The sequence below is a fragment of the Gorilla gorilla genome, chromosome 10 (assembly GCF_029281585.2).
Source record: "Gorilla gorilla gorilla isolate KB3781 chromosome 10, NHGRI_mGorGor1-v2.1_pri, whole genome shotgun sequence".
NCBI lineage: Eukaryota > Metazoa > Chordata > Mammalia > Primates > Hominidae > Gorilla > Gorilla gorilla.
In genome coordinates this window covers 108,489,195-108,561,283 of record NC_073234.2, presented here as the reverse complement: position 1 = coordinate 108,561,283, position 72,089 = coordinate 108,489,195, and the positions used below count along the sequence as shown (strand labels likewise).

General features: G+C 41.2%; 3 long non-coding RNA genes across 4 annotated transcripts; 1 reads left to right on the top strand and 2 right to left on the bottom strand.

The window, feature by feature from the left end:
* The first annotated feature begins 34,310 nt into the window (after positions 1–34,310).
* LOC109028985 (uncharacterized) lies at positions 34,311–50,760 on the top strand. Of its 2 annotated transcripts, none has more exons than XR_008670205.1 (4): positions 34,311–35,611; positions 46,519–46,654; positions 47,904–48,082; positions 50,252–50,760. It is a non-coding gene; the product is annotated as an uncharacterized lncRNA (long non-coding RNA). The 2 variants fall into 2 exon arrangements; XR_002008015.3 differs by having other exon boundaries at positions 46,516–46,654.
* Positions 48,006–61,139, bottom strand: LOC129525746 (uncharacterized). Its single transcript, XR_008670203.1, has 6 exons — positions 59,983–61,139; positions 56,886–57,003; positions 55,575–55,682; positions 52,281–52,371; positions 49,346–50,101; positions 48,006–48,095 (listed from the first exon to the last, which is right to left on the bottom strand). It is a non-coding gene; the product is annotated as an uncharacterized lncRNA (long non-coding RNA).
* A 4,855-nt stretch (positions 61,140–65,994) lies between these two features.
* LOC134756578 (uncharacterized) lies at positions 65,995–67,275 on the bottom strand. The gene is made up of 2 exons (XR_010129384.1): positions 67,075–67,275; positions 65,995–66,503 (listed from the first exon to the last, which is right to left on the bottom strand). It is a non-coding gene; the product is annotated as an uncharacterized lncRNA (long non-coding RNA).
* Between the last annotated feature and the right edge of the window lie 4,814 nt (positions 67,276–72,089).

Sequence of the window (72,089 nt, the reverse complement as noted above, 5' to 3'; positions counted from 1 at the left end):
ATATAATCTGCAAATGCACATCTGGAGGTAATTATATCCAGCTAGGACAAATTATTTCTACTTTTATCTTAGCAATTGACCTAGTATATGAAGTGGAAGCAATTCACTGTTCTCTGCCTCTGTTTCCCCACTTAAACAAGAGGGAAGAGATCATTTTCACGGAGTGTTGGAAAAGTACTTTTTCATCATTAGAGAAAGTCTGTAAAAAATTAGTTACTGAATCTGGCTCTGGCATGAGGACATGGGCTAAAACTGAGTTTTTGATCTGTTGCAACTGGTATGTTGTTGGGGACGCTGCCATTTCTTGAAGTTTCTCTCATCTTTCCAGCAGAAAGAGTTGGGCTTCTTATAAGAAGCTGATGTATATTTATTAACAGATAATATGAGTTATGTATCTAATAATTGTTTCCTCTTCCCTTTGGCTGCTTACAAAGGGCAGAGCCAAACAGGCCAGCACTTGGAAGAATGTGGGATTTCACAGAATGCCTTTTATGTCCTAACCACAGCCCTGCTACTCATTTTTCTATCCTATCTTTTCCCCCCATTACTTTTATTTAACTGATGGTATCTTGCTGAATTTTGTGCATCTTGGTAAGCCATCCTCAAGCCTTCCCAGGACAACACAAATAAGTAAATAAATAGTTATTGACTCAAATGTTTTTAATCATAGACTTGATTCCTGGCTTTGCTTTAGGGAAGCGCTTTGTTACTGGCACACAAGTAACTCAAAGTATCAATGTTCCATCACTTTCTAGAATGAACTAATACAGCAGAAATCAATTTATGACAAAAAGCTATAGTATATTAAACTCCAGAGTTCCCAGCTGGAAGAAATTGTAATTTTAGAGTTGGTTGATCAAGAAATAGATGTTGACAATTGACTCAATTTTGGTAATGTTTTAAATGAGTCTGTATTTTATTAATACATATACAAATGATAAATTTATAATTTTTTTATTGTATTAGTCACAACCAATCTACACACATTTGAAAATGGTTGCATATACATATGGTGAAAATATCATTTTCACTGGGTCTCAAATTATGTTGGTGAGCTTATAAACTAGAAGATCCATTGCAAGAAGGCCATAGATTCCCTAGAGGTGAAGCTTTGCAGGCTGGAAATCTTGGCATTCTTCCTTTACTCATTTGATAAGGCATATTGAGTTAGGTGCTAGTGTCCCTAGGCATGCTTTTGTATTACAGTGCTTCACTTTCATGAAAATTGGAAAACAATTGGCTCAAACTCAACCTTTAGTAACAAAATTTCCCTTCTGACTTTTTAGACATGTGTCAAAATTACTTCATTAAATTTCAACAGTGTTTAAGCATGCGTTTGTACTGTGATTTTCACTTATTAAGCGCTCTGATGTAATATCTTGTTTTCAATTATATGTAATTTATCAATTATATATTCCTATTAAAGAACAGATTCAAGAAGAGAGGGATCTGATTTTGTGAAAAAGAAATTGTAGGGAAGAAAATCACTGGACTGAGGTCATGCTGCAAGTTAGAGGCCAACCCTAGACAGGAACTTTGTTTTCTAATTTTCTAAAGAGATGGGGTCTTGCTACTTTGCCCAGGTTGGCCTCAAACTCCTGGGCTCCAGCGATCCTCCTGCTTCAGCCTGCCCAATATCTGGACTACAGGCACAAGCCACCACACCCAGCTAGAGCTTTTTCTTTCTTTTCTTCTTTTCTTTCCTTTTCCCTCCTTCCTTTCCCTCCCTCCCTCCCCTTCCTTTCTTCCCTCCCTCCCTCCTTCCTTCCTCTCTCTATCCTTCCTTCCTCCCCTCTCTCCCTCCCTCCTTCCTTTCTTTCTCTCCTTCCTTCCTTCCTTCCTTCCTTCCTTCCTTCCTTCCTTCCTTCCTTCCTTCCTTCCTTCCTTCCTTCCTTCCTTCCTTCCTTCCTTCCTTCCTTCCTTCCTTCCTTCCTTCCTTCCTTCCTTCCTTCCTTCCTTCCTTCCTTCCTTCCTTCCAGGTCTCTCTCTACCCTGCTTAAGCCATCCCCCGCCTCAGCCTCTCCCACCCACTCAGAGTATCTGGTACTACAGGTGCACGCCACCACGTTCAGCTAATTTTTGTATCTTTGTAGAGATGGGGTTTCACCATGTTGCCCAGGCTGGTCTCATACTCCTGGGCTCAAGTGATCCTTCCGCCTTGGCCTCCCAAAGTGCTGGGACTACAGGTGTTTACCACCACGCTAGCAGAATTTTATTTCTTAAAATGATTTTTGCTGTTTTTTCGTTATCTTATATTGCCTAAGGGCTTTCTTTCTTTTTTTTTTTTTAATATTTTTAAGTAAACAGGGTCTCAAGCCTTCAGCCACCCCTTCATCTCTTACATTTCCCTCCAGTGAAATCGTAGTACTATGCACAGGCCTGGGTCTCCTTGTCTTTCAACAACTTTGGCTTCCACTGGGGTCTTGAAATCCCTCCGCCATCAATATACAATAAGAAATCCAGATTATCTACTCCAGCTGGCAGCTTTTCTGCTACACAGATTAGCTTTTTCATGAACAAAAACTGGCACATCTGATCTATTGGAATTTTATGGCTGCTTAATGGAATTTATTGAAGGCAGCTCAGCAAAGTAGTGTTTCTATGTCTAGTCATGCCTCAGGAAGTGTCTGTACTTAAACCCCAATATGAAAAAGCATTCAAATCCCAGCACTTTGGGAGGCTGAGGCAGGAGGATCGTGGGGGTCGGGAGTTCGAGACCAGCCTGACCAACATGGAGAAACCCCGTCTCTATTAAAAATACAAAAAGCCGGATGTGGTGGTGCATGCCTGTAATTCCAGCTACTTGGGAGGCTGAGGCAGGAGAAGCACTTGAACCCGGGAGGCAGAAGTTGCAGTGAGCCGAGATCGCGCCATTGCACTCCAGTCTGGGCAACAAAAGTGAAACTCCATCTCAAAAATAAATAAATACATACATACATAAAATAAAAAAATAAAAAATAAATAAAAGGCCCCCTTGCTTGAACAACGTCCCCTGTAGATACTTTCTGGGCACAAGGGACGCCGTAAGGGCTCCACTTTGCTTATCTCCGCGCGAATCTTTTACTCATCCTGACACGGGCTAGTTCTAATTGATAATCCGTCTTGCTTCCTGGGAATCCCCGAGGAATTTTTAAGAGAAAAATGCAACTTGTTTTGTGATCGGAAAAACAAGTTTGGCTAAGGGTAAACAAATAATAATGAAAGAAAAGCTCATGAGAAAAATAAAAATGAAACAAAAGCACTCTTTCTTTCCTTTAGGGCAGTGCAGGGGCGGAAGGACAGTGGGAGAGGGTGGGAAACGCAGAGGAGGCGGCTGAGTTTATTTTTAACATCAAGTTAAAGACATACTCTGTGTTCTTTCCTTTTAAAAATAGGCTTTTAACGTCTTGAAGCATTTTGACTATTCTGCCTGTGAGGTAAAACCCCTTTTGTGGCTGGCAACTCCCACTGGGTCTTTTCCCATCATTAAAGGCTTACTGGCCAAGTAGTTAGAGCGTTGGAAAAACCCCAGCACTTTTCTTCAAAGGTTCCTCATTAGCATATGCACACAGCTTCTGTGCGCAGAGAGGCTTAGAAACCCTGGCTGCTTACCTGGAGCTTGAGCTTCCTTGCATTTTTCAGAACTGATGGTTAGGGGAAAATCCTCTTTTTAAAATAGTTTGGATTCATGAAATAGTGGAGACAGTCTTTTTTCAGTCCACTGCAAAATTTATTAGTTGAGTTTATGAATGACGCAACATACCGACACCTATAAAATTTGATATGGGTGAACAGATATGGTAATAGCTAATCTCTAACACTTTTTGAAGGCTTCCTATGGGCCAGATACTGTCTATATGCATTTAATGCTCTGAACAGTGCTCTCAGTGTACATAATATTATCATCCCATTTTACAGATGAAGAAACTTGAACTCAAGGCTATTAAATAACAAACTCAGTGAGTGAGTTTGGGGGAAGAGATTCAAACTCAGGCAAGACAGTCAGTTCAGGTCCACTGCTAGCCCATACCGTAAGTACGTAATTAGAAAAGAAGTCCCTACTTTAAGATATTTTTGCTTCCATCTTTTGGAAAGTTATCCAAAATACCAATTTTGTTAGAAGAAGACATTTTGCTGCCACTTACAAGACTGTTGTCACAATAAATATATAGATCTGCAATGTGTTGATGAGGTGAAGCATGCCCCCTTAGATGTGACAACCTTGCGCAGTGCACAGCCTGCACAAAGGTCCATGACAGCTGTTCAGTACACGTACACATGCAAACACACATGTACGCTTCCACAGAAGAAAAAAAAGGCTGTTTTAGTTTAGTCTTTTGGTCTTTTAGAGGTAACCAGTCTGATCTGACTTCAGGAACAGCTCTTCTATGTGGCTCAGTCTAGAATGAGTATAGATCATATAAAAGGGTCTGAAACTGGTTGTATTTGTACATAGTTCAAAAATATCCTACTCTTACTTCCTCTTTGCTTCTCCTCTGGGGAATAAACACTCAATAAACATTTTATGCGGGAAGTTCCGTGTACATAGGTGTGTTAAATGATGAGGATAAAATAAATAGAATAGTTCACAAAACTGGGGAGATTAAACTTTTATTATAGAAAATTTCAAACATATACTGAAGTAGAACAAAAAGTATAATGAACCCCACTTTCGTCCATGAACCTAACATCCAGCTGTAAAAATCATCGACTGATGGCCATTCCTGCTTCGTCTGGATTTCCACTCACTCTCCTCCATATTGAAGCAATTCCTAGACACATCATTTTAGCCAAAAATATTTCAGTACATTTCTCTTCAAGATATGAAATCTTTTCAAAATATAACCACAATACCATTATTACATCTAAACAGAAATAATAAGTCTTTAATATCATCATATAGCCAGTGTTCAAAATTTTAATTGTCTCCCAAATGTCCCAAATTTTCTTTTTTCATTTGTCTGGTTTTACCTTGTGTTTTTTGAAATGGGAACCAACTAAGTTCAAACATCCCATTGGTTGTTATGTTTCTTAAGTCTCTTTTAATGTACAAGTTCTCTCTTCATCTTCCTTCATCTCTCTCTCTCTCTTTTTTCTTTTTTTCCAGAGTCTGCATTTTGCTGATGGCATCCAAGTAATGTTTAACATGGTTCTCTGCTGCAGAATCCTTTCTGTATCTGTATATTCTTTTAAGGTGCTTGGGTGAATTTGATCCATAGCCAGGCTTGGAAAATACTGGAGAAGTTGTGTTTCTGCTTCTGGATTTCTTAATGTCTTTTATCTTTTTTTTTAATTTCATTTTTCTATTTCTTTTCTTTCTTTTTTTTTTTTTTGAGATGGAGTCTCGCTCTGTCGCCCAGGCTGGAGTGCAGTGGTGTGATCTTGGCTCACTGCAAGCTCCGCCTCCCAGGTTCATGCCATTTTTCTATTTCTTAAATCCTCTATAGGAAGTATGGATTTCTTAATGTCTGGGTTGAAAAAACAAAACTCAGAGGAACCTGAGTACAATCATAAAAGTACATGTCCACCACCTGTTGACAGACGATGAATGTTGGCTTGAATATTGAGGGCATCTAGAATCCCTGGGGCAACTAAGGGGGCTTCAGGGGAACAACTTTTCAGCCAGGCTTGAGATGGGCAACAGATCTGAATTAGCAGTGCTGGAAAAAAAGAGGACCTTCCAGCTGGGGGATTTGGTCTCACTTGAGGCCCTGTGGGAACTAGTAACCAGCAGCTGAATTGTTAATTAGCAGGCAAAGCCTGGCCTGGAATAAGCTGGTGCTTGACTTAAGTGGAGTGTAAATAGCTGGGAAAACGATTGTTCTAAGGATACTTGACTGGAGGCATTTCCAGCACATGCTTGTGGCAGAAGGAGTGATGTGTTCTGTCCTAGGCACCTCTGCTGCTTCTGTCATCGACCTAGGTGATATGCTTTGGCTGTGTCCCCACCCAAATCCCATGTGTCATGGAAGGGACTCGGTGGGAGGTAATTGATTCATGGGGGCAGGCCTTTCCTGTGCTATTCTCATGATAGTGAATAAGTCCCATGAGATCTGACGGTTTTATAAAGGAGAGATCCCCCACACATGCTCTTTTGCCTTCTGCCATGTAACATGTGACTTTGCTCCTCCTTTGCCTTCTGCCATGATTGTGAGGCCTCCCCAGCCATGTGGAACTGTGAGTCCATTAAACCTCTTTCCTTATAAATTACCCAGTCTCAGGTATGTCTTTATTAGCAGCGTGAGAGCAGACTAATACACTGGGCTTGCTTTCTTCTGTGCATCTTTTTTTTGTTTTGTTTTGTTTTTGGAGACAGAGTCTCACTCTGTAGCCCAGACTGGAGTGCAGTGGTGTGATCTTGGCTCACTGCAACCTCCGCCTCCTGGGTTCAAGCAATTCTCTGCCTCAGCCTCCCAAGTAGCTAAGATTACAGGTGCCAGCTACCATGCCTGGCTAAATTTTTGTATTTTAGCAGAGATGGGGTTTCACCATGTTGGCCAGGCTGGTCTGGAACTCCTGACCTCAAGTGATCCACCTGCCTTGGCCTCCCAAAGTGTTGGGATTACAGGCATGAGCCACCGCGCCAGGCCTCTTCTGTGTATCTCGAAGGCTTGAGAAGATTTTTTTTTCTTTTTTAAATAAATAACAGAGCATTACATTTCCTTGGTGAGGGGTTTGGGGCTTTCTTTCCCCATGTCCACATTGATCTGTCAACACCTGCCCCAGGCCCCTGCTGTTCTCCTTGCCCCATACCTGCTGCCAAAAGAGGTGCTTGCTGTCAGAAAGCCAGGGGTCAAAGTGTCTCTACCACTGGCTAGCTGGGCAACCTTGGGTAGGTCCCTCAGTTCTCTGAGCCCTGTAATCTTTATGTAAAATAAAGATTGTATCACCTGCTCCACCTACCATAAGAGGCTGTCGTGAGAATCAGCCTCTTATGGTAGGTGGAGCAGGTGATCCAAAAGAGTTAACGTAGGTGAAAGTCCTGTCCTTCATTAAACCACAAAGCATCATCCAATTGCTCTTGTTGCCTGCTGCCTCCCCTCTACTTGTAGTCATTCATTCCTGGCTGAGAGTGCAGAAGTTGAACAAGGCCCCATTACTTTTTAGTTGTATCATTTGGGGCGAGTCATGCTGTGAATTTCTGTTTCCTCATACATAAAATGGGAATAACTTTACCTAGCATTTATTTACATCCTTCTTTATTTATTTACACTGCACCTTGACCCAATGATGTTATCAGCACGAAAGCCGAGATAAACACACATAAAGCACCTAACCTAGACTTGGCACCCAGTCGGTACTCAGTAAAAGGGAATTCTTTCCTTCCCTGTTTGTGGAAATTGGACTATGGTATAACCCAGCTGAGATGCCTTCCTTTATAAAGAAAGAACTCCTCCTCTAATTGCTGAGGATAGTACTGTCTGCTACTCCTTCACCCTCAACTTTTTATCTCAGTGCTTTGCTCAAGGCCCAAACATGCTTTAAATTCTCTTGAAGTCTGTAGACTAGGGAGTTATATAATGGAGTCTTCTTTTATTACTTGGGGATAAAGATTCCTCAACAGCATGTGTGAAAAAAACTCAAATGTTTGGTTGACTACAAAATTAACTTGAGTCAACAGTGTGATGAACAAGCAAGAAATATATTTTAGGAAGTATGAAGGGAATGGTCCAGTGAGAGGATAGCCTTAGACTCATTCTCCTCATGTTGGTCAGACTACGCTTGGACTAAAGGACTCGGTTCCAGATGCTGATGCCTGGGGACGGATCTTCAGAAAGGAGTGCTAGCAAAGAGCTTGGGATGCAGGGTGTTTGAGTAACTTTCAGAAAAACTGAGGCTCCTTAAACTGCAAAAGATGTATTTCAGGAGAGATATGTATTGTCTCTTGTTTCTTGAACGGACTGAACAAAACACCACACTTTGGATTTACTTAAGAGTAACAATTTCTAAGGAGTATGTAGAAGTACACATTTGAGGTTATGTGACTCCCAGGGGAAGAATTAGGGACAGTAGGTAGAAGTTATGGAGAAGTAGTTTTAGTGGTATTTCTGTTTCTATTCCTCTTTACAACTCTGGGTTTTCGGAAGAATTAGCTATTAAAACTATTTAAAACTTGGCTTTCTTACAGCCAGTTTCAGCATGATGTTACATACAAAAGATATTCAAAGCAATATTGAAATTGTGAATTAGAAAGGGACATAACCACAAATATACCAGAAATTAAAACAGGTAACAAGAGACAATCAGGTATGACTTTATGTCAATTAATTCGGAAGACATACAAAATGGTTAACTTCCAGAAAACAATAATCAACATAAACTTAAGAAGAAATAGCCTAAATTATATGATCTTGAAAGATATGACATCAATGATTATAGCTACCTATATTATGAAATAACATACAAATAATTTTTTCTTAAGACAGAGTCTCGGCCCACTGCAATTTCTGCCTCCTGGGTTCAAGCAATTCTCTTGGTTCAGCCTCCCAAGTAGCTGGTATTACAGGCACCCACCACCATGCCTGGTTAATTTTTGTATTTTTAGTAGAGACAGGGTTTTGCCATGTCGGCCAGGCTGGTCTCAAACTCCTGACCTCAAGTGACCCTCCAGCCTCAGCCTCCCAAAGTGCTGGGATTACAGGCATAAGCCACCACACCTGGCCACAAATAATTTTTTACAGGTGAGTTTTACCAGATTTTCAAGGAATGTATAATCCCAATCTTATATAAACTATTCCAGAGACTATAACAAGATTACAAAAAGAAGGAGTACTCCAAAGCTCATTTTATTAGACTGACGTATGCTTGATTGACTCCAAAATAAGACATGGACAGTAAAGAAAATTGTAGGCCAGGCGTGGTGGCTCACACCTGTAATTCCAGCACTTTGGGAGGCTGAGGTGGGTGGATCACCTGAGGTCGGGAGTTTGAGACCAGCCTGACCAACATGGAGAAACCCCGTCTCTACTAAAAATACAAACTTAGCTGGGCGTGGTGGCACATGCCTGTAATCCCAGCTACTTGGGAGGCTTAGAAACAGGAGAATTGCTTGAACCCAGGAGGTGGAGGTTGCGGTGAGCCAATATTGCACTGTTGCACTCCAGCCTGGACAACAAGAGTGAAACTCCGTCTCAAAAATAAATACATAAATAAATGAAAATTGTAAGCCAACCTCACTTCTAAATATAAAGTTATAAATTCTAATAATATTTAGCAAAATTGGTAACTCTAAAAACAAAAGCACACCATATTTTGTATAAAACAAAACTATATTTTGTTTAAAAACAAAAATATGCTATACTATATACTATATAATAATACAGTATAACCAGGTTGAGTTCCCAGGAAAGCAAGGATGGTTTAGTGTTAGAAAAATCTATTAATATAATTTACCACATTAACAAATTGCAAGAGAAAAAGCACATGATTACTTCAATAGAGGCAGAAAAATTATTTATTAAAATTTAACACTTTCATATTAAAAAAAAATTAAGAAATACAAATAGAAGCAGATTTTCTTTACAGAGTAAAATATGTCTATCAGAAACTTGTAGCAAACATCATATTTAGTGGTAAATCTTTAGAATTATTTCCTTTAATATGAGGGACAAGACAAGATGCCTACAATTACTATTTGTAGCCAATCATTATTTGGGGGTTCTAGTTGAACAGTAAGGCAGTAAAAGGAAGACATACTAATTGTAAAAACAAAACAAAACAATCGCTATTTACAGAAATTGCCCTCATAGAGTCTAAGAGAAAATACAGGCAAGCAATTGGAACTAACATAAAAAATCAACAAGTTACTAAGCACAACATTAGTATAAAGATAATTTACACTCTATCAACATCAATAAATAATTTTTAAAATATTAAATATCATAAAAAGTTAGTTCTTCCTTAATTAATTAATGAATTCAAAACAATACCAACTCAAAATCCCAACTAGTTTTTTTTTTTTTTTTGATACTTGACAAGATGATTTAAAAAGCCATGTGGAAGAGCAAAGGACCAAGAAGTTTGTAGAAGACCAAGATAGGAAGGCTCACTTTAACCTATCAAATATGTCAGTCAGGGTTCAATCAAGGAACTAGAGCCACAAAGAGTGTTATGACATGGGATTTATTCTAGAAAGCAGACTTTATGCAATTGTGGGAGGAGCTGGGGAGATGAAGATCTGGAAGGAGAAGCTGGGAGCTCAGAGAAGAGTCTAAACCATCTTTTGAAAGCACTGGCATAAGTGGACAACATAGAGTTTACAGAAAAAAATCTAAGAAGCCAAGTACACATCCAGCTACTGAATTTGTCCTGCCAAGGGAACTCATGGAGATGTCTGTGTGAAGCTGTTGCCTTTGTGAAGCCACCTTGTCCGTGGCTCTTAGCCAAGTATCTGGTAGGTCTTGGGCTGCAGGACCAGAATTTGGGAAGAACAGCAGGATGCAAAGCAGAGGAGAACAAGGGCAAGTTGGAATCTGTTAGGTACTTCTGTGTCTGTCACCCCATCTAACTTTGAAGAGCTTCACAGAGTAAAGGACTGCCCTTCACTTCCACATCCCAAAGTCTCACACAAAAGGGAATTCCTAGCTCAACCAAAGTGGTAATGAAATAACCTAGCATGTCAAGATGAATGTTAAAGCTATTGTAATCAAGACAGTGGAAGCCTGGGCAACACAGGGAGACCCTGTCTCTACAAAAAAAAAAAAAAATTAGCAGGTGCGGTGGCATGCACTGGTGGTCCCATCTACTCGGGAAGCAGAGGCAGGAGGATCACTTCAGGTCAGGAGTTCCAGACCACCCTGGGCAACATAGTGAGATCCCATCTCTACAAAAAATAAAAAAATTAGCTGGACATGGTGAAGTGCACCTGTAGTCCCAGATACACAGGAGGCTGAGGCAGAAGGATTGCCTGAGGCCAAGAGTCTAAGGTTGCAGTGAGCTATGATCAAGCCACTGCAGTCCAGTCTGGGCAATAGAATGAGACCCTGTCTCAAAACAAACAAACAAACAAAAAAAAAAAAAAAAAGAAAGAAAGAAAAAAAAAGAAAAAAAGAAATGTTTGCTGTAGGCAAAAAAAACCAAAAGACAAAAACCCCCCAAAATAGAGTAATAGAATAGAAAGCCTAAAACCAGACCCATTCATATATAGAAATAACATGACAAAAATGACATTACAAATTCATTAACGATATCACAATATTTGGTTTCTCATATGGAGAAGTGATTGAAAAAACTCCTTACCTCACACTAGTCACAAAATTAAATTCAACATGGATTAAATCATAAAATCCTAAATGTGAAGAACAAACTTTAAAAACTTTCACAAATAAAATATAGGAGAATATTTGTATGACCACACCAAAGAGAAGGATTGATTAACAAGAGAAAAAATAGTACAAAGAACGATATATTGACTAGATTCCAATTTAAAACTTCTTAACAAAAAATGTCATAAAAACAAAAAAGACAAGCCACAGACTAAAAGAAGATATTTCCAACATATAACCACAAATGAATGATTACGTTCAGAATAGTTAAAGGATACCTACAAGTCAAAATGATAAGTCCTAGAGTAAGGAAAGGAATAGAAAATTCACAGGAGACAAGACTTGAATGGCCAATTCAAAATTTTAAAACAAGGCTCACACTTATTGAGCACTCACCGTGTATTATTCTAAAGGCTTTACTGAGTATTAACTATATATATATATTATTCCAAACGCTTTGCATATGTTAACACACATATTCCTGGCAATGAGTGTGTGAGGTAGGTATTACGACCTCTTTTTTCTTCCAGAGAGGGAAAGTAGGGCTGAAATCATACAACTAGTAAACAGTAAAGCCAGCATTTGAATACTAGTGATTTGGCTCTAAAATCTGAGTTCTTAACTACCTTCTATTTTATCAACTTGTTAAATTTAAACATTTGACAATACTCACTGTTGTTAAGGATGTGGCAGAATGGGAACAAGTGAACCCCGTTTGTTGGGGTGTAAATTGATATAACCACTTAGTTGGAGAGAAATTTGCCTTTACAAATTGAGGCTGTTAGGTCCATAGCCTAAAGTCATACCCATATAAACAAGGAAAATGTACAAGAATGTTTATTGCTTCACTGTTTGTAATGGTACAAAAATACAGTGTAAAATATTTATACTATGAAGTATTAATATGAAATAATCTAAGTAAAACCCTATAACATAACGTTGATTTAAAGAAGCAAGTTGGAAATGGATATATACAGAGTGCGATGTCACTCATATAAAATGTAAAAGTATGCAAAACATGACATGGTTCATATACGTTGTAAATTTATAAAACATGAAAAAATAAATTTAAAATTCGGGAAAATGGTTGCCATTATGAAGGGGAATGAAAGAATGAGATGAGGGATTTTGCAAGAAGGATCAATTGTATCTGTAATACCATATTTCTTTGAAAAATGAGTAAATAGGGCAAGATATTAAGACACAGCACAACTAGGTGGTGAATATATTCTATTCTTCTTTGTATATTTAACTTTAATGGCCTGACCCACATTTTTTATCTCACTTGTCATTCTTCCCCTCTTTCATATCACTGCCTCATGGGGCCTCCTACCTTTCATTGAACAGGCTGTGCTTCCTCACACCACACTTTCCCTCACTTGGGAATGTCTTCTGTTTAGAAAAACCCTGTTCACCTTTCACGGCTTAGAATACTTCATTTAGAAAAGCACCTGAAAGTACACCCATGTTCATAGCAGCATTGTTCACAATAGCTAAAGCGTTGAAGCAATCCAAGTGTCCATCAACTAATAAATGAATAAATGAAATGTGGTATATCCATACAATGGAATATTATTCAGCTGTAAAAAGGAAGGAAATTCTGACAAATGCTACAACATAGATGAAACTTGAAGACATTATGCTGAGTGAAATAAGCCAGTCACAAAAGTACAAATACTGTATGAGTCCAGTTATGTGAAGTACCTAGAGTAGTCAAATTCACAGAAGCAGAAACTAGAATGATAATTGCCAGGGGCTGGGAGAAGTAGGTGATACAGTTTGGCTGTGTCCCTACCCAAATCTCATCTTGAATTGTAGCTCCCATAATCCCCACATATTGTGGAAGGGACCCAGTGGGAGGTAACTGAATCACGGGGGTGAGTTTTTCCCATGCTGTTCTTATGATAGTGAATAAGCTTCATGAGATCTAATGGTTTTATAAAGGGCAATTCCCCTACACACACTCTCTTTCTTGCCACCGTGTAAGACATGCCTTTGCTCCTCCTTCGCCTTCCGCCATGATTGTGAGGCCTCCTCAGCCATGTGTAACTGCGAATCCATTAAACCTCTTTTTCTTTATAAATTAGCCAGTCTCAGGTATTTCTTCATAGCAGTATGAAAATGAACTAATATAGTAGGGAGTGGGGAGTTATTAATGAGGACAGAGTTTCAGTTTGTGGAGATGAAAAAGTTCTGGAGATGAACGATCGTGCCGGTTGTACAACATTGTGAACATACTTAATGCCACTCAACTGTACGCTAAAAAATTGGCTAAAATGATGAATTTTACATTACATATACATTTTACCATAGTAAAACAAGAAAGCAACAAAAGCAAGCTGAAGGCAACTTATAATATTATTAGAAGTCTCTCAAAGAGGAGGCAGAGGGAGACTGCCTCCCAGGTAGACGCCATCCAGCTTCAGCCCCTGTGGGCTTCTCTGTCTCCTCTCAACTTGTGGATGGAAGTTTTCTGTTTTTCCAGTGGTATCTTTGCTTCTTCCTGTAAGGCAAACTCAAATTGCCACTTCTCCACTTCTGCTCCCTACCCATCACCCCAGTGATGACAGTAAACCCTGGGGTGCTTTCTCTCCTGTATTAGTCTGTTCTTACACTGCTATAATAAATACCCAAGACTGGGTAATTTATAAAGGAAAAGAGATTTAATGGACTCACAGTTTCACATGGCTGGGGAAGCTTCACAATCATGGTGAAGTTGAAGGAGGAGCAAAGGCACGTCTTACATGGCAGCAGGCAAGAGAGCATGTGCAGGGGAACTGTCCTTTATAAAATCATCAGATCTCGTGAAACTTATTCACTATCACAAGACCAGCATGAGAAAAAACTGCTCCCGTGATTTAATTACCTCCCCCTGGGTCCCTCCCAAGACAGGTGGGGATAATGGGAACTACAATTCAAGATGAGATTTGGATGGGGACACAGCCAAACCATATCACCTCCCCTTCCAACTAGACCCAGCTCTCTGAGCCCCTTGCCTTTCAGAGTGTATTTCTACGTTCTCCATTGATTTCCCTCCCCTGCCCAGACTTTGAGTATCTGTTTTCAGAGTTGTAACCTCACCTCATGTTCTGATTGCTTCCTGGGCCTGGCAATTTGATTTTGGCTTCTTGACTCGATTGTGAGTTGTAAGCAGGATTCACCCAGTGACTCAGCTTTGTAGGAAGGGCCGAGCCCTTTGCTGACTGGAACTATGTGACTCCATTTTATGGTTTATCAAATGTGGACTTGCTTGTTATTATGAAATCACTTTAAAGCCTTTAGACTGATTTATTTAAATGCATATATATATATATATATGTATGTTTGTGTGTGTGTGTATATATATATGTATATATATATTCATTTGCTTGTGGATGCATAGAAAATGCCAGAAACTGATAACAGAGGTTTCTAGAGGGAGGGCAGTCTTTGGATCAGTGCTGGGGCTGAGTGAGAGCAGAAGAAAAATTCCCTGTGAACTTCCCACCTTTTCTTCACCTTCAATTGCTTATAATAAGCATATGTCATTTTTATAATAAAAGTGTATATTCACAGTGAAACACTGTGTTCTAACTGGTATAATAAGCTCTTCGTATTTGATCCTGAGAGTCCCTCTTTCAGAGGCACCATCAGTCAAATACGCTGCTAGGGCTAATGTCAGCTTCCAGGGGAAATCATCGCTGGGATGTGCAATTTCAGATCTAGCTGGAGAGAGGCAAGGGCGTGGCTGCAAACCCCTTTTCTGATCTGAACAGGATATTTGTAAGGTAGTCACCGTGTGGCTGTGGAGATGAGTGATGGGGCTGCCATTCTGGTCCCGCCACTGCTTCTTCCTCTAAAAGCAATTTAGAGGAGAGCCAAGAGGAACAGAGCCTACCCCTTTAATTAGCCTGCGGAGCCAGGCAAGGTAAATATTTGTGACTGAAACAGTGTGGATCCATGGAAGCTGGGATTTTAGCCTAGAAGCCTTGTGCTGCCAAGTTGCCATGAGACCAGAAAGCTGGAGCTATGTTTTGCCTCAGAAAGTGCTTCTGAGTTGAAGAGAAGTGGGAAGGAAATCAGCAGTAGAATTAAGGTCTGTGTGTTAGATGAGGATAATAAGAGTTTTTCTATACCTTAGGTTAAAGGCACACATTTTACCTGTTTTTATTTTGTCTTTATATTGATTTCTTATATTAAAAAAAATTCAGGCAGGGCGTGGTGTCTCATGCATATAATCCTAGTACTTTGGGAGGCTGAGGTGGGAGGGTCGCTTGAGCCCAGGAGTTTGAGACCAGCCTAGGCAACAAAACAAGACCCTGTCTCTATAAAAAATTAGCCAGGCATCGTAATGTGCACCTGTAGTCCCAGCTGCTTGGGAAGCTGAAGTGGGAGGATTGCTTGAGCCCAGGAGTTGGAGGCTGCGGGGAACTATGATGGTGCCCCTGCACTGCAGCCTGGGTGACAGAGCAAGACCCTGTCTCTAAAATAAAAATAAGAATTTTAAAAAGTAAGAAAAACAAAAAAATAAAAAATTTAGTGTCCTGAATGTTGACTTATTGAACTTCCTGCATCTACTACCTCCTTCTCTGGTTTCCAGGGATCCTGAATAAAAATCAGATCATTTCACTGCTCTGCTTATAACTTTTCAATGCCTTTTCATTTCTCTTAGGATAAAATCCTGACTCCTGTAGTGTGTGTGTAGGGTGACCGTATGACTGATACTCAAACTGGGATGGCTGTTAATACATATGTAAGGAAAACAGATGCAAGGAGGACTCTCCCAGGAAAACCGAGATGTATCCATGAGACCCTGCTAGATCTGGCTGCGGCCCCAACTGTCCCTGTCCTCATCTGCCCACTTTGCTCCAGGTATGACTCCCTTTCTTGTTGTTTAATGACATCACTCTGGAGTCTTCACTGTCCCCTCAGTCATGCTCCTGTCTGCCTTATTTATCTTTGGGGTCTCAGATGTTCACTCCTCAGAGAGGCTTTCCATGACCACCCATTCTAGAATGGTCCCCCCAGTTGCAGTGTATTTTATCTCTGAACATTTCTGTCATCACGCCTGATATAATCTGTGAAGATATTGTTTATGCATTTGTTTATGATCTGTATTAGCTACCAGGCTGAGGCCAGGGACTTGTTTGTCTTGGTCACTAGCCTGGCACATGGTAGGGACCCAGTAAATACATGGCAAATGAATGAATGATCAAGTGAAGATCTTTAAGTTGGACTGAATGACCCAGAGATGCCCACTGCCTTGATTCTCATCATGTGAATTAGGTCCATCTTCAGTAGAAGAGAATGAATACAAACAGAGAAAAGCAGAAGAAATAGAATGAGAGAGAGAGCAAGCTGGACAAATCCTGGTTACGGGCATTATGGGTATATACTTTATCCTTCATTTGTTCCTTAATGGGGTGAGCCATTTAAATAAATTATAAATAAACTCATCCTCCCCTTCCTTAACCTTAACTAGAATTGGGATTGGGGTTCCATATTTATAACCAATGACTTCTAGTAAAACACAATTAGCACCTTTCCTTTGGAATATATATTCCTCTCCCCCACCCCCTTTTTTTCTCGTCCAGGCTGGAGTGCAATGGCACAATCTCGGCTCACTGTAACCTCTGCCTCCTGGGTTCAAGCGATTCTCCTGCCTCAGTCTCCCGAGTAGCTGGGATTACAGGCTCATGCCATCACGCCCCACTAATTTTTTTGTATTTTTAGTACAGACGAGGTTTAACCATGTTGGCCAGGCTGGTCACATATTCCCATTTTTAAAGGACAACATTGTGGCAGAATATATTAGTTGTGCCCCATTATCAATTTTATCTTCTTCCTTGGTAAATTAAGGGAGAATAGATTAGTTTCGTATTTCTGCTGTAACAAATTGTCATATAATTAGGGGATTAACACAATATACATTTATTATCTTACTTTTATAGAAGTCAGAAATCTAAAATGAGTTGAAAGGGCTGTTCCTTCTGGGGGCTCAAGAGAATAATCTGTTTCTTTGCCTTTTCCAGCTTTTAGAGGCTACATGATTTTCTTGACTTGGAGCGCCCTCCTCACATTACTATCTCTGCTTCTGTAATCACATCTCCTTATCTGAATCTGATCCTCCTTTATAAAGACTTTTGTGAATACATTATCCAGGATTCATGTTGATAATCCAGGATAACCTCTCCATCAAAAGATATTTGACTTAATCACATCTGCAAAGGTCCTTTTTCCATGAAAGATGACATATTTACAGGTTTCAGGGATTGGGACCTGGGCATCTTCAGCAGGTCATTATTCTGTTTATCACAAGGGGCATGGCCCTCCTCACCTGCTTCTTCTTCTCATGGCTGGGATGTGGCTATACCAGCTGGAGCTCAAGCAGCCATCTTGGACCATTGTTTAGAAGTCACGGGCTGAAGATAGGGGAGTAGCAAGGTTGAATGCTCTGAGATCCTAACAGTTTTGTGAGCTACTCTGCCAGTCCTAGACTATTGTTCTTCTGAGTTCTTTGAGGTTCTTTTGGGTTTTCTAAATCTGACTGATACAATTATATCCTTTACACTTTTTTTTAATGTTCTCCCCTTTCCACTTGGTTTTATGTCCCAACTATTTCTCCATGCTATTAAGTATTTAAGTGTTTTACAACAACTGTTTTGTTGTTGTTGTTTTTAAAGACAGAGTCTTGCTCTGTTGCCCAGGCTGAAGTTCAGTGGCAGAATGAAGTTCAAGGCTCCCTGTAGCCTTGAACTCCTGGGCTCAAGCAATCCTCCCACCTCAACCTCCCTAGTAGCTGGGACTGCAAGCACATGCCACCACATCTGGCTAATTTTTTTTTCTTCTTTTTAAATTGTGAAGACAAGGTCTCACTATTATGTTGCCTAGGCTGACTTCGAACTGCTGACCTTAAGCAATCCTCCCATCTCAGCATCCCAAAGTCCTGGGATTACAGGCATGAGTCGTCATGCCTGGCCCCACAAACTTGAGTTTTGATGACTGTACAATATTCCAAGTTTTATTTAATGATTCCTCAACTATTTAACAATTAGGATTATTATTTTTATTTTATTTTATTTTGAGATGGAGAATTGCTCTGCAACCCAGACTGGAGTGCAGTGGCATGATCTCGACTCACTGCAACCTCTGCCTCCCACTTCAAGTGATTCTCCTGCCTCAGCCTCCCAAGTAGCTGGGATTACAGGCATGTGCCACCACACCTGGCTAATTTTTGTATTTTTAGTAGAGACAGGATTTCACCTTGTTGGCCAGGTTGGTCTTGAACCCCTGACCTCAAGTGATCCACCCAACTTGGCCTTCCAAAGTGCTGGGATTACAGGTGTGAGCCACTGTGCCTGGCCAATGATTAGATTATTTTAAAAAATCATTTTGAATAAAAAGTTCCAGTGTTTTAATAGAAGGATTACAAGAGGAAATCAATGGTTTAATGTGCATCTCACATTATAGCATGTGCTTATATTAGACCAATACAAATTTAAGTCAGGGCCAGGTGCGGTGGCTTACAACTGTAATCCTAGCACTTTGTGAGGATCCTCCCTGAGGCAGGAGGATCGCTTGAGCCCAGGAGTTTGAGACCAGTTTGGGTAACATAGGGGAGACCCCCATCTCTACAAAAAATTTGTTTTAAATTAGCCGGGCTTGGTGGCATCCTTCTGTGGTTCCAGCTACTTGGGAGGCTGAGGCAGGATAATTGATTGAGCCTGGGGGTTTGAAGCTGCAGTGAGCGAGTTTCCATCTCAAAACAAAGACGAAAACAAAAATTAAAAAAAATGACTAAGTCGGGTGGGAGCAAATCACCCTGGTTAAAAGAACAGCCTCTGTAAAGAAAACCTTCAATTTCACCTGCTCTGAATTTGAAAACCTAAATCCAGTAAAGTGACAGGAACATCACATATGTAATACTTTTTAAGCTACCACGGTGACAGTAACATAGCCCAGGGAACTTTAAAAAATAACAGTTTTTCATACTTGAGTAAAACTTGGTTTTATTAAATATTTTTAGTTGAATTTTCCTGCAAAGAAGGTTGCAGGGAAAAAAATTGAGTCATTTGTACCGTCACTGCCCCGTGGGGCAATAGCAAATGATATTCTCTCAACATCCCACACAAATAGCACATTAGGCAATCTTTAGTGCTCTGTATTATTTCCCTGAATAACAGCCATAAAAGAAGCTAAAAGGAATGCAAATATAGGTCAATGATAAGAACTCTTTTGTAATATGCAGTCTCAGGAGTGTGGGTAATGATAGTGAAGATAAAAAGCCCACAATGCATCCTGCTGCAGAATGGCTATCACTTGCACGTGAAATTTAAGCTGTTATTTACTACCTGTTAATTTAGCTCACCGCCCCCATTTTTTTTTTACCCTGTATCTTTCTTCACTGTACTCCTTATAGCTTAATATTACATATTTATTTGTTTACTTGTTTTTTCGCAAACACCCGCTGCAAGGTGGGCGGGGATTTTGGAGATGAACTGAAGGGATGTGGAGGGACTGAGTCACGAAGGCAATGAAGGGGACTTGACTGGAACCTGAGGCAGTGGGGAGGTCACAGAAGGATATTAAACTGAAGTTGGAGGATGGTGAGGGAAAAGATCAGACTTGGTGTTTTACATAAGTAACTCTGGGTTTGTTGTGGAGGAAGGGTTTGGGATGGCAAATAGCCTGGAGTTAGAGAGACCAGTGGGGAGGCTTTTGCAACATTCTAGGTAAGTGGAGATAAGAGCCCAAGCTCGAAAGTTGGTAATAATGAGATGATAACAATAACTATCAGTACAGCAAAGTCTGCTGTATAGACAGCTAGTCATTACAATCCTTTGTCTAGCCTACACTTCCCAGCCTCCTTTGCAGTTAGGTGTGGCCATGTGATTATGTTCCGGCCAATGGGATTTGAGCAGGAAGAATGACCTCCGTAGAATTCTCTGGTACATACTCCTTCATGTTCTTTCCCTTTTCTGGCCAATTGGGATGGAGAAACTATGTAGTGAAGAAAACTGTGCATCTATCAACCTAAGTCCTTGTAAAACCGTGTAGACAAATGAGGAAGAAATATCTATTATATAGTCAGGTCATTGGACAATTTTTAGGTCTGTTTGTTATAGCAGCTAGTGTTACCCTAATGAATTTTAGCACATGTATTTTTTGCTAAGCATCATTCTTAACGCTTTATATATGATAACTCATTTAGTCTTCCCAATAGTTTATTTAGGATCATTTTATTGTTATTATCCTCAATTTATAGGCGAGGAAACGGAAACACAGAGGGGCTGTGTAACCTACTGAAGATTACACAGCCGGGAAACGAGGGAGCCAGATTTCAGAGTTCTGACTCTAATATTTTAAGCAATATCTGATTGTGGAGCTGGATAGGAATTAATACTTTAAAAAAAATATACAGATGTTCCTTCCTTTCAATTAAACATTCTGAATTAAAATGAAACCTTAAAAAAGTTGAAATGGTCAAGCATAAACATTAATTAAAAAGCAAGTCATTTTAATAAGATAATGATATTTCAAGTAAAATGTAAATAAAACCACCTCAGGTGGGGTTTCCTGGAATCAGGCCCTGTGCCTAAGATTCCTATGCAGGAGCTTTATAGGGAAGAATTCCCTGGAAGCAAGGGAAGAAGGACTGGACAGAAGGAGAAGGTAAGCTATAATACAGCCAACACAGAGCCCATGGCGCAGGATGAGTCCTCAAGCTGGGATCACCCTTCAGAGTTATCTGCCATCAAGGCAAGGGGTCTGGGCTTCTGTGCTCTGCCTCAACCAGTCACTGGATATGGGCTGCCAGTTTGGAGGGGATGTGAGCTTGAGTAAGGCAGCTTCTTTGGAAAGAGAGTTAGCTGTGAGTCAGCACTCCCCTGCAGCTGGAAGAATGAGCATCATGCTCATGAAGGATCTGAGTGGCACATCACAGTATCCACCACAGAAATCGTGAACTACTCTATTTACAAATGTTCAGTTGCTCCAGATTGTCCCACTGGGCTTCAGACTCATGTAGCCCACTATCTACTAATTGTGCCTAAAGCATAAAATATATGCTGCAGGGGGATTGACTAGAAATAGGATTTCAGGCCGGGCATGGTGGCTCACACCTGTAATCCCAGCACTTTGGAAGGCCAAGGCTGGTGGATCATGAGGTCAGGAGTTCTAGACCAACCTGGCCTAGATGGTGAAACCCCGTCTGTATTGAAAAATACAAAGAAATTAGCCAGGCGTGGTGGTGGGCGCCTATAATCTCAGCTACTCGGGAGGCTGAGGCAGAGAATTGCTTGAACTCGGGAGGTGGAGGTTGCAGTGAGCCAAGATCGCACCACTGCACTCCAGTCTGGGCGATAGAGCAAAAAAAAAAAAAAAAAAAAAAAAAAAAAAAAGGATTTCGGAGGTAAGTTGAGTTGGGATGAAAGCCTTAAATGGTATGCCAGGGAGTCTGGGTCAGAGGGAAGCCTGGTGGCTTCATGGAGATGGATTAGCACAAGGATAGAGCACTGGCAAGGAGCTGTTATAACAGCTCATTGCAATGAGGAGCAGAGTCTGAATCAGTATCAATGGGATGGAGAAGAAGTGCTGAACTTGCAAAATGTTTTAAAGGTTGTATTCAATGGCTTTGATAACTGAATGTGGAAGACGAGTTAATGTTTGAAGTAAAGCCCATAACTCTATATTGAAAGGCTATCAAAGGTGATGCTTGAAGAAAGATCGTGGTCATGTTCACTCTGTGGAGACATGTGGGGCCAGGCGTGGTGGCTCACACCTGTAATCACAACACTTTGGGAGGCTGAGGTGGGCGGATCACTTGAGGTCAGGAGTTCGAGACTAGCCTGGCCAATATGGTGAAACCTCATCTCTACTAAAAATACAAAAATTTGTTGGGCATGGTGGCACACGTCTGTAGTCCTGGCTATTCAGGAGGCTGATCACTTGAACCTGGGAGCAGAGATTGCAGTGAGCCAAGATTGAGACACTGTACTCCAAACTGGGCAACACAGTGAGACTCTGTCTCAAAAAAAAAAAAAAAAAAAAAAGACGTGGCATGAAGCCCTTGACTATTTTTTTTTTTGAGTTGGAGTCTCACTCTGTCACCCAGGCTGGAGTGCAGTGGTGCAATCTTGGCTCACTGCAACCTCCGCCTCCCAGGTTCAACTGCCTCAGCCTCCCAAGTAGCTGGGAATACAGGCACCCACCACCACACCTGTCTAATTTTTGTATCTTTAGTAGACACAGGGTTTCACCCTGTTGGCCAGGCTGGTCTTGAACTTCTGACTTCAAATGATCCACCCACCTCTGCCTTCCAAAGTGCTGGGATTACAGGAGTGAGCCACCGTGCCTGGCCCCTTGACTATCTTTTTAATTGGCATAATAAAAATAAGTAATTCTCCAATTGGCTGCTTCTTTCTTTATTTTTTCTTTCTTTTGGGGAAACTTTCTGTTGCTTTCTCTGGTAACTTAAAATGAGTTGTGCTTTCCATCTAGCATTGGTTTCTTCATCAGTCTGCTTTAACAAAAAGCTTCTTTCTGATATGCCTTTCTCTTTTCAGTTGCAAATCTAAGTGTACCAGAACAAAACATATACTTAAAATAACTAAACATAAAGTTTTAAAGCACGTGCGTGAAATCCATTTTTTTTCTTTATTTCTCAGCAGTTCTATCATGGTCCTTATTAGAAGTTCCAATAACGGTCCTAGATTGTGGGTGCATCGAGAGGTGACATGAAGTGTGCTGGGCTTGGGGACAATGTCCAGTTGTTAGCAGCTGGTTGTTCACAGTTTTGTAGATAAACAAGATTGCTCATTAGGGCTGAGTCTGAATGACAATATTAAATCGCTTTGCACACCTGGTGAGTGTAGCTGTTATGTAGCTCTGGCCATTGTACTTTGCCCTTTGTGTTTTCTGGAATAAAAGTGATTTTTCTGACCTGATTTAGACAAGATTAAAATCTAGCTAGCCTTTTGCATGCTATATTTTTGCCAAGAAATTTGAAAAATTTCTAACAGTGTAGAAATTTATTTAAAAAATGGAAAAACAAAAAGTTAACCATTAAGTGAGATCAAATTTGTGTAGCAAACATCCATGTTGTGTTTACCTGGATTAAATCAATCATTCACTTAACAAACATTTATTATGTAACTTCTCTGTGCCAGGCACTCTTCTAAGTGTGCCAAGAATACAGAGGTAGGTGAGGGAGATGAAATCCTTCCTCTTGCAGAACTTACCTTCCAAAGTTGGGAGACAGAAAATAAGAAATAATAAGAAAGCTTACAATGTTTGTAACTAGTAGGAAGAAAATAAAAGTTGAGATTTAATTTGCTCTTCTAGCTCTTCCCTCTCATCTTAAGAGGCTTCCCTGGTGAGTAACTGGGTCTTTTATGGTCCTACGAGCAGGATAATGTGAACTCATATCTATTATGTAGACAGGCAAGTTGACAGACTCTGGAAATTTATTTGGGTAGGGAGGATGGGATTTTAAAACTTTGAGTATGAATGGATACATATGATTTAAACTCCTACCTGGGACTGTCACCTGTCATTGTCCACAAATACACTGTTTAATATTAATAATTAACTAATTAAAAAAAAACTATGGTGGGCACTCTTTAAACCAACTTCTACTTAAGAGATTCATAGAGGGAACCAGCATCCATTCCCTCTGTAAGGCTTGGGCTGGTGCTCAAAACACACTGAACAGAGCTGTCCACTCTGTCCTCACTGATCCCTTTCTTCTCTGAGGAGTTGAGTTTTGTGCTTTATGGGAATCAGAATTGTTTGTTCCCTGACACATTTGTGCTGGTTTTACTTGTTATTAAAATTATGCTATTTACTTTAATATTACTTTAATAACATGAGGGTGAAGAGAGAGAGAATTATTACAATGACATTTAAATGGAATGCTTTGGGAAGACTCGCTAATGTTAAATTAGTTAACAATAAGAGATTAGGAAAAATAATAAACTCTACAGTATTTTGCTCATGAGTGTCTTTAAGTTCTCACCCTCTACAAAGAAAGAAAAGTTGGAAATGAAAAATGAGATCTTATCGGTGTGGTTTAGGCAAAAAAAGGTGGTATTGGACCCTTGCCAGTGAATCTATAGTGAGGGAAAGAACCATGGCCTTCCACCAGTTTGGTAAATACATTTATATTTATTTAATTTAAAATATAATGTTTATGGGCCAGGTGCGGTGGCTCACTCCTGTAATTGCAGCACTTTGCTAGGCTGAGGTGGGTAGATCACCTGACGTTGGGAGTTCAAGACCATCCTGGCCAACATGGTGAAACTCCACCTCTACTAAAAAATACAAAAAAAAATTAGCCGGGTGTGATGACGCATGCCTGTGATACCAGCTACTTGGGAGGCTGAGGCAGGAGAATCACTTGAACCCAGGAGATGGAGGTCGCAGTGAGCTGAGATCACACCGCTGCACTCCAGCCTGGGAAACAGAGCAAGACTCCATCTTAAAAAGATTAAAAAATAAAATAAAATACAATGTTTATGAAACCACCTTTGCAAAGATTACAACAGTGAGAAAAGTCTAGTATGGCTGACTCCATCTTGCTTCTAGCCTCACAGGCTGGCTCTCCTCATTCATTCCCAGGTGTAGGCCAAGCTATCCATGGGAGGAATTTAGTGTATAGTTTAACTTTGAAACAAGGATCATAATAGTACCTACCTAAAACTGATCCTCTCCTTGTTCAGGGGCTGAAACTGCCTTTGCAAGACTAATGAAAAGTCACATGATTAGGATTATGGAAGGGGCCTGAATTCTGCTAAGGTATAGGCAGAGTTTCTATCTTCTCTTACTGCTAAGGAGTCATGTGGCCAGAGGTCACAAGATTTATGACTTCCCCAGTTGCTCCTATAGATAACATCACTATTGTAGAACCTAAGATTGGTCTTTTGAGATGTCTTTCAGGGTTTTGCATTCTGGCAATCTACTAGCCCCACCTGGACTTGTGACTCATGACTCAACCTGTCCTGTGGCCCTCACCCAGAGGCAGACTTAGCACATGAAGATAATTTTTTCACATTCCTCTGATTGCATCCCCAACCAGTCAGGAACACCCATTCTCTAGTCCCTGGCCCACCAAACTATCCTTCAAAAACCTTAGCCTCTGAGCCTTCCGGGAGACCAACTTGAGTGATAACGCCAGTCCTTCCACTGGGCAGCCCTGCATTAATTAAACTCATCCTTTACTCCAATACCATGGTGTCAGTGAATTGATTTCTTCTGTGCATCAGGCGGGAAGAACCTGTCGAGTGATTACATTTACAACATAAATGTATCCCCTTTTTTTTTCTTGACTGACATTACTGATGAGCTCATTAATGAACAGTTCTGATTGTGTTGAGTAAGATTTTCAGCGTTTTGTAAGGTATGTGCTAAGCGCAGCAGGTACTCATGATGCCTCCATTCAAGGAGCTCAGGAGTATTATCCTAATATGATTAGATAAAGAATTTATGTGCCTGCCAATAATTCTTTTACCTGATCCAAATCTCCTTTCTCTCACGTGCATAGTGGAAGCATAGAAAATATTTTCACTTTTTGGCAGCACCTTTCCTTTGAGAATATCAAAGCTCTTACAGGGACAAATTTCTAAATAAGCAATAATGCTCATATTGCCCTAGGGAGGTGGATAGAGGTATTTATGATCCTCTTACCGAGGATGTTAGACCAGTGTTGAGTAGCTAACAAATACCTCCATGCTGACTCTCAGGAGAATTATGTTTCTGCTAATCTCCCTGCTGCGTTGTGTCCTGTTCCCTCTTCTGAATAATTCCCGGTATTACTGAGAACTCTGTGAGCACAAAAAGAGCACTTGTCTGTGAGGCGGAACACACAGGCTCAGACCCTGGCTGTGCTGCTAACTGTGGCACTGTGGACACCGTTGTCAGCCCCTCTGTGTGTGCCTCAGTGCCTTTATCTGTAAAATGGGGAAGTCAGTGCTCATGATACCAGAGACCAGATTGTGGTAAAGGAGTGTTTGTCAAAACAAATATGGACGTGGTAGCCGCAGATAGGGAGAGCAACAGTGGTCTGTAGGTCTCCTTCTCTTTCCTTTATTCCCATTTCAGAATTCCTGCTTTCTGTTACAATATTTTTGATCATGAGTCGATTTGTAGGTTCTGGTTTACACATTCATTATTGAGACCAGAAATGAAAGTGTTGCCTCACATTCTCTGATTCTAGTTTAGCCCACCTACCAAACTTGATTATTTTCCAATGATGGTCCTAGACTCACAATAAGAAATGCAAGGAAAGGGTTGGATTACAGTTGGGATAATGATCTGTTCTGCTCTGAACTGCAAGACCCTATTAAGTGGTGTTTTCTAAAGGTTTGAGTAACTCATTGTTATCTCTTCACTTATTCACGAAGATACTGCTGATAACAGTAAAAGAAAAAAGTAAAATGTACTAAATTTCCAACAACAGGGAATTGCTCAGGTAAATGATGTTATGATGGAAGGCTACTAATAAAAGATGTAGATGAATATTTATTGGCATAGAAAGATAATTGTGGTAATTAAATGAAATTAACTTCAAAAGGGCAAATGTACAACATAATTCCACCATTATTAAATATATGCATTTGAATCAAACTATTTGGAAGAAATGTTCAGTGGATATCTCTGGGTGGCAGGATTACAAACATTTAAATCTTCCTTCCTTACACTTACCTGTATTTTCTAATTTTTTTGTAGTGGATACATATTGTTTTTGGCAAAAGAAAAAAACTGATTTAGGTTGTATAAAATCCTATTCCAAAAGCTATTTGTAGGAATGAAGAAAAACATTTTGAAAATAAGTAAGTGCCAACTCTAAAAAATTAATTAAGCAGGGAAAAAATTTTAAATGGCAAAAATGGTGGGAAGGAATACAAATAGAAATAAACATAAATAGCAAAAATGAATTTCATTCTTTTTTAAAAGGATAGAGTCATTTAATGACAAATGTTTGAAATAAACCAAGTATCAATCGCCAACCTGTTTCTTCTTAGCTGAATTCTACCTGAAAGCGCCTCTAAAAGGGACTCAGAGCCTGGGAAGTAAGCAGGATACTTTGAAATGTCCAAATTAAATAATCATAAGTTGCAACCTAATCTAATTTTTTTCTTTTTTGAGTTGCAAAAATATCTCTTTAAAATAAATCAAGTTCTTAGACAGAGGGCAAATATATTTATCTTTCCAACCATAATAAAAGCTGTCAGTTGTCAAATGCCTTTTATGCAACCATGTGTCAGATACTTACAAGTCTTTCCTCAAATTCATTAAATTTAATGGTTGGTTTATTTAATCCTCACTGTTTTAGGAGATAGGTATTATTGTGTTCATGTTACAGTTGCTGAAAACCAAAATCCATACAAATTAAGTTTCTTTTCTAACTCTTAAGTAGTAGAACCGCATGGCCTTTTTTAAAAATCAGGTAACAAATATTTATTAAATCTACTTTGTATTAGCATTGTGTGTCGTGTGCTAAGAATAATACCAATGAAAAATATACTGTGGTCCCACCGCTTAAAGAAGCTTATATTCTAGTTGAATGACATGAAGCAAAACATTGTAAATGTGATGAATCTCACAAAATAGGAAACCCAGGATGTGAAGGGGCAGGTAATCTGGTTTGTGACATCTGTCCTGTGGTCAAGACATTTAAACTGAATTCTGAAGCATGAGTAGGAATTAACTAGGCAAAGAGTGGTCGTGGAAGATGATTTCTGGTAGAGGGAAGGGAATGTGCTGAGGCACTGAGATGACATTTTGCTATAGCAGTGTGCTACAACCAACTATCCACAACTCTAGTTTGAAACAATAAGCATTTATTCCTCCCACATGGGTCTGTGAGCCAGCTGCAACTGGTGGGGCTTGGCTGGACTCCAGGGTTCAGGTCTCCCTTGTGTGTTACTCATTCTATGTTGACCAATAGCTTCCAGGAACATGTTTCTTACATAGCACATGACAGGAGCACAAGAGCCCAAATGGAATCACACAAGCACATTTAAGGCCTCTTAACATGTTCAGGAACATTTCATTGGCTAAAGGAGGCCACATGGCCCAGCCCAAAATCAATGTGATGGGGAAAATATTTTACCCATAGCGGATGGTATTTTGGAAGAATGGAGATGAATGTGGATACATTATTTAATATAGGAAAGATGTGAAAAATTGTGAACAATGATTCAATCAACCACATCTAGGTTTTTCAAGGAATCCATTGCCAATATGGCTAAAGAATAGTGAGCCAGGGAGTGACAGTACTAGTTGATTTTATAATTGTAATTGTCTCTCCTGGAGAACTTGTTCTTCTTCTTCTTTTTTTTTTTTTTTGAGACTGAGTCTCACTCTGTCACCCAGGCTGGAGTGCAGTGGTACGATCTTGGCTCACTGCAACCTCTGCCTCCCAGGTTCAAGCGATTCTCCTGCCTCAGCCTCCCGAGTAGTTGGGATTACAGGCGTTCACCACCACACCTGGCTAATTTTTGTATTTTTAATAGAGATGGGGTTTCACCATGTTGGTCAGGCTGGTCTTGAACTTCTGATCTCATGATCCACCCGCCTCGGCCTCCCAAAGTGCTGGGATTACAGGCGTGAGCCACTGCACCCAGCCGGGAACTTCTTATTATAGAGAATATTTTATATATGTATAATTTATATATATAATATATATGTTATATATATATAAAATAAGCATTATACATATATAAGAAGCACAAAAATATGCTTACTTCAAAAAATATATATATGTGCTTACTAAAAAAAATATATATATATGCTAACTGCAAAAGCTAATAACTTATCCAACTTCTACTTGAACTTTATTCCCAAAGAGATGAACACACTGAAATAACATGATTAACCCACAAAGCTGATATAGTGTCCATTGACTTAAATGTTCCTCCTTAGTTATGTGCCAAGCTTTGGGTCTCTGTGTAACAGTAGCACATTTAGAAACTTTGCCTCAGAGGCAATGAAACCAGCTAAACCAGATTTGAACCCCTGAGCAAACAGCATTAAATTTGGTTGCTGCTCATTCTCCTGGAATGAAGGTCAGCTATTTCATACGCAGTGAATAAGCCAAACCAATCATAAAACGTGAGGAAACATCTCATTTGACTATTTTACCTTGTGAAATGTGATCTTCTATTTGGTCAGATCATTTTTGATAGTGTTACAAGAATAGTTCAGTTTATTTTTACCCATTGCTCTACGGATACATTCATTTGCTTTGTAAGTCCTTAGGGCTAATGCCTGAATGAACAGGTGGGGGGACAGGAGTTGGCCAGATATAAACTTGCACAGTTCATGTGCTTAACAAGCACTGATTTTTTTTAACAAAAAGAAAATTCACTTAGTACAGACAGCCAGTGCATTATTAGCTATCGTGGTATATTCTGCCACAGAAAACTATATTAGTTTCAATTGAGGTGATTTTTTTTTCTCTTGCAGATAAGAGATTAAATAGAAATCACTGCCTCCATGATGCCTCTGTTCTGGAGCCTTTTTTTTTCTTCATCTATTAAAAGCTCAATTTTATAATCTTCAGGATTTAAAATAGAATCTATTCGTTTTTCTGACAATACTTATTTCCCATAAAAATGAGATTTTTTTGTTAGCTAGCTCACAGTAAATTTTATTGCATGTGCCATTTCAAAGGAAATCAGAGGTTCTAATAAATACAATGGATTTGGAACAGTTCCTTGCCCCTCATTTTTTCACAGTTATGTAAGCCTCCTGCTTAGTTACATTATTGTATTTTATTACTCAGCTCGCAAAGCTGCATTTAAGAAAGATTACAATTTTCTGGTTTCCTCTTCTGAGATACTTTGATTCATCTTCTTTGAATACAGCTTTATTTGTGTTTTCCTGCTGTTTAAGCCTGGGACCCTTTCACAAGTCAGCATACTTTGTACATTCCAAGTAACAGCACCATTAAGAGAGGACGATCCGTTACACATTCCCTAAGAGAAGATGCAAGAAATGGAAGGAAAAATACCTTGATTGTTAGAGACAGATGCACTCCCTAATTGCTTCCTGATGGTTACTTTTAAAGGAGCTATGGGAATCCACAGATGTGTGTCTGTTGAGGTGTCTGTCATTCAGTGAGTTTAAGAGGCATTGATTTCCATGAGTGAATCATGGGGCTTGATTACAGAGAACTGGTAGACCAAGCTCAGATTTAATTCATGAGTTCTGTTCACAGGTTTGTCACTTCCCCTTGGGCTACTTTTGCACACCCAAGAAATGGATTTACTTAGTTTTTTCTTCTTATAAAAATGAGGTAACAATATTATCTTTACAGCAGCTTTTAAATGTTTAAATATGCCCAACCAAATAACATTTTTAGTTGTATTGCAATGTTAGTAAAATTAATGTGATGAATATTTCTTACCCAATTTCCCTCCCTCCCACAAAACTGACCTGTTTACCTAAACTGACCAAATTAACTGACTGTTTTGCCATGGTATAGACCCAAATTCTTAGTAGAATTACAACCCTAATTGATATGGTCATATGGCTCTTACGCCTTGAAAATGTTTAGACGTTTAATATCAGCTGATACCGTTTTCTTTAAAAATGATAGGATGATATCAGATCATCTTTTTCAGGATGGAATGAGATTTAAATGAAAATTCAGTGTTACTGAATTGAATCACGTAGTTTTATATATTTTGTTTATATATAAATCAGCTTGTTATAGTGAGAGAACTTGAAGCTTTAAAGACCGGAATATGAATTTTGATCCTTTCTAGTTTTTGATCCTCCAAAACCCAACCATACTGAATGTTAATTATAAAATGAGCCAATACCTGTTCTCCGTACTAATGTGTGTTTATGAAACACAAATGGTGTAATGGGTATGGAAGTTATTTGAAAGTTGTAAAGGGTCACACAATGGGATTTAAAAGAAAATTTAGACACAACCTGCTTTCATTGTTACTGTTTAGCAACAGTTAACTGTTAATTGTTTTGTATATTGCCATTTCTGTGCTGCTGTTACACAGAGACCCAATGCTTGGCACATAACTAAGGAGGAACATTTAAGTCAATGGACACTATATCAGCTTTGTGGGTTAATCATGTTATTTCAATGTGTTCATCTCTTTGGGAATAAAGTTCAAGTAGAAGTTGGATAAGTTATTAGCTTTTGGAGTTAGCATATATATATACATATATATATATTTTGAGTAAGCACATTTATATATTTTTTGAAGTAAGCATATTTTTGTGCTTCTTATATATATATATAACGCTTACCCAGTTTCTGGGCAAGACAGGAAGATAAGAAAAAAGGAAAAGGAGAGAAAAAAGAAATAAAAGGTTGTATCAGCATATTTAATCAATAGACTAAATAGAATAAGAGACTTCAGCAGAGATGATGAATACCTGATCACTTTTAAACAATTGTTATTGTTTTTCTGTTTGTTTGTTTTGCTTTTTTTTTTTTCAGACAGAGTTGCCTAGGCTGGAATGAAGTGGTGAGATCACAGCACACTGCAACCTTGAACTTTTGGGCTAAAGCAATCCTCCCACTTCAGCCTCCTGGATAGCTGGGACTACAGGTACCCACTACCATGCCTGGAGAATTTTTAAATTTTTTTGTAGAAACAGAGTCTTACTATGTTACCCAGGCTGGTCTCAAACTCCTGGCCTCAAACTCCTGGCCTCTAGTGATTCTCCAACCTCAGCCTTCCAAAGTGCTGGGATTACAGGCATCAGCCACTGTGCCTGGCCTAAGAATTATTATTCTTTATCAAAACCATCTCAAAAATATTTTTTAAAAAATAAGATACTATTCCCAAACTCTAAAGTATGTAGGAAATAACCTATCAAAGAACTTACCAAGAAAAATTTAAAACTCAATTGTTGGTTTGAAGAGATCTGAATATATAGAAATATACACCACGTCTTCGAAATATAAATATGTTAATTTCCCTCACAATTAACCTATACATTCAATGTAATTTCAGACAAAATTATTACAAGTCTTTTTTTTAGGACTTCAACACACTTACTCTAAAATTCATATGAAGGAATAAATGTTCATGATGCCTAAGTCATTTTGAAAAAGAAGAGCAAAGAGAAGGAACTCACCCTTCCATACAAAATCCGTATGGAACAAGAACATAGTAAAATACATCTAGGAAAAGAGCAAAGAGTGAGAGCCAGAACTGAGTCTACATAGGAACCTGCTTTGGGATAAACATGGCACCATCAATCAGTGGGGAAGGGATGGATTGCCTAAAACCTACTACTTGGTAGTGGAGAAACAGCTCATTGGTTCACTATCTCAAGGATATGCCAAAGAGGAATTCAGTGCAAAAGTAAAATTACAAAGCTAAAATGAGATATTAGAGGTGTTAAAGAAGGTACTCAATACACAAACCGTAAGTTGAAATTATTGTTATTATTATCTTTTGAGATGGAGTCTCACTCTGTTGACCAGGCTGGAGTGCAGTGATGCCATCTCATCTCACTGCAGCCTTTGCCTTCTGGGTTCAAGCCATTCTCTTGCCTCAGCCTCCCCAGCAGCTGGGATTACAGATTTGTGCCACAATGGCCAGGTAATTTTGAATTTTTAGTAGAGACAGCGTTTCACCTTGTTGGCCAGACTGGTCTCAAACTCCTAACCTTAAATGATCTGCCCACCTCGGCTTCCCAAAGTGTTGGGATTACAGGCATGAGCCACCATGCCTGGCCATAAGTTGAAAATTTGATAGAGTTGACTATATTTTAAAAATTAAAAATTCTGTAAAGGGTAGATACAATAAGCAAAGTTAACAAAAAGGTGACAGAGTGAGAAAAGATTTATAATATCTAAACCTATAAAGAATTAATATCTAGAATACACCAAGAAGACTCAAGGGATTTTTTTTTTGTAAAATGGAGATAATAATAATTGTAGAAAGTGACATGCTCAGCACAGAGCCTGCAGTACAGTTAATGCACATTGTTTGCTATTACTAGTTTATCTATTCTTATACGCTGTGACAAAACACATTTTGTATGGAGCCATTATGTATGGACCCCAAATTTCTGGTTTCTGCATGGTCTTATGTTGCCAGCTTATGGAGTTACAGAGAAATGTATGTATGAATATCCGGTCAGTCTCAATATCCACAAACCCTGTTGACAAATGTCCCTAGATTCTCCAGTGGTTAAAAGTGAGGAGAGTAACAGTGGCCATCCTGTGACACAGAGGTGAAGAAAACACTGTGTTTGCCACTGTAGCTGTAAAACCAACTACGATGACACCTGCCAGGTGACGTAGGGAGAAGAATATGTTTTGTGGCTTGAGGTGTGAATCTTGTGACTGTCATATTCCATCCTGCCTGAGGCTGTGCCCCAAGGGGGCTGTGCCCGGAGACGGAGAGGCTGGGCAAAGCTGCTTCCCAGGCCTTAGATCTTTGTCCAGGTGTTGCGCGTGGCTGTGGTAGGTGGGAGGGCTGAGCGGGCCAGCCACTTTTTGCTGGATTTACTGGGGACTCACTCCCATACCCAAGGGCAGATTGGCTATGGAGAGGTAGCTTTGCTCACTGCCAACCAAACCTGCTCTCTGAAAGCAGAGCTTTGTCTTTTTCTGCTTTATGACCTCAGCTTTGGAGAAGGCTTTGGCTCCCCAAGTGTGGCCCAAAAACTTGGATGATGATGCATGGGGTAGAAGGCAACAAACAAGGTGCCCTTGGTGGCAGCGACCTGAGCTGGGTCCACTCCTTGGGCTTGGGTGATGAATACAAAAAGTCAGCCAGGACCATCCTGCTGATAGGGAAAGAAGGACTCATGATAACCCTGTACCAGGTACTGCCACATAGACTTTCTCCTTCAATCCTCTGCAAACTTGTGAAACTCTTATCTGTTTTACAGATACAAAAACTGCAGCTCAGAAAGGGCAAATGGTCTGTCCAAAGGTACCCGGTTTAGAAGTGATCCACTGGAATTTGAACCCTAGGTCTGTTGAACTCTGAAATTTATGATGTTTTGTTTTGTCTTGTTTTTTTTTTTTTTTTCCCACTTCACCACTCTTTATATCTGCAGAGTGGAGTAGAGAGTAGGTGGAGGTGGGATGAATACCATGATAGGCCCCCGTGAACCCAAATCTGTGGCTTGATGGACTCCAGGGAAGAATGTATAGCTAGTCCCATCCTTGTCTGATCTTGGCAGATGCTTCAGTGAGGTTATAGAAAGCTAATTCCACTTCCCAGTGCTCCATTTGAACATGTGCTCCTATGCTCAGCTGGTTTTAGGTGTGGCTTTGGTTTCTGAGCAGAAACTCTCTTTCCATGAAATAATGACATCCTTAAAGTGTTGTGCTTTGCTTGTCGTTCAGAGAAGACAGCACTTCCGGGAAATGCACTATACAATATGGATGGATTCCCTGTCCAGAGAGGAAACCAGGCGCACCCTTCACTACAGGAAAGAACTTGCTCCCTGACCTGCCAGCCAGGTGGAATTTCATTTCTTTGTGCTCTCGGCATCTGGTGCTTTGAAGAACTGGCTTCATTAGCCACTAACAGAGATGCACTTGTCGAAACATCAGCAACTGACTTTTTTGTGTGTGCTTAAGAGATCACAGATATTTTTGTACTGGTGCTATCAGAGGTTGGAAGGATTGCTATAGCTACATGTTCTTGCCCCTCTCTCTAAGGTCTATGGCAATGAGTAGCAATGATAATAATTATGATAGTGATAATAGCAAACCATTCACTATACGTTTTGTGCTGGGCACTGTAGTAAGTTCATTTTATGTTCAAAACAACCTTCTGAAGTATATGTCATTTAGGATTCGTTTGACTGCAAGTGGCAGAAACCCAATTTCAATGGTTTAACCAATGGAGGGATTTATTTTTCTCATGTAATAGGAAGTCCAGCTGTAAGCACTTCAGAGTGAGTATGCAGGCCACATGGTGCCATCAAGAACCCAGTCTCTTTTGCTGGAGGCTTGCTTCCTCATGTATGCAGCATAGCTGTTCTATTTTGTGCTTCACAACTAATTTTTAGGCAGGAAGTTTTTGAAAGAAGGGAGAAGCTAAGTAGCACAAACTGACAAGGTGAATGTAAGCTGGATGTGTGCCCTCTAACCAGCTTTCTCAGAAACTCCAGCTGGTACCTCCACTTGCAGCTCCTTGTCCAGAACTGTGTTGCATGACCACATCTAGTTGCAAGGAAGTTGGGTAATCCAAGAGCATTTAAGTGAGTCCCTTGTTAGTAAGAAAGAAAGGAGAACTAGCTATTGGTTCCATAACCAGTCATGCCTAGCTTAAGTAGTTAATGTTTGTTCAAAATTTACAGACAAAGAAAGTGAAATTGGAGAAGTTAAGTATTTACCAAAGGCTATCTAGCTAGGGAGTGATGGAGCCCAGATCTGAATCCAGGTATGTCTGACTCCAAAGCTACATTCCTAAATGCTGTTTAGAATTTGTTCCTGATGGTTGGTGGTGTTTGGGCTGGACAACGGAGGACTTAAGGGGGCTCTCTTATGGGACAGGAGGGAGAATTGAGTTTTCAGCTTCTTGAGAATAGTGCTAAGATCATTGTATAAAAGATATGCAAGGCAGATTTTGGTACAAGGTAAGGAAGTGATTATTCACAATTAGTAATTAACTGGTCTATGGGCTGTGTAGCTAACTCTATGACCAGGAACATTTATGTAGCTCAGAGGAGATTCCTTAACTGACTGGGAGTTTGGGCCTATTCTAAGTTCAAGATTCTAGGTCCATGAAACAAAAATGGCTGAGATAGAACCATCATGATGAAAAGAGGGCTTTTGGTTTCTGCATAGATGCTTCTTGATTTGTCAGTTAGAGTGACCATATAATTAATTTATGGTCCAAACTGGGGCATTTTTTTAGAGTAAAAAAAGATTTATTAGTAATTATGCTGGGACAACAGGCAAACACCAGAATCATCATGGACTGAGTGGAAGCCACAGCTACCCCAGCCATAGGCTCCTGATGGATAATGGAATGGGGAGACCTGGGCTTCATAGGAACTGACAGCTGGGTAAACATCCAGAAAAGACAGACACCCCCAAGGCAGACCTCCCCAGTTCCGTAGGCTAAACCTCCCAAGAGGGCCTGCCTGTGATGGGCTTCGGTGACAGACATTAAAATCTGATGGGCAGGGACAATGAGTGACTACTGAAAACGTATGTCTGACACAGCCCTCAGGCCCTGAGTCTCCCTTAGTGGGACTCATTTTCAGACACACTGAGCTTAGGTAACGCCATGTGTCTTACTGAGTCATGAACCCAGCCCATTCTAGGCTGGGAAGGCAACTGGATTTTACATCCCCTGATATCCTTCTCAGCTTTTAAAAACTGCTCTTCTGATTTGCTCCATGACCTTGGGCAAGTCACAACCACTCTGTGGTTTGGCTTCTCCTTTAGTGGAAATAAAATGGAAATAATAGTTATGCAAGAGGAAAAAAATGATTCAAGAGCTTCCAATGAAAGTTGCCGCATACAGCCAAGTGATATTATTATTTTCATGACAGTTATTAGCAGAGCTGCTTCTTGTCCTATCCCCTCTCATTAGGCCACAGGGCATGGAATAAACACAGGTTTGGCCAGTGACTGGTATTTGATGATGTTGGCACCAGAGATGAAGGGGAGGAATTTCTCTCTGGCTTGTGTTTCACTATTAACCTCCTTTTGCCTGGATCTCAATGCCTGCTAGTATGGAAACTGGAAATCTGTGAGAATCTCAGCTATTTGTCTCATAGCAGAGGCAGCCTATTCAGAAAACCATTTAATAATGATCCCATTACAATATTGTCTTTTTTCTTTCGTTAATTCCTTTATTCAATAAATATTGATTGAGCATGTCTGTGTGCCAGGTTCTGTTTCCCAAGGATAGAGCAAGAGGCGTAATGACAGCATTAAGCTTTTCAATGTTTGTTGAATCAAGGAATTTATGAGATGTGAAGTTTGGAGAGCTGATCTCCTGCTGCAAACTTGCATCTCTCTTGTCTATCCTGATCCCTGAGAGATATTTCTAAAAGCAAAATTGCTCTTGTTACCCATTTCCTAAAGGAGCAAAACTGAATTTCTTTTTTTTCTGTATTATTATACTTTAAGTTCTAGGGTACATGTGCACAACATGCAGGTTTGTTACATATGCATATATGTGCCATGTTGGTGTGCTGCACCCATTAACTCGTCATTTACATTAGGTATATCTCCTAATGCTATCCCTCCCCACTTCCCCCGCCCCAGAACAGGCCCCGGTGTGTGATGTCCCCCTTCCTGTGTCGAAGTGTTCTCATTGTTCTTTTCCCACCTATGAGTGAGAACAGGCGATGGCAAAACTGAATTTCTTAATATGGCACAGAAGAACCTTCAGCGTTGGCCTCTGTTCACCGTTTTGTCTCTTCTCTCACTGAGCCCCTTTTTGGACTACAAGTTTCAGCTATTACGACTTCCCTACAGGTTCCTGAATATTCAGCTCTTTCATACCTCTAGGCCAGAGGGCGGCAGACATTTACTTGTAAAGGGGCAGATAGTTAATATTTTTGGTTTCCTGGGTCATGTGGTCTCTGTTGCAACTACTCAGTGCTGCTATTGTAGTGTGAAAGCAGCCATGGAAAAAATATAAATGCACGAGCATGGCTCTGTCCAAATAAAACTTTATTTACAAAAACAGGCAGCAGATGGGATTTGGTCCACAGGCTGTAGTTTGCTGATCTCTGCTTTAGGCTTTTGCTCATTCTGTGGTCTTTTACTTGTCTACGTTAAACTCCTTTCCTCTGACCAACGCCCATTCAATTGTCACCTCAAGTCTGAGATCTTGCCACACTACCCTGGGTAGAACTGGTCACGCATACCACTGTGTTCTGTACACACCACCCTGACAAGTAACAGAAAATTAAAGCTGTGTTTTCTCCCATAACCATATTATAAGCTTTATTTATTCATTCATTCACGCACGCATATATTCACAGATTCATTCATTTAACAACATTTAACAACCACCCACTACGGGGCAGAGCTGATGACTTTTTAGTCTTTGCACAACACCCAGTGAAAGTATAACACATAAAACTTGCTTAATACATGCTTGTGAAGAAAAGGAGATAGAACTCAATTAAAAAAAAGTCCACTGCCAAAGATACATCTGCATCTTTGTTGTAAGTGCTCAGAAGTGGGAAGTTGTCTTTATTGATTATGAAGCCTCTCCACTGTGTGGAGGGGTTTGGTCAGTTAATTGCATTTGGAGCTTTTCTTTTAAGGTTTCTGTCACCCGGCCTGGAATAGTTTGGTGGCTCCCACCTGTTGTCCATTCTTATCCCTTTTCCTAGAACTCAGGGTCCTGTTTTCTGGTGACCTCTTATGGCAGTACTAAGAGTAGTAGCACCAACTTCTAAACTCCCATCGGGGCAGGTAACTGACTTACGTGAGTTTGAGGTTTACCAATATAGTGCAGTGTGTTTCTTGTTTTTACTGTTATTTTTAAGTAGGAGATCTGTTTTTTCCATTGCTCCCTGAGAAAATAGGGCTATCTGAGCTAAAGAGCTTAACCAGCTCACAGCATGGGGATAGTGAAATAGCTTCCTTGCAGACTCTGAATCTTTTGTTTGTTTGTTTTTAATGTCCAGTCTCTGGCTCTTTTAGAGCAATTTAAAGGTAAATGTAAATATGAAGGTTCTTGATTACTCATATTACAGAAATGATTTCTTGGTTTTATGAGCCAAAAAATATTTTAAGTAGGGCTTAAGTCATTTTCTTAAATTTACAACCCATTCTAAATGTAAACAGAATTATATTTAATTGGTTGTCACCAGTGGAACCAAAATGACTTCATTTGGTTTCAACCTGGTCAGATATAGATTTTCAATGGTTACCAGGAAGGAAATGTGTTTATAATCAGAGGCAGAGAAAAGGAAATGGTTATAGCTGGTTACAAAACAAGCATAAAACCTCCACACTGTTTCTCATGTTACAAGAGCAAATAGGAAAGAAGCCACAAATGGGGATGGTAGCACAGAGTGTGTGTTGGGTAAACACTAGAGAAATGGGAGAATGTTCTGGGTCTCTACTTTTTTCATTATAGAAAGGCAGCAAGGGAAGCCGCTGAACAGAGTACAAGGCTGTCTGCTTACTAACTCACCCTCACAGGTAATAGAAAATCAAATTCAAGTTCCATTGTGCCCAGGGGCTCTTCACTGATACATCAGTAATGTGCCTGCCCTGACACTTTAAGACTGGTTACTCTTATGAGGAAACTAAGGCAAGAAGAAACTAAGGCAGAGGAGGTGGGGAGTGGAGCAGGGTCACAAACTGACCTTTGGTTACAAAAGAAAAACAAGACAGTGTTACTAACTGACCAGGGCCATGAAAGGTAGTAAACACAGCCAGGGCAAAGTAGAGAGCGTGCAAGCTAACCCCATTGCGACAAATACTCACACAATTTGGTGATACGAAATTTCTAGCAAGTTCCTCATTGAGTAAGCTGTTGTCACAAGTATATTTTGAATGGGTTTGTAACAATGTGTATGTGCTTTAGGTGGGCAAGACGGGCAAATGAGTTTCATGAATAAATGTGCTACTTGCTTGCCTGAGGTATTAACATTTAAAATAAAATGCTATCTTCACTCTTGTTTCTGGCACGAACAAATACTTTACTTTTGGCAGTTCTCATCAAAAGTTAAGTGTCACCATTTGGCAATGTCTATCAGAATGAAAACTCACATATCCTCTGATTCTGTAATTCCACTTTAAGGAATTGATTCTGTAGTCCTATTCATACATATGTGCAAAAGTATGTTTGTGGAAGTAAAAAACTGAAAACCACCATTATGTCTATTCAGAAGAGGCTGAGTAAATTATGGGACACTCATATTATGAAATATAGTGCAGCTGTACAGATTTGCAGCAAACTTCACAATATCTGTTAAGTTTCACTGAAGAATGTTAGAGTATATGTAAGGAAGGGGAGGGGAATACACACACACACACACACACACACACACACATGCACACACACACACACACACACTAGGGCAGGGGGCCCCAATCCCCAGGCAGCAGACTGGTACTGGTCCATGGCCTATTAAGAACCAGGCCATACAGCAGAAGGTAATAGGTAAGCGAATGAGCTCTGCCTCCTGTCAGATTAGTGGGCATTAGATTCTCATGGGAGTGTGAACCCTGTTGGGAACTGCCCATGTGAGGGGTCCAGGTTGTGAACTCCTTATGAGAATCTAATTAATGCCTGATGATCTGAGGTGGAACAGTTTCATCCCAAAACTGTCCTCCACCCATGCTGGTCCGTGGAAAAATGGTGTTCCACGAAACTGGTCCCTGGTGACAAAAACGTTGGTGACTGCTGCATTAGGGGACTTCAAAAAGTTTATGGAAAAAATTAAAAGATAAAAATAAAAATATAAAATTATTTCTCAACATAAGCTCCATCAAGTTCAAGACACTTTTGTAAGCAGTGATGGCCATTTAGTGCATCCCTAAAGAACTGAGGGTCCTGGGAATTTAACCATATCAATGTAATCTTTTTTACCTTATTAACTGAAGAAAAATGGGTATTCTTTAAAGATTTCTTAAGATTAGAAAACAAAAAGTCACAAGGAGTCAAATCAGGATTGTACGTTGGATGTCTAAGGATTTCCCACTGAAACTCACAAAATCGTCCTCGTTTGATGAGACGAATGAACAGGAGTATTGTCACGGTGGAGAAGGACTCTCCAGTGAAGCTTTCCTTGGAGTTTTTCTGCTAAAGTTTTGGCTTTCCCAAAACACCCTCATAAGAAGCAGATGTTATCATTCTTTGGCCTTCCAGAAAGTCAACAGCAAAATGCTTTGAGAATCTCCAAAAATTGTTACCATGACCTTTGCTCTTGACCAGTCTGCTTTTTCTTTGACTGAACCATTTCCACCTCTTGGTAGCCATTGCTCTGATTGGGCTTCATCTTCAGGATTATATTGGTAATGCCATGTTTCATCTCCTATTACAATCCTTCAATGAAATGCTTCAGGATCTCGATCCCACTTCTTTAAAAATTCCATTGAAAGCTCTGCTCTTGTCTGCAGCTGATCTGAGTGCAGTGGGTTTGTTACCTATCCAGTGAAAAGTTTGTTCAACTTTAATTTGTCATTCAGAATTGTGTAAGCTGAACCAATTGAGATGTCTATGGTGTTGGCTATAATTAGACTTATGCTTATTATGTTTATAATTAGGTTTATGCTCCTAACTGTCAGTCCTCTTTAATTGGGGCACAAACAATATTATTATTATTATTATTTTGAGACAGGGTCTTGTTCTGTTGCCCAGGTTGGAGTGCAGTAGCACAATAGTGGTTCTCTGCAGGCTGACCTCTGAGGCTCAGGTGATCCTCCCACCTCAGCCTCCCAAGTAACTGGGACTACAGGCCTGTGCCACCACACTCGGCTAATTTTTAAATTTTTTATAGAGATGGGGGTCTCACTATGTTGCCCAGGTTGGTTTCAAACTCCTGGGCTCAAGTGATCCTCACACCTTGGCCTCCCAAACTGTTGGGATTATACGCATGAGCCAACAATACTAACTTTTTCCTCGAAAATGTATGCGAATGGTCTGCTGCTGTGGGCTTCATCTTAAACATTGTCTCATCTCTTCTTAAAAGGAATTAGCCATGTGTAAACTGTTGATTTCTTTGGGGCAGTGTCCCCATACACTTTTTGTACAGTTTCAATGATTTCACTGTTCTTCCATGCAAACTTCACCCTAGATTTGAAGTTTGTTCTTGCTTCAATTTTAGCAGAATTCATGTTGCTCTGACAGAGGCGCTTTTCAAACTGAAGTCTTATCCTTCTTAATGCCTCAACTAGATTCTGTTCAGACATGTTATAACAGGTCAGTATGAGTTTATTTTCGTGCGAGAAAAATGAAAATCCATGCATAGTTTTTTCATAATATGCATTTTCCATAAACTTTTTAAAGATCTCTTTTGTGTGTATGCACTTATATATACACAGAATATTTCTAGGAGGATACCCCAGAAATTTAACACTGGATGTTTCTATGAAAAAGATTGGGAGACTGGGTTCCAGAGGTCAATAGAAGTTTACTTTCCACTCCATATTGTTTTGCCCTGTTTGAAATTTTTATCAGCCAGGTGCATAAATCATTTTTCAAAAAGAATTTTAATGGAAATGTCATTCTTCCCAATTAATTAGGGTTTTGCTGGTGATGGCATCAGTGCCCAATGAAATCGACTGAAATATATGGTTTGGAAAAAAATGGGTGCCCTTTAAAGATGGACTAAGATTCATGGGCTAAAAGTGGTTTAAAACATTTTGAAAGAAGGCATCTTTCAGCTATGCGTGTATTTGGGAAAAGTATTTCGGTAACTAGTGAATAATAGAGAACATTGATTTGGGCTGCTATTTTTATGCTAACAATTTGGAGTCCCAGAGAACTGTGTAGAAAGCCCAGCGCTTCTCCCCAGCAAGTGGTGGCTAAAGCCCTTTTATGTTGAAGGGTCACCCTGACTTAAAGCCTAAGAAATCATTAATTGAAAGCTTTCAGCTTCTCTTGTATATTCCAACTTCATAGCTCTAAAAAAGTCACCAGTGCCACTTCTCTCTTTGCCTGTGGATGACAGAAGAATGCATGGAAGGATAAACACTCGCTGATTTATTTACATTAAATAATACCCTGCTCATTCCCAGGAGCCAGCAAGGTTGGTGGCCTTTAGAAATCACTGACATGGACCGGGTGCGGTGGCTCACGCCTGTAATCCCAGCGCTTTGGGAGGCCCAGGCAGGTGGATCACGAGGTCAGGAGTTCGAGACCAGCCTGGTCAACATGGTGAAACCCTGTCTCTACTAAAACTACAAAAATTAGCTGGGCATGGTGGCAAGTGCTTGTAATCCCAGCTACTGAGGAAGCTGAGGCAGGAGAGTTGCTTGAACTCACGAGGCATAGGTTGCAGTGAGCCAAGATTGTGCCATTGCACTCCATCCTGGGTGACAGAGCAAGACTCCGTCCCAAAAATAAATAAATAAATTAAATAAATAAATAAATAAAAATCAGTCACATGACAACAACCTAGCAACTTCCTTCTAAAGTTGGACTCATGTGCAGAAAAATGAAAGTACAGAAGAGTGGCCAACACACATTCTTTTTTGAGACCTGTGGCTGAATCAACATTTGGTGTTTTGGGGGAAAGTAAATGACAGCACCCCTTTCATTTAACGTTTTTATTAGCCAGTGTTATCTCTTGTAATGTGGAGTTTATTGTTAATTAACCTATCGTTTATCTATGGCTCCTTTCTTCTCAAACAGACTGTAAGCTCCTTCAGTGCTGGAGCAGTGTCATTCATCCATTTGTTCATTTACGGATCAAATATTTAACGCATAACTACCACATGCATGATGCTTTGCTAAGCCCTTGGGGAGGCAAAGATGAAGACATATTCCTTGCTTTCAAGGTATTCAGTCTTTTAGTCTCTTCTAGTCTCATGGTCTAATAGATAGCCTTATTCAGATTTGTGTCTCCCAAGGTTATGGACAGAGAGGGCTCGAGCAGATGCTTGGTAAATGCTGGTTGGTTGTGAAATTGCTCAGACCGTGAACCCACAATGGGGTCGTGATACTGTGGGTGTGTATTCAATTTTTGCTGATGAATTTTAGGAAATCACCAGACAGTTTTTCAAGATCTCTTTAATAATAGCTTTTAGAAGTATACTTTCTTTTTTTCTTAGATTAGAAGTTTCTGCACCTGGCAATGGAACCTCTTTTAGGGCTGAAATTGAAGACAATTATTCTGACCCAAGAGCTTGGGCTATAAACTCCTTGGGAAGTCGGCCCACTTTTCATACAGACAAATGGCAACTCATGAACAAAGAGGCACAGGAAGAGGGAAAGGGGTCAGGGAAGGTAACATTTCCTGAGTGCCCACACAAGGCTTGGAACGCCACATGCTTCAGTTCATTTACAAACAGCCACTTGAGGAACACAGTGACACTGAGGTGGAGAGAAAGAAATGAGCATTTTGGCAGTGGATGGGGTCTGGGGGTGAGTAGGCGATGGATATATTTGTATGTATGTATGTATGGCGTGCTTTAATTTAACATTAAATACAGATTTATCAAGCACTTTTCTATTTGCTATGTGCCCAAAGAGGTTTAAGCCACAGTCTGAGCTCTCAAGGAGGCAAATGGTATAAAGAAACATACCCTAAGTTAAATAGCCACCTGAACATGGTATAACATTATAGATTTTACAGTTGCCTGGATCCAGAGGGAACATTTGATCCAGAGTTTCCAGAAATGTTGTCCTCATCTCATTGATAGGATGCAAGATGATTTGGGCATTATACAAACATTTAAAACTTTCATTAGGCGTTTATTTTAACATGCATTAGAAAAATCGACAGCGTATCACGCCCTCTGTGGTGGCACACACCTGTAGTCCCAACTACTCGGGAGAATTGCTTGAGCCCAGGCAGGGATTCAAGGCCAGCCTGGACAACATAGCAAGACGCTATCACAATAAATAAATAAATAAAAGAAAAACAAAAATCTGTAGCATATCGGACTCTTGCATACGTGGATATTACTGCTTCCTGTGAGGCTACATATGAAAGTGAATTGATTTAAGGATTATCTAAAGGAAAACATCAAGTTAGTAGCTGAGTATAGGAAAGTGGACTGGAATATGGCAAAGATTCTCTAAGTGTTATTTGAATGACCTGAGTTTGGGAAATTCAGATAAAGTCCAATCTCCAGGATGCAGAGAGAATAAGTGAGTTGTCCAAGGTCACGAAGCAAGTGGAGATCACAGACCAGAACGCAGCCTCCGCCCCCACATCTTTATTCAATCATTTCTTCCTACTTTGCAGATGTGGAAACTGCAGGCCAAATAATAAATTCTGTCTTTCGAATGCAGTAACTGCCATGAGAATCTGACTGCAAAGTAGAAAGCCTAGAGTTGCCTTCACGAAAAATCAAAGTTAATATTTATATAGAGAGTGCTTACTGTGCATCCCGGTGTTATAAAAATTTCATACATATTAATTTATGTTAATCCCTAAGCCACTCTGTGAGATGTGCTTAGGTATTTCTACCATCCCTCTTTTTGCATGAAGAAATTAAGGAACAAATAACAATAGCTTTCTTAGATTATAACCTTCAGAGCTGGGATTTGAATCCCCAGGTAGTCCAGCTCCAGAATTTGCCTCCTTAACCATTACACATACAGCTCACCAATAATAAATGGAGAGGTGAAAGGGGCAACTTGTCTACCTGGTGAAATTGTAGATTCTGCTCAGACAATGTATTCCTCCCCTGTTCCTTCCTGCTTCACATTTTTCAATTAATGCCTTGTTCATTCCATGGAAGACATTGTTTCTTCATGCCACCATTTTTGAAATAATTAATTAGCATTAATTAATTAATGTTTTAGAGATGGGGGTCTCTCTGTTACCCAGGCTGGTCTCGAACTCCTGGGCTCAAGTGATCCTCCTGCTTCAGCCTCCCAAGTAGCTGGGATTACAGGCACCACCTGCAGCGCCCAGCTCACATCATCACTTTTTAATCTGCAGAAACTCAGATTCCACAGAAATCTGTGACTACCAAGAACAATTCTTTTATAAAAATAAAATTTGTTGGATTTCTATGATAAAAACTGTAAAGAAATAGTCCCATCCCTGAGGCTGAAGAAAGGAAAAGAGTCATAGGAAGTGAATGCAGGGAGGGATAATTTTGGGAAATGGTGGGGCTGAGAGTGACACTGGAGAGGAGGCCTGTGTTAGGACTGGTCCAGCGCACCACAGGGGGCCACCAGGTGTTGAGAAAGCCCTGCCTGGTGCCCAGCACTTGGCACAGCACCTGGCATAGAGCAGGTGCTCAAAAGCTTTGTTGAATGGATGGAAGTCTGGATGGAAACAGAAGCCAGGCACGGAGGCGGGCGCCAGCACAGTGACTGGAGGTGAGAAGGCATCAAACACTTGACCTACTGTGTAACTTTGCTCAGGTAAGCCCAAGAGGCAAGCACAGTGCCAAATCTCCCATCAGCAGACAAAGGAGCTGTGAGTAAACCATTCACTGTGCTGCTGCTCTGGCTAGAAAGTTTTGCTTTGGGGAAATCCTTTTCATGTTTGTTACCTATTGGTAGCAGCCCCCGTTCAATCCTCCGACCTACTCTTCCTTAGATGAACCGCCCTCACTCTCCTTCCCTATAGGGTGCCTCAGGGCGGGCCAAGCCCATCTGGGGAGCATCGCCAGCCTCCTGTGTACTGGTGCCAGAGAAAGATCAACCCGTGGCACTTTTCTGTATCTCACCAGCAGGTGCTGACAGCTGAGCCATTCCACGCACCTTCGGAGCAAAGCACTGCCGGAAACCAGGGCCAAGTTCAGAGCCTGAAATTTTTTTCAAAGGCTACAAGGAGAAACCTGGAGGGCCTGATCACGCATTACATAAGCCGTATGTGAGCAGAGGATGCCACTGATGCTAGGAACCCAGTGTCTGTCAGAATTGCGCAAGTTTTACGCAGAAGCACTTAAGTGTTGCAACATGACCCCACATCTTTACCAAAAATGTGAAACATTCACGCAGCACACACTTTAAAAACACTAAAGCTCATCTCCGCCAGGTGGCTAAGGCTGCTTGATGGGGCTGACAGGAGAGGAGCTTTGCAGGGGGGCCTGACTTACTGTAGCTCTTGGCCCAGGGAGCTGAACACGCAGTACTTTGTACCCCAATAGCCTTGGGCAGCCCAAGCCTCTGATAAAATGTACTTTTCTGTGTGTTTGTTTTTCCTGGCAGTCTCATTTTGGGTTATAAATGGCTCATTATTTCCATCCCATAGATCCATTCTTGCCTCTGTTGCGTTCTCTTTCGGCTTTCCAAAATAACCGAAAGGTTGGTAAAATCAACGCTGGCGAACGGCTTGTTCTGACCTTGAGCAGAAGCCGAATTTCCACATTGCTCATGCCATCTGCAGTTGCTCCCGTGTCCGAGAGGTTGGCTGGAAAGGCCTCCTGAAAGCAGGGGATATAATTATACTTACACTAAAGCACTTGTTGCCATTAAATGCCAGGAAGTGGCATGGACCTTCCCTTGCTCCCGCCCTTCAACCTTTTTGGAGGACTATTGGGCAATCATCAGAGGTTATAGAGTTGGAACAGCATTCCCCCCAGATAGGTCATTTTCCCTGCAGGACAGCTTGGAGGCAAATTTTATTAAGTATCAAGTAGCTGACCCAAAGCAGTATAAATAGCGAGAGAACATGTGACAAACCCAGAAATGAATGTGTTTAAGCCCCAGGCTGAAGATATATGATGTGTTTACTGTTATCAGCACCTGCATGAGCCATACAGGAAAAGATGAAACATATAAGTGATGTTATTAAGGCTTAATCTTAGAAAAATAATTTTGACCCTACTTTTGGAAGTCAGTGGACCACAGAGTTAATTTAGGGAAGGGACCTGAGGATAGGTTGGATGTGATTGGGTGTCAAAGGAAGTACAGACAGACACTTATAAAACATCCCAAGTTCAGCCAGTTAAGAGCCAGGGGGAAAAAACACGGAACTGTAGTTTACATTGGGTAGGAACTGTAAGCAGTCACTATCAGGCAAAAGGGACTTCCAAGTTGGAATTTTTCGAGAGAGACATGGAGAACATTTTAATTCAGGCCTGTTTTCCTCCATTGTTCCCTACCTTTATTCTAGGACATACCACAGAGTACAAACCATGCTTTAGTGACATTGATCAGGCCACAGATGACTGAGTTATGAGAGGCCATGAGCTTTCCAAGATCAGTTTCCTAAACCAGCTGCTTCTCATCAGTCCGGTCCCCACTGGCCAGAGCTATTGACATCCTGGAAGATAATCCTATATTCCTACAAAGGTAGGAGAAGGTTCTGGGGAGAAATAGTGTTAAGTTTTTATTTTTAATTTTTGATTATTATGGGTACATAATACATGTATGTATTCATGACAGGGGTACATGTGATGTTCTGATACAGGCATGTGGTGTATAATGATCACATCATGCTAATTGGGGTGTCCATCACCTCAAGCACTTATTATGTCTTTTTGTTAGGAACATTCCAGTTCTACTCTTTTAGTTTCATTTTTGTTTGTTTTTGTTTGTTTTTGAGAGGCAGGGTTTTGCTCTGTTGCCCAGGCTGGAGGGCAGTGGCAAGATCACTGCTCACCACAGCCTTGACTTCTTGGGCTCAAGTGATCCTCTGGCCTCAGCCTCCCATGTAGTTCTATTAATAGAACTAAGACAAAAAGGGTCATAGGCTTTCAGAGGCCACAGTGACCACAAGAGGCTGATGCACCACCATGCCTGGCTAATTTTTGAGTTTTTCCAAGAGAAGAGGTCTCCCCATGGTGCCCAAACTGGTCTCGAACTCCTGGGCTCAAGTGATCCTCCTACCTCAGCCTTCCAAAGTGCTGGGATTACAAGCGTGAGCCACATATACAGTCTAGCAATTTAAAAATATACAGTAAATTATTGTTGACTGTTGTTGCCCTGTTGTGCTGTCAAATACTAGATCTTATTTAACTATATTTTTGCACTCATTAACCATTCCCATTTTTCCCCTTGCTCCCTGCTACCCTTCCCAGCCTCTGGTAACCATCATTCTACTCTCTATCTCCATGAGTTCAGTTGTTTTAATTTTTGGCTTCCCCATATGAGTGAGGACATTTGAAACTGGTCTTTCTACGAGGAATGGCATGAGTTTGACATAGAATGCAATTTGTTGAAGCACTCAGAGTCAGCAAATTTCCAACGCATCCCTGGCCCTGCCTACAGCCTGCAGCTTCCCGTATGCCTTGTAAAGGGAGACTTCTGCTTCTACCAGCTCTAAGTTCTAAAAGTGTTTTTAAGAGTGGCAATATTGTGTGTTTAACCCTTTGAAGAAGACAGTAGCCACCTGAATACATCAGTTCTTACATGTTAATTAAAAATCAGTAATCTTTACTTTATATCTATTAATAGAACTAAGACAAAAAGGGCCATAGGCTTTCAGAGGTCACAGTGACCACAAGAGGCTGATGCAGTCAAGAAATTCTTCACAGAGGGCATGGGGCATGGATGTAGCTCTGTCACTTTTTCCCAGAACCACCCTCACTCCTGCAAAGACTGTTGGCTCCTTACCCAGTATTCACTCTCCATGTCTTCCTTGGTAGAATAACTGCAGCGTGGGAAAGTGCCTGGCTGAAAGGCTACATTTTCCAGCTTCCTTCACAGTAGGGGTGACTAATGAAATCCCAGGAGATGTTGGGTGGTCAGCGTTGCCAGATCAAATAAGGAACACTTAGTTAAATTAGAATTTCAGTCAATAATGAACATTTTATTGTTGTTGTCGTTGTTGTTGAGATAGAGTCTCATTGTGTCACCCAGACTGGAGTGCACTGGTGCCATCTTGGCTCACTGCAAGCTCCGCCTCCTGGGTTCAAGCGATTCTCCTGCCTTGACCTCCTGAGTAGCAGGGATTACAGGTGTGCACCACCACACCTGGCTAATTTTTGTATTTTTAGTAGAGACAGGGTTTTGCCATTGTTGGCCAGGCTGGTCTCAAACTCCTGGCCTCAAATGATCCACCCACATTGGCCTCCCAAAGTGCTGGGATTACAGGCATGAGCCACCTTGCCTGGCCTACCCCTTTGGTCCTTTTTCCCATTTTCTTTTCTGGGATATGGATGTGATGCCTAGGGCTCCAGCCTCCTTCTTGGGTCATGAGGTTAAGGATGGCAGATACAAAAGACAGAGGACTGCATACCTTCAGACTTTCTTATGTGTGATAGTAACCATTGATTTTCTTTAGCTGCTTGATGTATCTCTGTGATTTGCATCCAATTGCTCTTCCTAACTGGTATAGCCATAATAAAGGGTGCATTGTGGTGGCAGCAGCTGAAATTGATGAAGAACCAGTCAGTAAAGCAAAACAGAGTTGGAGTGAAAAGAAGGCACAGAAGGCTATGTCCAAACTGGGTCTTTGACAAGTTATAGGGGTTACTAGAGTCACTATCTGGAAATCTAAGAATATCCTCTTTGTCATAGCGAAACCAGATGTCTACAAGAGCCCTGCTTCGGATACCTATATCGTTTTGGGGGAAGCCAAGATTGAAGATTTATCTCAGCAAGCACAAGTAGCAACTGCTGCGAAATTCAAAGTTCAGGGTGAAGCTGTCTTAAACGTTCAAGAAAACACACAGACTCCAACTATACAAAAGGAGAGTGAAGAGGATGAGGTTGATGAAACAGGTGTAGAAGTTAAGGACATAGAATTTGTCATGTCACAAGGGAATGTGTCCAGAGCAAAGGCAGTTGGAGCCTGGAAGAACAAAGTAATAATATTGTAAATGCTATTATGGAATTAACAGTGTAACCATCTGAAAGCAACTTTTATTGGTGTCTCAAATGAATGACTGCAGCTTGGTTTGAAATTTGTACTACTTCTATCATAAATAAAGTTATGGCTTCTTGTTGGATGAAAAAAAGAAAAGAGTGAATTGTTATTTTTGATATTTTGGTTCAGTCTGTATACCATGTGTCATTTTGCCTTTGCCTCTTGTGTGTAATAAACCATTCTACTTTTTTTTTTTTTTTTTTTTTTTGAGATGGAGTCTTGCTCTGTTGCCCAGGCTGGAGTGCAGTGGTGTGATCTTGGCTCACTGCAACCTCTGCCTCCCAGGTTCAAGCCATTCTCTTGCCTCAGCCTCCTGAATAGCTGGGACTACAGACATGCGCCACCACACCCAGCTAATTTTTGTATTTTTAGTAGAGACGGGGTTTCACCATGTTGGCCAGGCTGGTCTTGAACTCCTGACCTGAGGTGATCCGCCCGCCTCGGCCTCCCAAAGTGCTGGGATTACAGGCATGAGCCACTGCACCCGGCCCTAATTTTTGTATTTTTAATAGAGATGGGGTTTCACCATGTTGGCCAGGCTGGTCTCAAACTCCTGACCTCAAATAAGGCCGCCCGCCTCGGCCTCCCAAAGTGCCTGGATTGCAGGCATGAACCACCATGCCCGGCCTTTATTTTCACTTACTGTATTTTTCTAAGGACTCTGAGAAAAGTGGATAGTGTTCCCTACATTCATTGAAATGGTAGCTCTTAACATGAACTTCTACATGGTGTTATTACCTGACTACTTTGCAAATTGCATTTAGGTATTTTGAGTAATTGCTCCAGATAATTAATAATAATAATACTTATTAAGCAGAATAGTTGCTATCTCTGCACAGAGATATGTTCTGAAAACTCAAGTCCCCTGAAACGGTACTCTGAAACCCCAGAATCATATTTCAAAACAGTTTTGACAACTGTCTTACATGTTGTAAAGATTAGCTAAGGAGAGTCATGTGCACAGGAAAAGCTAATTTGCAAAGCACATCAATAATTCAGGAATGATGTAAAACCTAACTCCTTTAGCCTTGTTAGCAAGTCTAAAGACTGCTTTGAGTGTCCACTGTGAGGCATTCTGGGAAACGAAAGGGGTCACAGAATTGGCCTCCTTGCAAATGAGCTCAAGCTAACTGGACTAGCAGGTCTGGGAAAGAGAAGTTACCTGGGCTAGGAACTGTATGAATACCGGCCCTCCCTTTCTACAGTGGAATCTTTTGAAGGTTAAGCAACAGTAAATAATCAACTAAGAATTTCTCAGAGTTGCTGCATTTACCTTCCTCTGCTTTTTTTTTTTTGCCCATGAAGATGAAGTAACTTTGGAATGAGAGCAATATTTCCTTTTAGGACTCCCTGTTTCAGACACGCAGAGAACAAGCTCAGGCCTGGCCTGGCTGGCAGAGACTGCCTGCGGGAGAGAGCTGGGCTTCAGGTATGGGTGAGGGATGGTGAGTTAGAATTTAACAGAAGGGGAGGAGAAGAAAACTCATTTGATTTTGTAAGTTTCCACACAGGCCTTTCAGCAACATCTATCAGCAAAAGAGAGGCAACAGAATCTTGCACCTTGAAAGTCACTGGGGGCAAAGAGGGTCCGGGAGTCAGCTCCTGGAATATCAGCTATATTACAAAAAAGAAATAAGTAATGCAAAGGAAAAAGCAATACACATATGTAGAGAGACTGACCTAGAAGATCTGGCCTTGGTATCTGGGGATTGGTAATGATGTCATGGTGGTTAGCTCAGACGAGATGATGGATGAGTCCACTTGTATGCATCTGTATTACAAATGCAAATAAAACTTGGAATGATGTGAGTTGGCAGAAAAAACAAAGTCAATCTGTTCATTAGTGTTCTCTTCACAATGTGAAGGGGGAAAAGAGCTATTTTTTTGTGTCCAGGGAATATTGAGTTATATATAATATTCATTCAGCAAACATTTATTGAGTAATGACTGTTTGCCAGGCACTATGCTAGATGCTGAGAATGCAAGAATTGTACAAAGCCCCTCCATTGCCCACTCTCGATAAGAGGACAGCCAGAGCCAGTCACCTTTTTTGTACTATGTTTCTCTTAAGGTAAGGACAATCACGGCTCAAAACAAAAGTGCTTATCACATGTTGATAGGCAAGTTTGCAAGAATTCTTTTTCTTTGTAATGGTTTTATTACAAGCCCTGTAGTAAAACTTGGAAGATCTTTTTATGTTAGAAATCTCTTCTCTGCTACTAAATACTAAAGACTTTAGTCAAGTCCTTTAATTTCTCTGGGACTAAGTTTAAACATTTATAAAATCAGGTAATAGAAAGTAAAACTAGACTGATTTAATTAATCCTGGCTTAGGACAAGCAGTAAGAGGAGGCTGAGGGCAGACAGCCACTTACTAGACACTTACAAACAGTAGGACTTCAGACTCCTTAGCTCTCAAAGTCTCTTAAAGTCTTGGTTTCTTCATTTGAGAAATGGGGATAATGCAATTCTTGTTGGGAGGGTGAAATAGATTAAGATAATGAACTTGGTTCAATGCAGGGCACAATAAGAATCCCCCTGTGAATGTCGCTGTTTTTATCCTACCCTGAAACTATTTGAATCTTTTCAAATCAATTCTTTGTTTGTATGAATGGATACTGCATGTATATATGCCTCCCTTACATCACTGACCTCTCAGGAAGCAGTTAATTGGGAAACTGCAACATACTGGGGGCATAAACATGGAATGGGTTCACTTCTTGGTCCCTAAAATCAGCACTTTTTTTTTTTTGTGAGATGGAGTCTGGCTCTGTCGCTCAGGCTGGAGTGCACTGGCGTGATCTTGGTTCACTGCAACCTCCACCTCCCGGGTTCAAGCGATTCTCCTGCCTCAGCCTCCCGAGTAGTTGGGACTACAGGCACCCACTACCACGCTTGGCTAAATTTTGTATTTTTAGTAGAGATGGGGTTTCGCCATGTTGGTCAGGCTGATCTCAAACTCCTGACCTCAAGATATCCACCCTCCTTGGCCTCCCAGAGTGCTGGGATTACAGACGTGAGCCGCCGTGCCTGGCCCCTAATCAGCACTTTCAATGGTGCTATGTCTAATCCCTTTTTCTGTCCAACAACATCTAGGGCAGATTGTAGAAATTTGCCGTTTTAAAAAAGTAGGTCTGCATAGTTTAAATCTCATTCTGGTTCACAGCTTCTCTCTTCCACTCCACCCTTTCTTACGCTCTTTCAGTGTGTCGAGTAGGGAGGAGGGGAAGAAGAAGGGATCAGTGTCTCTCAGCTGCCTGCTCACATCTGCAGTCCTTTCACGATGTTGATGCTGTGCCACAGCCTTACTCTGTTGGCTTGTGGGTGCTCCCATGTAGCAGGTATCCAAAGGCTGGCGGCATGCTGTGGGTCTTTGGAAGGCCCCCGGGGGCTTCCTGGCTCTACACTTCAGTAACCTGGAAGATTTGGCTCTCTGGATGGGCTTCCTTTACCCCCTCAGCTCCTGCCATAGCTGCTACCCTCACAACCTGTTTTAATATGGCTCTGTCTCTCTAGTATCTACTGACTTGTCTCTAGGCTTATGTGTAGTTTTCTTGGCATTTTGAGATGTGTTACAAGAAGGCATATATCTCAAAAGTGATACGTGCTTTTCTTTCGAGCAGTAATTGTCACTATCTTAGAATCATTGTATAAGTTTGCCCTTAGATACTTATAATGTAAGCAAATCATTCTCATGATATTTCCTTCCTTTTCCATTTCTGGGCCACCCTCACACTGGTCATCATTCACATACTTTTCTGGGTTCCCTCACTTGGCATGAAGCCTTGTCCACAGTGGGCCCCTGCTGGAGTGCATTTTTTGTCTTCTCAACTGCATCATGAATGCCTCCAGACAAAGACTGGGCCATCTACCACTCTACTTCCATACAGGATAGCACCCATTGCACCCCATCACTGTCTGTAGGTCACAGGATCCATTCCACAAACCCAACAAAGACTGTGAGTGCCTCCCTACCTGTGCAAGGCACTGGTGGTGGCACTCAAGAAATTGCCACTCCCCTAGATGTGGTGGGCAGAGAGAACGGAGGGGAGCTGGTGACACCTTCCGCTCTTGCACTAAGGGATCCCATCTTCCATGATTCCTCTTTCCCCAGTCTGATGTTAGGAGGGAAAGAGGATAAGAACAGAAGCTAGTACAGTAAAAGTCAAGACCTGAGAGGATAGCATCCTAGCATTTATTTGACAAGGGTTTCCTTCTTACTCTGAGGTGTTCAAGCAGCGCCCCCAACTCTGGCTGTGTGGTGACTTCTATGGCATGCACTTTTTTGTTTTACTTCACTGTTGAATTTCTTACCGCACTGTTGGTTGATTATCTCAGTTGGTTATCTGCCGCTAATAAGACCAAGGCTTTCCTTCCCATTTCCATAGAGATCAAGCCAAAGTCCTCCCTTCGTGTCAATGTCCCGCCTCCTGAGCTGGCTCTGATGACTGGCCGGCCCCACCACCTCTGCCTCACTCCTGGCCACGATTAGTTTTTCTAATATAAATATCCAATCTTTTATTTTCTCTGTTGACATATTTTTAAAAGTATGCAAGAGATTAAAAATGTGATGTTCCCTTTTTATCAGATTCTTAAAGAATCTGTCATTCATACTATGAAACTTTTAGTTTCATAAAAGTTTCAGGGCATAGTGGCTCACACCTGTAATCCTAGCACTTTGGGAGGCTGAGATGGAAGGATAGCTTGAGCTGGAGTTTAAAACCAATATAGTCAACATAGTGTGACTCCTGTCTCTACAAAAGATAAAAATTAGCTGGGCATGGTATCTGTATTTCCAGATACTTGGGAGGCTGCAGAGGAGCTCATGGCTTGAGCTCAGGTGTTTAAGGCTGCAGTGAGTTATAATTGCAACACTGCACTCCAGCCTGGTTGATAGGGTGAGACTCTGCATCTACAAAAAAAAAATTTTTTTTTTAATTAGCTGGGTGTGGTGGTGGGTACATGTAGTCCCACCTATGCAGGAGGCTGAGATGGGAGGATCACTTGAGTCCAGGAATTTGAGGTTGCAGTGAGCTATCATTGCACCAATGAACTTCAACCAAGGTGACAGACTCTGTTCAACTAAAAACAAAAGAAAAGAAAAACAAGGATGGTTTAGTATACGTAAACACTTTGTTTTGAATATATATATTCAATAAGGGCATTTTCATTTAAAACTTATTAAAGAGTTCCTACTCTGATAGAAATAAGAACCCATTTGTTCATCCCATTGTGGATCTATGTTAAATGCATTTTAGAACAATAATGTATCCTTTCATTTTAGGGAGTATTTAGCACATCCATAAAATTTTTAACTTAAAAAGAATTACAAGCCTGGTGCAGTGGCTCACGCCTGTGATACCAACATTTTGGGAGACTGACACAAGAGGGTTGCTTAAGCCCAGGAGTCTGAGACCCTGTCTCTACAAAAAATAACCACGTGGTGCATTCCTGTAGTCCCAGCAACTCAGGAGGCTGAAGCAGGAGGATTACTTGAGCCCAGAAGTGTGAGGCTGCAGTGAGCTATGATGGTGCCACTGCACTCCTGCCTGGGTAACAGAGCAAGACCTCATCTCTTGAAAAAAATAAATAGGCAATTACAGCATAACTTACATAAAGCACACAAACTTTAAGTGTTTAGCTTAATGAATTTTTACATATGCATCCATCTATATGCTAGTAAGTATGCATTTTTGAAGTATGTTTTCTTTGAACATACAACCGTCTATTATGTCTGTTTTCATTTCTACTTTATAACTCTTTTTAAAAAAGTTCTTATTTCTATCAGAACAATGGGTGAGAAGGAGAAGAGAATGAATACTGACTGAGTGCTACTCTGTGTCAGATACCTATTATGCTTCTCAGAGAGACTATCTGATTTAGTATTTAGACAAACATCGTGGGGGCCACTCATGTTATCTGTGTAATAAAGATAAGGAAATTGGGTTTTAAGATGGCTAAATAATTTGTTTTCAGTCATACTGTTAGAATTCGACATGAGGTCTCTTTGGTACCAAAATTTTATTCTTTCTGTTAGACAATTACAAAGAAGCCATGATATACTCTCTTGTCTTGGGTGGCCCTGAAAGCAGAGCCTGAGATATTTTATTTGAAAAGTGATCTCAGAGGCTGGGCGTGGTGGCTCACGCCTGTAATCCCAGTGCTTTGGGAGGCCAAAGCAGGCAGATCACTGGAGGTCAGGAGTTTGGGACCAGCCTGATCAACATGGTGAAACCTTGTCTCTACTAAAAACACAAAACATTTGCCGGACATGGTGGTGGGTACCTGTAATCCCAGCTACTCAGGAGGCTGAGGCAGGAGAACTGCTTGAATCCAGGAGGTGAAGGTTGCAGTGAGCTGAGATCGGGCCACTGCACTCCAGCCTAGGCAACAGAGCGAGACTCTGTCTCAAAAAAAAAAAAAAAAAAAATCAGTGATTCCAGAGAAGAGGAGTGGGGAGCAAGGGATGTGAGACAGGGAAGGAGGAAAAGCCCCAAAGAGGATGAGTTACTGGTTTGGCCACAGCTACAGACAACTCCTCTTCTATCTCACTGGAACCTTCTGAGCAGCCTTATGAATTGTGTCTCAAAAATGCATGCCTGGGCCGGGCGTGGTGGCTCACGCCTGTAATCCCAGCACTTTGGGAGACCGAGGCGGGTGGATCACGAGGTCAGGGGTTGGAGACCAGCCTGACCAACATGGCGAAACTCCGTCTATACTAAAAATACAAAAATTAGCTGGGCGTGGTGGTGGGTGCCTGTAATCCCAGCTACTCAGGAGGCTGAGGCAGGAGAATTGCTTGAACCCAGGAGGCGAAGGTTGCAGTGAGCCGAGATCACGCCATTGCACTCCAGCCTGGGCGACAGAGCGAGACTCCACCTCAAAAAAAAAAAAAAAAAAGCATGCCTGGAAGACAAAAGGAGGAACTACCTAGCCATTAACTCCTATCATCTATTGGCCCAAGATGGTCCCAACAGCCTTAGCCACCCTCTTACTTCTGGGTTATAACATTTGGGTGCCAAGCAGGTTCCCCTAGATATACTGCACCTTGGCATGAGAGAAGACCTGGTACAGGAAGCAAGAGGTATGTGGTGGGGACCCAGACAAGATGAGATTACACTCATGTGAAGCTGGACAAAGACTACATGGAGCGCAATACTGCAGCAGTGGCTGCACTTGGAGGTGGGGCTGAGAGGATGTGAAGTGGTACATGAGAGGTATCCCGTACACATACCAAGAATGCTTTAGTAATATAGACCCAGATTGGGAAACAGTTTTCTAGTAACACACCTCTTATTGCAGAGATTTCAACCTGAACCTATTCTTCTGCTGGTGTTTCTCTTTAGGCATCAGGCATGTTTGGCAAATTAATGGGGCAGACTTGAGAAAATCTATTTGTGTGTATCCATATGCATGAGTTCTTTGCTCTTTTCCTGAAGGAAGGGAAAACTGAGTTTTATATACAAAAGCCTAGAAAGAGCTATGGGAGAAAATGGAAGGGCCAGATGGCAGCTATCCCATGACAAAGTCTGAACTCTATGGAAGAAAAGGCTCAGGCAGAAAGAGTAGGATCTGTTTTATGAAGGTTCTAATACACTGACATTCAGCAGTACAAACTGTTTTTCTTTTTGAGACGGAGTTCCACTCTGTCACCCAGGCTGGAGTTTAGTGGTGTGATCTCGGCTCACTGCAAGCTCAGCCTCCTGGGTTCATGCCATTCTCCTGCCTTAGCGTCCCGAAGTAGCTGGGACTACGGGCGCCCACCACCATGCCCGGCTAATTTTTTGTATTTTTAGTAGAGATGGGGTTTCACCATATTAGCCAGGGTGGTCTCAATCTCCTGATCTCGTGATCCACCTGCCTTGCCCTCCCAAAGTGCTGGGATTACAGGAGTGAGCCACTGCACCTGGCCAGTGGTACAAACTCTTTAAGGGCCCAGGTGGCAAAGTGTGCTATAGAAGTAGGGGAACTGGGCATTCTTCCCACTTCTTCATGGTTCTGCAGAGAAGATCAAATGTTTTTAACGCAATAAACACAGTTTGGGTGCTTCCATGAATTCTGTTCCATGTGGTCTGATTACCCTGTATATTTAGAGACTAAAAGGAAGTTTTTATAAGAACGTTAGCAGTTGTCATAATTGGAGATTGGCCAGTGCGGGGTGGAGTGGGACTCAGAGACTGAACCAGCCTTCAGAGATGGTGCAGGGGTGGTCCAACCAGTAGAGATAGGAAGAAGTCTCGGCAAGTGGGTAGAGCTCAGGATCCAGTTGCAGATAGCTCTAGTACAGATAGCTGCCATTCAAAGAAAGAGTGGAGACCCAGCCATAGGAACTTGGTAAGGGGATTATATCAGGAGAGAAGAAAATAATATTCTAGGCCTGGAAGAAATAGCATACAGAGTTGGAATCCAATATGTAGCTCAGGAAGGCATGGAGGGGGGAGCCAAATATAATCTAAAACAGATGTAATTATAAGGCAACTAGGGCAGAATCCAGTTACTAAAAATAACCAGCCTTGAGACTGACTGGCCTAAGGCTCCATTCAGTTCCTCTGCTGGGGATACGTCTGAAAGGTAGAGAATGGCTTCTAGCTAAACAGGCAAGCACGCAGCAGCAGCAGGGGTGCGAGTCAAACACGTCTCCACAGGTGCTTATCAATAAGCTCCATGCGTCTGGATCCACTGACAAGGAAGCAGGACCCAAATGATTAAACCCTGTTTGCAACAGTCCTTCTAAGAGAAGACTTCTGGTTTTTTTGTTTTGTTTTGTTTTTTTCTGTCTAGCATGCCTTCTCCTCTTCTTCTGCTAACGGAACTACTTTTTTATGGGGAATCCCCCACTTTCCAGAGAAGTTAGCATGTGATCTAAGTTCAGTCAATCAGATAAATCTATTCCTTTCTAATGGGAAGAGGCAGAAAACCCTAGAAAAGCCAATCAGATTCTTCCTTGAGATTTGATGTTTAAATGCAGAGAGAGAGAGAGAAAGGCTCTTTTTTCAGTATTGGATCACAAGCTTGTAAAGATGATATAGACCAGAGTTGCTTTCTGTCACCTTTCCTGGATACCTGGGGAAGGCCATCCATAGTGAGAGACAATGAATCTAACATTAAGAGAGAATCAAAAATGAAGAGAGATGAGAGATGGATGGAAAGAGACAGAGTCCTGAGGACATTACTTGGACCCCGAATCCAGCCATGGCTGAAGCCAAAGCTATCCTGCTCTTTCATGAGCCAATACATTCTGCTTTACTTAAGCTGGTCTCAACCCAACTTCAAGTGGGTTTTGCAACTTGCAATGTAAGGAAATTGGACAAACGCATTTGCTTATTTACTGCCTCCATCCACAGCTAATCTGAAATTTAGAGTTGGTGCTGACAATACTCACCTCAATCCTGGCCTCCATTGCTCTTCACAAAGACACACTGGCCACTGTGGTGAGCAGACGGCCACTGCTCCCTGCCTGGCAGAAGCCTCAGTGATATTAGATTTGAGTCTTTGCCCACCACTACTTTTGACATATGCTTGTTCTTTGGAGCTCACCCCTTCCTCTTTCATATGGTCTTTTCAGACTGTGGATGAAATCTTCAGCCTTTTCCACTTTGTATCAAACTTACAATTGAAGTCCTGACCAGCCAGGTGCGGCGGCTCACGCCTGTAATCCCAGCAATTTGGGAGGCCGAGGGGGGCGGATCATGAGGTCAGGAGATCGAGACCATCCTGGCTAACACAGTGAAACCCTGTCTCTACTAAAAATACAAAAAAAAAAATTAGCCTGGCATGGTAGCGGGCACCTGTAGTCTTCGCTACTCGGGAGGCTGAGGCAGGAGAATGGCGTGAACCTGGGAGGCAGAGCTTGCAGTGAGCTGAGATTGCACCACTGCACTCCAACCTGGGTGACAGAGCGAGACTCCATCTCAAACAAAAAAAAAAGAAAAAAAAGAAAAAAAAGAAAAAGAAATCCTGACCTTTCTTCTGAAAGTAGATGCCTGTTTTAAATTTCTATTTGAGAATTCCATGATCACCTCACACTCAACAAGTCTGAAACAGAACTCAGCAGTGTTCTGGTGCTGACGATGGCACCAGCATTGTGCCTGTCATCTGTTCTAAAGAAGCTCAGGACATGCCACCCCAAAATAGGCCACTTTGGCAGATTGATGACTTTGAGCTGAAGGCACTTGAGAAAGAGCAGATGCAGGAAGGGCTTTCCGACCACCCCTCCCCTCCACAATTTTTTTAACCTAAACAGGCCATAAAATTTCCCATGAGAAAGGTGTCTACCCTGAACCAGCAAGAGAAGAACATTCCTTACAGAATCATGGTGTGGAGAAGAAAAGAGAGAAAGACACAGAGAGAGAGAGGAACATTCTTATCACCAGGCACTGGGAATCAATGCTGAAATGGATCTGGACAAACAAAGTTACCAAAATAACCCTTATTTTCTTCTGGTTCTTTCTACTATGTGTCTTAGTCACTTCCTCACAATTTGCTGTCCCTGGCCAACACCCTTTTGTCTTGTTATTTCTTCACAAATTAATAGTTTCTTTGTCTAAAAGGCACAAAAACACTAGGCACGGTGGCTCACAGCTGTTATCCCAGCACCTTGGGAAGCTGAGATGGGAGGTTTGCTTGAGACCATGAGATTGAGGCTGCAGTGAGCTGTGTTCACACCACTGCACTCCAGGCTGGGCAAACAGAGCAAGAATCTTTCTGTCTGGTCAATTTTTCAGACCTTCATTCTCTTGTGAAGGTCCCTGCTTATGTGTAAAAATTGTAATTAAACTTGTTTGCTTTTCTCCGGTCAATCTGTCATTTATCAGTTTAATTCTTAGGCCCAGTTGGAAGAGGGCCTAAATGGGAGGAGGAGACTTTTTCTTTCCTCCTCAACAGCTCCTTCAGTCCCCCAATTGTTTGTGCCACCTTTCTTTTCCTCATCCTCCTCATGCTAAATCATGAAGCTCACTCAATGTCCTTCATGTCTGCATGATCCTGGAGCTGCATGTGGTTCTAAAGGTGGGTAGAAAACTGGACAGGGCATGACCCCTGACTTGGAAGAGTTTGCATTCTAGTAGAGGAACTATGAAATCAGAATGTGCTTTGTGCTACAGCAGGGGCAGCAGCAGAAGGACTAAGGGGCCTAACACAAGATAGGGGTCATGCCAGCTATGGGAGATCAGGGAAGAGTCATGGAAGAATTTCAACAGTCCATGAAGGCAAAAGGACATTATGAAAATAAAAAAGGGAGCCAAGAGAACAATTGATTGAAGTGCACTTGGAATGAGGATGATATGGTTTGGCTGTGTCCCCACCCAAATCTTATTTTGAATTGTAGCTCCCATAATTCCACGTGTCATGGGAGGGACCAAATGGGAGGTAATTTAATCATAGGGGTGGGTCTTTCACATGCTGTTCTCATGATAGTGAATAAGTCTCATGAGATCTGATGGTTTTATAAAGGGGAGTTCCCCTGCACGCGCTTTTTTGCCTGCCACCATGTAAGATGTGCCATTTGCCTTCTGCCATGATTGTGAGGCCTCCCCAGCCACGTGGAACTGTGAGTCCATTAAACCTCTTTTTCTTTATAAATTAACCAGTTTCAGGTATGTTTTTATCAGCAGTGTGAAAATGGACTAATGCAGAGGACTTCTGTTTGCTGGTGCATAGGAGTGGCTGGGGAAAGTGCTGGGAGACAGTGCTGGGCGGGTTGGGATCAACACTGTGGATTGATTATGTAAAAGTCATTCACAGCCCTCTTTTTTTCTTGTTTGCCCATATTACGGAGTTTCAGAAAACTGAAACATTAGCTTCTCCAGCTTTCCCTGCAGCTATGCATGACTGAGTTCTAGCCAAAGAGAGTAAGGAGGGTACAATGGGTGGAAATCATGGGAAAGTAGTTCAGTGGACAGGATGTGCTAGCGTGCTCACCTCCTCCTTCTTCCTATTTGAGAATGAACAAGAATACTCATGAATACAGCTGCCATCCTGGCATTATGAAACCCCCAGGAATCGGGGTATGTTTGTAGAATGGCAGAGGAGAAAGACAGAAAGAACCTGGTTCCTTGATGACATCATCTGGCTATTGTGAAGTCCTGAACTTCTTTTTCCCACACTTGTTGTGCATGACAAACAAAAATCCCCATATGAGAAGTCACTGTTAATCAGGTTTTCTATTGCTTGCAGCACTGAATGCCATTCTAAAGAAAAGGAAGTTTATTCTATAAGCCCTTACATGAAGGTGAGAGGATGCCATTATCAGAAAACTCTCCCCTTTTGCTATTCACTGCCTAGACCCTTCAAAGCCCAGTTCTTTGGAGAATCTCTTTATAGAAGCTTCTGTCTCTTGTCCTGGCCCCCTTAATTCTTACTGCTTGTTGGGCAATTATCAAGTTTGGGTTAGAGACACGTATTTTTACTGATTCCTCAGGGACTTATCTATCCCCAGTAGGACTATAAGTGCCTTACGGGCAGTGACCATGTCCTGTACTTTCTCTCTTGAAGTGCGCAGGCTGGAGAGAATCACATAGTGGGTCAGTGCTCAGACACTGGAATCTTGAGTTTGAACCCTGAGGCCATCACCAAATATTCATAGATCTTAGACAAGTTTTGTAACTTCCCTAGGCCTCAATTTCCTCATTTGGGGAGCAGAGATTGGTAATAGAATTTGCCTCCAGGGATTATTGTGAGACTCAAATGAAATATTTCCATGAATTCCTTAGTGTCATTTTAGTCATCATTATATATGTAGTAGATGGTCTGCATCAGTGACCTCTCATACCCTGTGTTTTCAATGTGACTTTGCAACTCTGTCCATTGTGAAGTCAACTCCATTTCCCCACCCTTGAACCTGGGCTAGTCTCATGACATTCTTTGGCTAACAGAGTGTGGCAGAAGTGATACTGTATGAGCTCCCAATCTAGGCCTCAAGAGGCTTTGTACATTTCCAGCCCCTCTGTTGGGACCCCTGCCTTTTCTATAAGAATAAGCTTAGGAGAGCCGCTGAAAGATGAGAGACCTTGTGGAGTAGAGATGAGTTTTCCTAGTAGAGACCCTCTTAGACCAGCTAATCTGCCAGGTGGCAACAGATACATGAGTGAGTCCCATCAAGATCAGAAAAACTGCTTGGAAAACCCATACACTTATGAACAATAATTAGTGTTAATTGTTTTGTGCCAGTAGGTTTTGGGGAGGTTTGTTAGGCAGTGATAGTTACCTGATATAATCTATCCAAGAGACAAGAGAAATTTTGCCTGTTCACTGCTGTATCTCCAATGCCTAGAACTGTCTATTGATAAGCAGGTGCTCAATATATATGTCGAATAAATTCCTGAATGTAATTATGATTACTATCATCTCAAAGACTCATGGTGAGGAGTGAATGAGATAATGAAGGGAAAACATTTCACATTGTTCCTGTCACACAATGACTTCTCAATAAATATTAGTTATTAACCAGGTGATCGACAATGACTGGTTAATTGATTAACATATTTTTATTAATATAAAACTAGCTAATGAGTAACACTGTCCTAAGCTCAGTTAATCAAGCAATTCTCTGTCTTTCAGAAAACCTAATATTAACCACAGTTGGGTTCTTGGCTTGCAGAAAGTCAATCAATCAATCAATCATAGACAACTTCTCCAGAAATCCTAGGGGACAAAATTCTGCAAGAACCGTCCTGGGAAACGTGGAGCTTGGAGCTGAGGACATCATCTTCGTACCAACCACCATTTTTTTTTTCTGGTTTTCTTTCTTCTACTACTTTCCCAGCATCAGGCTACTGTGTAATGAGTTCCCAAGTCCTCTTGGGTTGCTTCTTCTTCTGCCCTAGATGAGCATTTCAGTACTCCATGCTTGGGAGCCCCCTGCTTTGAGGCATTGCCAGTAACCAAGGGGGAAGGGGGTGTGTGTGGGGGTGGCCGATGAGGCATGAAGCCTGGTGTCACTCCTTCATTACTCATATGGGGCTGATCTCACGTGCTAGCTCTGCTTTGCTACTGTGAAAAGAGGCCTTTTCATCCTCACCCAGCAGAAGTTCACACTTTGTAATTTCTCAGTGACCTCGTTAGTTCCCAAATTACTTTTGGCTAGCAAGAAAGATGAACACATTGTACCTTCTCTAAGGGACTCATTATTTCCATTCTGGAGACTGTCATTTATGAAATTCTGACTTTCTTTCATCATGTATTTACACTAGGCAAAGCTAGGAATATTGTAATTGTCTGTGATGTTTTGAAAACACTTGTCACAAACTGAAGCCAAATGCTGATTAATGTTAAGTGTTTTGAAGAACCAAGCTTTTGGCTCATTAACTGGACTGGAATGGCATTACCCATCAGCTTCAAGTTCTGATAATTGCTCATCACAGATTGGCACTAATTTAGTAATAATTGTGCTGACAGATTTGTATGTTTTCCCTATATTGAACATTATGCACATATAAAGACTGGTGTGAATGCCAGACCTGGAATCAGGAGACCTGGTCCCAGATGTGCCACAGTGTGACCATGGGCAAACAATCTTATCTTTCTGTGTCTCTGTTTCCTTATCTATAAAATAAGGGGCTTATATAGGATGATCTTCAATATCCTTTTTTACTGAAATTCTATGGTGTCACCATTACGCAGTTTGGTCTTGAGTTGCATAATAAGCACAGATTCATTTTAGAAAAGGCATAAACGTTGGTATACATGGAATATGGGCAAGATCGTCAGTTTATTTCCCTTCTTCTCTACATTTTTTCTATATTAAGAGGGAAAGAAATGTTCCCTGTCGGGCTTGCAGGATAAGCCCTTAATCAAATGTTACATACCATCTGTTTGAGACAGTATTTGGTAAGTCAAACTTAAGTAGCTATAATCACTGTGGAATCCAAAACTGTTTCCTGTTATCCTGTCTGTTTTCTGCAGACAGGAGATAGTCTAGCTTCTTAAGCCGGTACAAAACAGTAATATTGCAAGGAAGAAAGACATTTATTTTGAGGCTCATGCTTTGAAACTGCTTATTGAATTTGTCTTTCCCTTTCTCCCTAGATATTCTCCCACTTATTTACGCTGCTTCTCTGCCTCACTCTTCTCTATCCAAGTCCTCTACCCGCTCAGCATGTCTCACTGTCTTCCTCTCTGTTCCATTCCTTGGCATAATCCTTGGGGATTTCAACATATATGTTGATAATTCTTACCCTGGCATTAGAAGAGGACAGGCCCAAAGGTTAATGATTGGTTCAAGGTCACACAGCTATCTCATGCCAGAGCAGGATCAATTATCGGGAGGATTAATCAGACAATGTATGATGTAATTAGTCTGTGGACCCATGGATTCATAGAGTGTGGACCCATGAATTCCCCTGCCCCCAACAGATTAGAATAAAGTGAATACAGAGCTCCGTCAGGCTGCCTGTCCTGCTGTCTGCAGCCCTCGGCGCTGGTCATTTATTTCTCTTTGAAGACTATGAAAATAGCTTTAAAAGCTGCCTTATGTTTCCTTCCAACATTAACCACAGTTTCTTAAAGTCCACCTTTCTATACGACTGGCTGGATGACATCTAACACACTCCCTTTTCTATTTGAGAGGCTGGGGTCATCCTCTGGAACCATCGGCCACTTCTTGCACCTGTGGAAGTGGTGACAGCTGAGCAAATGATGAAGATTCTCTAGTGTTCACCACTGGTCTGAGTCCATGGGGTTGGGTTACCAGGGTATGGGTATCCCCATACGTCCATGCTTCTCAGGATGGTAAGTATCATGTAAGCACAGCTCCTCAACTGCTGCCCCATGAGTCTGTTGTCACTTGTCAGAGGCCAATGCCACGGACTGTTTACTTGATGTGGAGAGAAGGCACCACATCTTTCTTGACCTTTTCAAGTTCTTAAGTTCTAATCTTGAACAGCAGTGATGTTGCAATATCTGGAACTAGCAAAGGATACTGATGAGAAAACGTGGAATCGTGTGGGATGTGACCTCCTAGGACTCACCTTGCACAGCTGGGTGCAGCAGGGATAGGTAAGGATTTGGGGTTTAGAGGTACAATTGCCTTTTTATGCTTAGAGAAAGGTCCTGGGGCTGGAGGGAGCCTGACGATCTGCTCTGTGTGCAAGGGGAGAGTTAACTCTGCACGCGAGAGCCTGCTTAAAGGGCTGTGTCAGTTCTATTGTAAACACCAACTTAAAGTGGTGGATGCTGGGCAGACATTGTTATTGCCATTCCAAAAAGAAAACAAAAAAAAAAAGATGAAATTGTGGGTCTGAGTCAAGGTCACCCTACAAGGAGCTCTTGCCTGTTGAAAATGAGAGCTAAGTTTTGGGTCAGGTTACATCTTTCTATTCTTTAACTTAACCCTCCCACTGATGGCTCAGAGCAGCTCCTTACTCTGACCTACTGGGGTTTTTTTTTTTTTTTTTTGGACTGGAGGGAGTTACCACACCTCCAGGTTCTGATCTTTGATGGGGTTGGGTAGGACCTAATGGCAACATTTGGATCATACTTGACTAAGGTGACTGCTCTATCCAGCAGAATAGGTCTTTCACAAGCATTTTCAGTAATGAAGGTGATTTAGACATGACCTCATAACACGAGGGAGGCAGCAAGAGACTAGCATCCAGACTCTGAGGTCAGAGTATTCCAGGCTCAAATCCCAACTCTTCACTGTGTGATCTCGGCTGTGTGACCTCACTGTAGCTCAATTTCTTGGTCTGTAAAATGGGTCAAAAAAAAAAAAGAAAAAAGAAAATCCTTAGGATGAGTGATATGGTTTGGCTTTGTCCCCCCAAATCTCATCTTGAATTGTAGTTCCCATAATCCTCACATATTGTGGGAGGGACCCGGTGGGAGGTAATTGAATCATGGGGGATTTACCCTCATGCTGTTCTCATGATAGTGAATGAGCTCTCACAAGATCCTATGGTTTTTTAAGGGGCTTTTCTCCCTTTCCTTTTGCTTGGCACTTTTCCTTGCTGCTGCCATGTGAAGAAGGATGTGCTTGCTTCCCCTTCCACTATCACTGTAACTGTTCTGAGGCCTCCCCAGCCACGTGGAACTCAGTCAAGTAACCCTCTTTCCTTTATAAATTACTCAGTCTCAGGTGCGTCTTTATTAGCAGCATGAGAACAGACTCATACAATAAGATAATCTTTGGAAAGTCCTTGCCTCATAAAGGTATTCAGGAAATTCTTTTTTTTTTTTTTTTTTTTTTTTTTTTTTTTTTTTTTGAGAGGGAGCTTGCTCTGTTGCCTGGGCTGGAGTACAGTGATGTGATTTTGGCTAACTGCAGCCTCTTCCTCCCGGGTTCAAGTGATTCTCCTCCCTCAGCCTCCTGAGTAGCTAGGTATTACAGGCATGTGCCACCATGCTCAGCTAATTTTTGTATTTTTAGTAGAGACGGGGTTTTGCCATGTTGGCCAGGCTAGTCTCGAACTCCTGACCTCAGGTGATCTGCCTGCCTCGGCCTCCCAAAGTGCTGGGATTACAGGCATGAGCCACTGTGCCCAGCTAGAAAATTATTTTTTCACTGTCCTTCACCCATGCACATGCTGAATACAGCAGCAATATGCTAAATCACATTAAAAAATAATAATAATAAATGTGACTGGGCGTGGTGGCTCATACCTGTAATCCCAGCACTTTGGGAGGCCAAGGAGGGCAGACCGCTTGAGCCCAGAAGTTGGAGACCAGCTTGGGCAGCATGGTGAAACCTCATCTCTATAAAAAAATAAAACAAAACAAAACAAAACAAAAATAAGCTGGGTGTGGTGGCGCACACCTGTGGTCCTAGCTCCTCAGGGGCTGAGGTGGGAGGATAGCTCGAGCCTGGGAGGTCGAGGCTCTGGTGAGCCTAGATTGCGCCACTGCACTCCAGCCTGGGTGACAGAGCAAGACCCTGTATCAAAAAAGAAAAAAAAAAGATAAAATAAAACAAATGTTATGCTTAGGTAAGCTAAGTGACTCAAGAGCTAGCAAAAATTAGGTTTTTAGGGTTAGCTATGTCACATGCCAAGTATGGATTTTCTGTTACTGGGCTTTAAATATGTTAATGAGAGAATGTTCATGCTCCTTGGATGGAAGCACCATACAATATTTTATGCCACTGGTACCCATAAGGAAGTACTGAGACAAATGGAACCCCATAAGTTTTGCACTGTGAGTGAATTGGGCCCTCGTTCTTCTTGCGCTACCAGGGCGTGGGATCCACAAGGAGGGGAAGACTGTCTACGTGAAAACTGCAATTGTATGCCATACCTTGCAATTCTAATTATTGAAGATTTAGGTTGAAGCACAGCTTTTTATATAGGAGGCTTTTTGGTTTTATTTTTTGTTTTTGAGACAGGGTCTCACTCTGTTGCCCAGGCTGGAGTGCAGTGGCATGATCACAGCTTACTGTACCCTTGATCTCCCAGGCTCAAGAAACCCTCCAGCCTCAGCCTGCCAAGTAGCTAGGACTACAGGTGCATGCCACCGCTCCTGACTAATTTTTTTTTTTTTTTTTTTTTTTTAGTAAAGATAAGGTCTTGCTATGTTACCCAGGTTGGTCACAAACTCCTGGCCTAAAGCAATCCTCCTGCCTCAGCCTCCCAAAGTGCTGAGATTACAGGTTTGAGCCACTATGCCTGGACTATATGGGAGTTTTATGATCAAGAATTAAGAAATAAAAAAAATAGCTCACAGAATTGACTCTTACTTTTAGATGTAATCAGTTTGAAACAATGACTTCAATACTTAAAGTTTGAGATCATTATATTCTGCTATAATTCCCTTTTATTTTCCCCCACCACCCGACAAACCAAAAAGCAGGTCTTCTCTACCCACGTTATGGTCCGCGAGATAAGTTTAATTAAAATCTCTCTATCTGTAACACACTTAGACTGCCAGTGAGCAAGGGGGGCAGGTACAAAGCTATGTCACATAACCTTGCCTTCAAGTTATATAGTAGGAAAAAGTAGCTTACAGTTCAAAATAATCATTACACATATATTTCAGGTAGAAAACATAGTTGCTTTTATTTCTATATCTACTAGGAAAGTAGAGCTGTTCTTCTAGGCTGTGTCATTCCAAGTTCTCATTTGCATGTAACTGGTGGTACAATGGCTTTCTAGCTCTGGATGTAGAAGGTGACAGTGTGCCCATCAATTATGTTGATGGATATATTAAACATCATCTGGGTAAAGGCATTCCTTCCTGGCATACTACTCAACTTACATCAATACAGTATTTCATAAGAAGAAGAGGATGCTCCCAATGTGCTGAGTAGGACATAAACTTCAAGTTGTATTTATTTTATTCATCTACTTACTCATTCATTCATTCATTCATTCATTCATTCACTCAATCATTCTACCAAGATGTATGCAATGCCCGCTATGTTTCAGGCCCCATACTAAATGCTGAGCTTCAGAGATGGCTATGATACCATAGCTATCTGAGATGAACTAACAGTTTAAACAAGATTTTTTGCCCTGTGGCCCATGGGTCCCTAGTGAATCTGAAGTCAGGTTTAGGGGATCTAGAAGTCTCTTGAAATTAAATGCAATCATTGGTCTGAATGTGCATATACACATTTTTCTGAGACAAGGACCCATATCTTTCATCAGATGATGAAAGTGATTGGGATCCAAAAAGATTAAAGAGCAACTGGTCTTGAAGGGAAGAAAACCCAACCTCGGTTCCAGCAGACAGCCGTCAGCTCTGTAACCCTGGCTGGAACCCAGGGGGGAAGCTTCCCTGAGTTTCCTCCCCTGGGGGTCTACCGTCAATGTGTCTTCATCTCTGATTCTCTCACTTCTCACTCCTAAGTTACTCTTTTCTATTATATTCACTCTGTTTTTTTAAAGTTTTTTAATTTTTACATTTCTTTCTCTATTACTTCTCCTCAAATTCCTTTTTTTTTTTTTTTTTTGTCTATATTCTTTTTTATTTCCTTAACTTTTTTTTAACTTTTAAGTTCAGGGGTATAAGTGCAGGTTTGTTACACAGGTAAACTTGTGTCATGGGGGTTTGTTGTACATCATTTCATCACCCTGGTGAATTCCTTTCTACCATACACCTTCACTTTGAATTTATGATAAGGAACATTTCATGGGCCCAGTAAATCACTGTTTCCATTGGGATGTATCATTCTGCCAGGACATCTCAAAGATTTTTGGATGCTCATTGATAGCCTTTGAACCAAGCACCAGCTCTGCTCTAATTAGCTATACCAGGCTGGGGGTACAGGGAGAATCACTGGGAATAGAGTGTGGCTACCACTCTACAAGGCCCTGCCTCAGAATCCTCCCGGGAGAGACTACAGGCAAGGACGTTTCCTGAGAAGTTAGTTGTGAGAGTGACAGTCCCTGATTTCAAGCATGGACGATGGATTAGGGGAGTACATTGGACCAATCTATCCATTAACCTGCCAGGTCCCTTTTGGGATAGGTTAGCAAGATTGTGTGGCCATGGAATACCAGAAAACTCACGGTCCCATGCATATTTAAAACCTGAAACTTTGGCCTTCTTAGTGTTAGCCTAACCCTGGTAACTGGTAACAGTGACTGTGAAAAGCATAGACACTAGAACAAAGTGTTTTTATTTCTGGTCCACCATAAACTCTGACTTGTCCCAAGTCAGGTGCCAGGGATCCAAAGACAAATAGGACTTGAAACCTTTCCTTGCAGAGATCACATAAGAATAGAAGTTATATTGTTTGATATAAATAGCTGACTTGAAATGGCAATGGGCTGGAAACCAGAGAGCTGGAATTCTGGCGCTGACTCTGTTGCTTACTGCATGTGTAAGCCTGGCTCTGTTATTTAAATGCTCTGAACCATAGTTTCCTTATTTTAAAATGGGGATAATAAAACCAACTCTGCTTGGCGCTATGGCTGACAGAAGGACGAAATAAGATAATATATGGGAAAGTATATTACTGTAAATTTCTAAAGCAAAACAAGGCTTACAAAAAAATCATTGCCTTAGTTTTGGGTATTATTGGCAGAACAGAACCATTCATTACTGGCGCCATGCTAGTTGGTATCATTAAATACATTCTTTGTCCTCTCAAGGTCTTTGTGAATAGGTCTTTTTAAAAAAATCTGGTCACGTTGGAAATGTGTGTGTTTTAATGGTATGCTTTGGTTTCAAAGGACATCTGATAAAAGCTTTAAAAGTTTAAAAGTACAAACTGAATAGTAAAAGCACCAGTTAAAAGTTAATGAAGCAGGACCCATCAGGAAGGAGGCTGTTGGCTGAGGGTGAGACAGTGCCTCTGTCTTTTGTAAGAAGGAAGTTTCTAACTCCTGAGTTATGCTAAAAATTTCCAAAGGAATTGATTGATACAAAGCCTACAGTTTTATTAAATTCTCTATAGGACTTTTTGCCCATAGCCACCCAAAGTTCCAGAGCAATTATGATTTTAAGTGATTTATTCATGCTGAGTTGAATAGATGAACAAGAGTTTCTTTTCTGATTTTACTCTGGTAGTTGCTCTTGCACATAGCAAAGTAGCCAAGGCTTTCTTTTGAACTCTTT